This window comes from Silene latifolia, chromosome 2 (assembly GCF_048544455.1).
Source record: "Silene latifolia isolate original U9 population chromosome 2, ASM4854445v1, whole genome shotgun sequence".
Lineage (NCBI taxonomy): Eukaryota > Viridiplantae > Streptophyta > Magnoliopsida > Caryophyllales > Caryophyllaceae > Silene > Silene latifolia.
In genome coordinates, this window is record NC_133527.1 from 169,952,685 (window position 1) to 170,024,773 (window position 72,089).

At 35.5% G+C, this 72,089-nt stretch overlaps 5 protein-coding genes and 3 long non-coding RNA genes across 8 annotated transcripts; 4 read left to right on the forward strand and 4 right to left on the reverse strand.

Annotated features, from left to right (window-relative positions):
• The first annotated feature begins 6,529 nt into the window (after nt 1-6,529).
• LOC141641610 (protein FAR1-RELATED SEQUENCE 5-like) lies at nt 6,530-8,140 on the forward strand. The gene is made up of 2 exons (XM_074450265.1): nt 6,530-6,680; nt 6,783-8,140. The coding sequence occupies exons 1-2, from the start codon at nt 6,530-6,532 to the stop codon at nt 8,138-8,140; spliced, it is 1,509 nt and encodes a 502-aa protein (XP_074306366.1).
• Nucleotides 8,141-8,175: 35 nt separating this feature from the next.
• Nucleotides 8,176-8,622, forward strand: LOC141641611 (protein FAR-RED IMPAIRED RESPONSE 1-like). Its single transcript, XM_074450266.1, has one exon. The coding sequence runs from the start codon at nt 8,176-8,178 to the stop codon at nt 8,620-8,622; it is 447 nt and encodes a 148-aa protein (XP_074306367.1).
• A 7,277-nt stretch (nt 8,623-15,899) lies between these two features.
• Nucleotides 15,900-16,299, reverse strand: LOC141631114 (uncharacterized). The gene is made up of 3 exons (XR_012537589.1): nt 16,239-16,299; nt 16,059-16,140; nt 15,900-15,966 (listed from the first exon to the last, which is right to left on the reverse strand). It is a non-coding gene; the product is annotated as an uncharacterized LOC141631114 (long non-coding RNA).
• A 13-nt stretch (nt 16,300-16,312) lies between these two features.
• Nucleotides 16,313-16,801, reverse strand: LOC141631116 (uncharacterized). Its single transcript, XR_012537591.1, has 3 exons — nt 16,772-16,801; nt 16,452-16,586; nt 16,313-16,348 (listed from the first exon to the last, which is right to left on the reverse strand). It is a non-coding gene; the product is annotated as an uncharacterized LOC141631116 (long non-coding RNA).
• Nucleotides 16,802-18,013: 1,212 nt separating this feature from the next.
• On the reverse strand, nt 18,014-18,457 carry LOC141631121 (uncharacterized). The gene is made up of 3 exons (XR_012537592.1): nt 18,303-18,457; nt 18,176-18,214; nt 18,014-18,096 (listed from the first exon to the last, which is right to left on the reverse strand). It is a non-coding gene; the product is annotated as an uncharacterized LOC141631121 (long non-coding RNA).
• A 21,380-nt stretch (nt 18,458-39,837) lies between these two features.
• On the forward strand, nt 39,838-45,320 carry LOC141643341 (uncharacterized). The gene is made up of 6 exons (XM_074452472.1): nt 39,838-40,465; nt 41,116-41,713; nt 41,796-41,907; nt 42,015-42,105; nt 44,126-44,197; nt 44,281-45,320. The coding sequence occupies exons 1-6, from the start codon at nt 40,109-40,111 to the stop codon at nt 44,554-44,556; spliced, it is 1,506 nt and encodes a 501-aa protein (XP_074308573.1). The 5' UTR covers nt 39,838-40,108; the 3' UTR covers nt 44,557-45,320.
• A 6,790-nt stretch (nt 45,321-52,110) lies between these two features.
• LOC141631123 (heavy metal-associated isoprenylated plant protein 26-like) lies at nt 52,111-54,912 on the forward strand. Its single transcript, XM_074443839.1, has 2 exons — nt 52,111-52,447; nt 54,311-54,912. The coding sequence occupies exons 1-2, from the start codon at nt 52,379-52,381 to the stop codon at nt 54,710-54,712; spliced, it is 471 nt and encodes a 156-aa protein (XP_074299940.1). The 5' UTR covers nt 52,111-52,378; the 3' UTR covers nt 54,713-54,912.
• Nucleotides 54,913-56,240: 1,328 nt separating this feature from the next.
• On the reverse strand, nt 56,241-59,823 carry LOC141643344 (rac-like GTP-binding protein RHO1). Its single transcript, XM_074452474.1, has 7 exons — nt 59,401-59,823; nt 58,236-58,323; nt 58,045-58,154; nt 57,886-57,949; nt 57,101-57,165; nt 56,854-56,919; nt 56,241-56,686 (listed from the first exon to the last, which is right to left on the reverse strand). The coding sequence occupies exons 1-7, from the start codon at nt 59,497-59,499 to the stop codon at nt 56,585-56,587; spliced, it is 594 nt and encodes a 197-aa protein (XP_074308575.1). The 5' UTR covers nt 59,500-59,823; the 3' UTR covers nt 56,241-56,584.
• Nucleotides 59,824-72,089: the final 12,266 nt, after the last annotated feature.

Below are 72,089 nucleotides of genomic sequence, written 5' to 3' on the forward strand. Positions count from 1 at the left end.
CCCATTTTTATGTCCCCATCTTGTGTCCCATTACCTTAAGATTTTGACACATCACACCTCAAAGGATAAAAATGGCAATAATAAATAACAAAGTGTTTATGTGTCATCATTAGAAGTGATGGGACACAAGATGGGACACGAAATGGGACAGAGGATCTTCATTGCGCTGTGAATATCTTTCATAAACAATGTGAATTAAAATTACGTAAAGCATTTAGCGGAGAATATATGAATTTTCATATTTATAAAATTTAAGTTAAATATTTTATTACAAAACAACCTATATGTAATGCTATTAATTACTGAGTAGCAATTTGTTGTACTGCAATCATGTTTCATAAGTAGACTTATACATGATATAATAATAAGATCATATAAATTAGATGTAAGGCCCAACTTTTAAAGAATAATGGAATTAATAGAAACTCAACTCCTTCCTAAAATAAGTGAGTGGGGAAATTGAGAGTAAGACTATTCTTTTAGTTAAAGAGAGATTCTTTTAGTTAAAGGGGAATGTTTTAATTGCGAGTTTTCATTTTTGAATAGTATTATAAAAGAAAATTCAAGTAAAGTGATGAACAATAATTTGTGATTTTGGTAAAGATTGCATAAAGGCAGATTTGTGTAATTTTAGAGTATAACTGATGAAACATTATAAATACGGAGTAATAATCATGGAAATAATTGCATAATAAATTAGGGATAATTATTGTTTCTTAGAAAAGGGTTAAAATATAACTTTTCAATTGTTTCCATGTATAAGAGTTCTCGCACAAGTTTAACTTGACATGTGAATCAATATAGTGGGCTGTTAATAATTCCATTCCCATTACCATTCCTAGTGATAATATCCAAATAAATAGGTGCATCAAAGAATTATTCTTCTTAGGCGGGAAACTACTAAGAGTTTTATTCTCTTAGCAGTAAATAAAAAGAGAATTCACAGTTACGCTAGTAGATTGACTAAATTCACAATTATATGCTGGAATTATACAACTAAACAACCTTAACTAGCCTTAATCGCAATAACTTAGTCTCAACTAAACAAATATCAAGACAAAACAACCATGCTAATACAAATTTTAATAGAAGATGATCTAAGTAAAACAAAGACAAAATGACAAATATATGAGCGATTAATACAAGTTTTAATAGAAATGCAATCGATAATCTAGATCGCCACATTTCAAAAGACGCGACGAAGTTCATACATAATCGCAATCACTGAATAGAAAATTCAAAATTTCAAAAGAAAAAAAAAATGAAATCAGATGAACAGAGAAATCAAGACATCAAGATAATGAAAATTATAAAGAAATTGAGTAAGGAGGCTTTTATATTTATAGTATACATTAACCGCACCGAATCTATAAATCTATAAATACTATTAAAAGGCTAGCATAAAAAAGCCACGTAGACAATGCCACATGGGATAAAAAAAGCCACGTACACAATAACAATGTGACTTGGCAAACTAATATGACATGGATTATCAATTTATTATTATATTGCATTAATTTAATTCACTTATTTTCTTTAAAAATCCATCCATATTCCATTAGCTTTAAACTTAATTAACTCAAAAAAACTACAATAAGAAAATACACATTAACTATAAGTCAATAGTTTCAAGAAATTTCATATGGATTAGTATTATATGTAATCGAAAAAAAAACTGAATACATAAGAAATTAAGAACGAAGAAGAATAAATGAAGTTGAAAACAAAAATATTTTTGTATTATCAGATTTGTCACTAATTCACTATTTTTTTTTTTTTTTGAAAGGCACTAATTCATTATTGTTGTTATTATAACTTTTTTGTATGTAGAAGATGTTTTATAGAACTAATTAATCAACAATTGAGTATTAAATATCATATAAAATATTTTCTTAGGAAAATATAAAATATATGGAAAAAAAATATTTATTTAATTTAAGTAATTTACAAACAAATTATGTAAATACTTAAATGAAATTAAACACTAATAATAAAATTCTAAAATTTTTTGTATTGTCAGATTTGTCACTAATTCACTATTTCTTTTTAAAGGCACTAATTCATTATTGTTGTTATTTTAACTTTTTTGTATATAGAAGATGTTTTATAGAACTAATTAATCAACAATTGAGTATTAAATATCATATAAAATATTTTCTTAGGAAAATATAAAATATATGGAAAAAAAATATTTATTTAATTTAAGTAATTTACAAACAAATTCTGTAAATACTTAAATGAAATTAAACACTAATAATAAAATTCTAAAAGGGGAGTAATACCGTGTATTTAGTTCATGAAATTATTTCACGTAAAGGATAAGGTTTTGGAAAATATAAAATATATGGAAAATAAAATATTTATTTAATTTAAATAATTTACAAACAAATTCTGTAAATGTATAAGTAAATTAAACACTAATAATAGAATTTTAAAAGGGTAGTAATACCATGTATTTATTTCATGAAATAATATCATGTAAATGATAATTTAAATGAGACCTTCTCCATTCCACTTTTATTGTTTAATTATCCTTTAAAATTTATTCCAAATTAATTATTTTTTCAAAATTTAGTATGATAAATGACTTAATTATTAGTATCTATACAATATAATAAAAAGGCAGGATGAGTAGTTTAATATTTGACGTGTGTCATGTTAAGCAATTTTAAGTGCCACATTTTATGTTATTTTTCTTTGCATTTTATCTATATCTATAAAATACTATTAAAAGACATCCTAAAAAATGTCAACTAGACAAAGCCACGTAAGATGTATAAAAGCCACATGGACATTCACATTGCAACCTTGGTTAAGATTGACACACGTCTACCTAACTATTCTCCACGTAGACATTTATACTATATAGTTAAAAAGCTACTTGTACCATTTAATTTTATTACATATGTCATTTTTAGATTGGTTAATATTAATTAATTTTAATTTATATTGCTTACTTGATTAATGACAATTGACAACATAACATTGACTTATAAATTAACATTTTAATTGAATGTTTTGTAATAAAATATGTTATTGAATTGATTATTAAATGGAATAATGCATGGTAAATAAAAGCGTTTAAATAAGATGAATAATTAGTCTATTGATTACTACTTTGCCTTTTCATTTTCTAATTTTTTTATATTCTACCATTATGAAAAAATTTCACCTATAAAAGAAAATAAATTGATAAATATTCTAGCATATTCCTAGCAAAAACAAATTAATGAAAAATTAATGAAAAGTAACATAAAAATCCTAGATTGAGTAGTTACTAGAATAACACGTGACGAGCTACATTTACATGTTTGATCAATTTTTTATTTTTTATTTAAAAAAAATAAAAATAGAAAATGAAAAGGCAAAGTAGTAATCAATACACTAATTACTCATCTTATTTAAACACTTTTATTTATCATGCATTATTTCACTTAATAATCATAGTTAAGTGCTTATCTTTTTATATTCTACCGTTATGAAAACATTTCACCTATAAAAGAAAACAAATTGATAAAAATTCTAACACATTGCTAGCAAAAACAAATTAATGAAAAAGTTTGTTTATTTTCACCTAATTATTTTATTTGATTTATTTTTCAACAATTCTTATATCTTTACTTTGTGGTGTGTAGGAGTCAAATGGACAAGAAATGAAGAGATACGAGAGAAGTAGAAGAAAAGTGGAGAACTCGACAAACATTTGTATTATATAGTTTGTTTTAGGCATTGTCGAATGAATATAAAGACACTTGAGGTCGACGATTGAATATAATCATCAGCGAATGGTGGTCAAACTTTGATGAAGGAAATCATCAGCGAATTACTGACGGAAAAAAGGCTGTTACTGACGAATTTTGCCCACCAGTAACCCGCGTTTTCATAGTAATATAACTTGATTAATTTGTAACTTTAGTTTTTTTAATCTCTTTTCAATAGTGATAGATAGTTTTTGCGGATGTTTTTAATATATTCATCATTGTTAATGTGTAATAAATTTATTAAAATCGATATTAACAACAAATTACAAATATGACTAAAGCAAGATAGTGTAAATATAGTATTCTATATATATTTAATTAAGTTGGTTAGATGGGTAAATCTATATTTTCCTTAGGATTTGAACACTAATGAGATGAGATTAAGATACATTTGATTTTGTTGTCTTATTGTTGCTTTGATGATAAGATGACAAAAGTACATTGTATATATCGATTTGCGATAATCTGTTTATATTAATTCTCTTAGTATAATTACTTACATTTTATCCCAAAATAATATAATACTAATGAGTAGAATATCTTTTTTACTTTTAATTTTCAATGTGAGAATGGATGTTTTATCTATTTATCCACCTTATTTAAATTATTTTATTTAATTAAACGTTACAATAGTTAAGAGAAAATGAGTGAAGAATATTTTAAGTCTTAAATATCATCATTATTTCCAAACTAAAAAAAAGGTATAAACTATGTTTAATACTACTTATTAGTTTTTTTAACTAATACGGAGTATCACCATTTTAATAAAGTTGACTACCAAAAATATCAAATTTGACGTTGAACAAAAATGATATCATTTGGTTACAAAAGTAATGAGAACAGAACTATTGAATGACGTAAAATCGTAAATAACTGAATATTAAGCTACTACAAAAAGCAGTAAAAAAAATTTAAGCCAACAAATTAATGAAAAGTTAGAGCTTAACTTTTACACTTTCACAATAGGTTATCTCTTATTGAATAAACCACAACCTATCCTTTCAATTTCCCTATCATAATATTGCAATAATTAGAACCCTACACAAATGCTTTGTGTCTTTCCATCTTTTCTAGCTTTTAAATCTTTCATTAATTTGCCATAAATTCAAATTTATCATCCTCTTTAAAAGCCCAATCTTTTACTTTCATAAAATATGAGTATATTAGTATGAGATATCATGGAGGGTCTCATGTGTCAACTTTATTTTTGTTATCGATTTATAGAAACGACTCATTTTCTTGCTCAGTAAAACATAACAAAAATATGAACGGCTAAAATAATTATAGAGATAGACAACGAATGAAAAATGGAAAAATCATAAAAAAACTAAAGAGGAAAATGGATGAACGATCCTTAAACCAAACCCGTGAATTTCACGGGTCACAAAACTAGTTATTCTTAAAATCAGCTAAAACCCCCTAAAGTTTTAACATTTTATTCATCTAATTTGAGAAAAAAAAATGACAATAGTGAAACCATTTGATTTGTTAGGGGACAATGATATCGATGATTTATCGCAGTTGCGTGAGTCTGCTTCTGCTCGTTTTGTGCCAAACTACTAATGGCGGCTATAAAGAAGTTGTTAAGTTGCCTACTTAGCATACCCTCCTCAAGATGGGTTGTTTTATTAATTGCATGTTTTTAAATCAATTAAAGTCTATAACTTTATAATATACTAGTTTTAATTAGATTAATTTTTATTACGTTTTTTATACAAAGTTTTAATTTGGCGTATTACTAAATTCATGGTTAAGCTGTGCCTGGTTGGCTGGTGAAGGGAGGACAAAAAGTAGATTTGTTCTATGGATGGATGAGAAGGTGCCATATATATATATATATATATATATATATATATATATATATATATATATATATATATATATATATATATATATATATAGGGTCGGGATCCAGTGAGAACCACCCATATAATGAGAACCGTGAGAACCACCTTAATCTAATCTAATACCAATAATAACGCGCGCGCAAATCAACCACCTGCCCCTAAACATTCTAAACTCCGTCATTTTCCAATTTTCGTTTCCCTCTCATCATTCTTTCTCTCTCCTCGAATATTACCATCTTCACAACACCATTGATCCTCAACTACTGATCCATCAATCTCTTCAACGATCTGCCTATTCGACGCGTCCTTCATGAATGGAACCTTTTAATTCAAGGTAATATTTGAAATTTTGATTAATTTGTTGAATTTGAAAATTAGGGTTCGGTAATTTGAGAAATTGTTTAAATTGGTTGAAATCGTGATATTGTTGGCTCAGTTTTATGAATTAGACAGGTTTTACAATCGTCAAATTATTAGCTACGTGCATTAAAATGTTGCTATGTGCGTCAAATTAGGGTTTATAGTTTGATCTGTTTGTAATTTTTCAATTAATCGATTAAAATTAGGGTTTATAGTTTGATCTGTTTGTAATTTTTCAATTAATCGATTAAAATTACGGTTTACAGTTTGATCTGTTTGTAATTTTTCAATTAATCGATTAAAGTTGTTGAATTTGAGCAATTAGGGTTTCGTAATTTGAGAAATTAGGGTTCTTTAAAATTATAAATTGCTTAAATTGGTTGAAATCGTGATATTGTTGGCTCAGTTTTATGAATTAGACAGGTTTTGCAATCGTCAAACTATTAGCTATGTGCATCAAAAATTCTAAATTTATTTTTAGTAATAATTCCCTGATATGATTTTATTGTCAGTTACTTAATTTTAAGTCGTCGTTATTGCAGCAATGACATTCTTAGTTCAATGGGGTCGCGTAGTTCTTCTAATGTCATTACAAATGACATTACAAATGAAGGACAAATGGTTGAAGTTATTGCATCTCAATCCATATCAGAAATATCTGCCCTTAACATTGATGTTCCTGAAATCGTACAAGATACAATTCTGTTGAACTGTTGAATGATCGATCATCGTTCTATATAACCGTGCTGTTGTATACTTGAGTTATCCAGTAAATCTAAATCCTAACTCTACTTTAATTTCATCACATTTGCAGATAACGTAGTAGACGAGGCAGAGGTAATAGAGGAGGCAGAGGTAATAGAGGATGCAGAGGAGGAGGAGGAGGAGGCGTCCGGTTCAAGCAACATGAATCGGATTTTTGGTTGTCCTACCCATCTCAAGCCTGTTATTGGTATGGTCTTTGATACACTTGAACTCGGTATTGCCTTTTATGAAGCATATGGAAAAGAATGTGGGTTTGTGACTAGAAAAGGCTCACAAAAAAATAAACAGGGTGTCACTACACATAAAACTTGTTTGTGTAATAAGGCTGGAGAATGTGAAGCGAAAGGCAAAAAACACCGTAGGCAAAGGACTCGGGTAGGTTGCCTTGCTAGGATTAACTTTAAACGAATTGCTAACGGTCAATACCAAATTTATGGTTTTGTTGAAGGGCATAATCATATGCCAGCTACACCATTAACAATGGTACATCTGACGCAAACGAGAGAATTGAATATAGTTCATAAAAAAATGATAGTTGACAACTCAAAGGTTAACAAAGGTCCAGTTATGACCTATAGGATGTTTAAGGAGTATGTCAGAGGTTATCAGAATGTGGGTGCTTCATTGGAAGACTTTAAAAACTTTTCAAGGGATATCAAAAAGTTCTTGTCAGAAGGGGATGCTCAAATGCTTATTGAGCATTTTATGAAAATAAAAAGAATGTGTCCATCCTTTTACTTTGACTTTGAGGTAGATGAGAAAGGTAGATTGTCACATGTTTTCTGGGCTGACCCTATTAGTATAAAAAATTATTTGCTATTTGGGGATATGACATCCTTTGACACTACCTTTAGGAAAAATAAGTATAGAATGATATTCGCCCCTTTCACAGGGGTGGATCATCATAAGAGATGTGTGACCTTTGGGGCTGGGCTTCTTATTAATGAGAGCAAGGAGTCATTTGCTTGGTTATTTACGAAATTCCTAGAAGCTATGGGGGGTCGTTATCCTTTGTGTATAATAACTGACGAAGATTTGGGGATAGAAGGAGGACTTAAGAAAGTCTTTAAAGATAAAGTGCAACATAGATATTGCATGTGGCACATATTGAAGAAGTTGCCAGAGAAGGTAGGGCCTGTTATATGTAGAGAAACTGAGTTTTTGAAAGAGATAAACTCATGTGTTTGGGGCGAAGATGTGGAGCCTGCTGAATTTGAGGAAAGATGGACAGTCATTGTGGAAGCTCATGGGTTGTCGGATAATGAGTGGCTTCAGGAAAAGTATGGCATTAGACATTTTTGGATTCCAGCTTACTTTCATGACTTGTTATTAGGAGGGTTGATGAGAACCACCTCGAGGTCCGAGTCAGAAAATCATTTTTTTAGCAATTTCACTAATCCAATTTGACCCTTGTTGAATTTTGGATGCGCTTTGAGAGTGCAATGGATACACAACGATGGGCTCAATCAAAACTGATTGCACAATCTAAGTACTCGTTTCCTGACTTGACTACTCCTTTAGACCTGGAAAAGCATGCAGCAGAAACCTACACTCCGAGAATTTTCGAGGAGTTCAAAGTGGAAATAAAAGCAGCATGCTTTACATGTGCCATTGGGGACAAACAAAAAGATAAGAATCATGCAATTCTCTACATAGATGTCAAGGATCGTGAGAGAAAGAAAGACTATAAGGTGGGTTATAAGACAACTGAAGTGAAACTAGTATGCAATTGCAAGAAATTTGAACGACATGGAATACTTTGTCGACATATTCTCTGTGTCCTTAAAGATTATGGTTTTGAGAAAATTCCAAGCGAATACCTACTAAATAGGTGGAGCAAACTAGCAACCTGCCAGCCAATATTCAATTCTGATGGGCAGTTGCTTTGATTGCAGATCAGTCGATGCACAAAAGAACAAACTGACTGAATTGTGGTCAGAAATGTTCACTTGTGTGTCACTAGTTGAACAGAGTCCTGTTAATTTTGATGAGTTACTAACCATTTTACGCGAGTTCAAGGAAAGGGTACTTGCAGAAACAACAAGTAGTGTCGCTGATGATGGTGGTAATAGTAGTATTGGAAAGAAAAGGGACAAAACTGCGGAAATTGGAATGCTCTTGGGTACAAGCGTGCCTAGCGAAATTACAATTTTGCCGCCAAGACAATGCAAAAACAAAGGCTCGGGGAAAAGAATGATTTCACAAAGAGAAAGAGCAGGGGAAGTCAATAAGAAACCACTAAGAAGATGCAAGGCTTGTGGGCAGATGGCGAACCACGATAGCGGGAATTGTGGACCAGACCAAAGGATCAGCGACAAATAGTCGAGTAAGTGATGTCTCTTATTAGCGCAAGTTTTCTACTTTTACACTTTTTGTTTCCCTCTAATTTTTATCTTTGTTGACATTTGCTTTCTTATGTGTGAGATTGAAGTTTTTTGCGAGGAATTGGACTGTGCAGCGGAATTTTTGAGCATCATTTGAGAAGTCAACACTTGTTTTTGAGCATCATTAAAGTTTTTAGGATTATTTTTGAGCATCATTGAAGTTTTTAGGATTATTTTTTAGCATCATTTGAGAATTCAACAATTGTTTTGTAGAAACATTGACCTCGTCAATGTGAATACAAGAGAGAGAAAGCCATGTTAGAGAGAGAAAGCTTTCTTCCTAAGCAACCAAACTAAACTTCTAAAATCTTCTACAATTTTCCTTTTTCCTGCTTAGATCCATGGCTCGGGCTCGTGGTAGGCCGCGTGGTGGAGCTCAATCTACTCGCGAACCGATTTCTGATCCTATACTGGAGGATGGTGATGAACCAGTAATGGTAAGAACTCCTGTTACTGTTAATACTTTGATCAATTCTGCTCTTCATAAATCGCGGACTGTTGCTAGTACTTCGGTCCCTAGAGCGCGAAATTCCGGGTCGATTCAGGCGACTGCGGTCCCAAATCCTGCTGTAGTTGTTGGGAATTCTGTTTCTGTTCCTATTTCTGAGACTGTTAATTCTGATGTGGTTATTAACTCGACTGTTACTGCTGGAAAATCTGTTGTTACTGATAATTCAGCTACTATTACGAAGAATACGGTTGTTAACCCTACAGCTAACCCTAAACCTTGGAATAAAGTGGCTAAATCGCAGGAGGGTATGGACCTATTCTATTGTGAGGACTCTGCGAAAGCAGAAGTTATCACCATATTCGATGAGGATGTGGAGGATGAAATTCACTATTGGCAATACACTTTAATGGGTACTATCCTGGGAGGCAGGTTACAGATGCCACAAGTGGAAGCTTATGTGAAGAAGTACTGGTTAAATGTTTCCCCCCCTGTGATACAAACCTATCGCAAGGGGTGGTACAGTTTTAGATTCAAGTCTGAGGAGGATTTGAACACTGTTTTGAAAGGGGGTCCATGGAACATGGGAGCACATACCTTGATTCTTAAGCAATGGACTCCTACTTTTGACCAAGAGATGGACTCCATTACCACTGTTCCAATCTGGATACTCTTTCCTCAATTAGATCCCCTTCTCTGGTCCAGTGCTGCTTTGAGTAGGCTGGCTAGTAAAATTGGAAAACCACTATTTGCTGATCTTACTACTACTTGCAAGGCCAAGCTCTCATTTGCAAGAGTAATGGTTGAGGTAGACATCTCTAAGCCTCTACCTGATGCGGTCCTCTTTACCACACCTTATCATGACATCATTTCTCAGAAAATTACCTATGAATGGATGCCATACTACTGTGATTGTTGTAAGAAAATGGGTCATACAAAGGATTATTGTAGACTCAACAAGACAAATAAAGCTGTTGAGAAACCAAAAAGCATTTATCGTCCTATTACCAAACCTGTTGCCCCTCCTTCTTCAGTTGTAGTGACCTCAGAATGCTCTGAGCTAGGCCTAACTCCTCTTGGGGATGAGGCTCAGAAAGAGACAAGTGGACAGAAGAAAAGCTCAGGATGCTTGGAGCTAGGCTCTTCTTCTGGCACTGTCTCTGTTCTGACTCACTCTAGGAATGAGAAAGGCTCAGGAAGCCAGCAGCTAGGGTCCAACACATCTGGTAGAAATGAGGTTGACACATTGGTTCAATGCACTCTACGAGTTTCCCCTGAGTCCAATGGTATTGAGGTGTTACTAATTGCTGCTGACATAATGGATACTGATGCTAAGACAGAACCTCCTGATAAGAACTCCACCACCACATGAAACTCTCTACATGGAATATTAGGGGATTTAATGATCCCCTAAAGCACCAGGTGGTGAGGAGCCTCCTGGGTAGATATAAGATGGATATTTTTGGCCTTTTGGAAACGCATGTTAAAGAGCATAATGCTCACTCTATTTTCAAAAAATTTCCCAACTATAGAATCCTAACTAATTACCAAAATCATTATAATGGCAGAATCTGGGTGTTCTGGAATCCCAAAACTATTACTATGGTCAATACTGATACTCATGCTCAGGTTATTCACTGTGGTATCCTCCACAATGCTACTAACCATAGATTAGATGTTTCATTTGTTTATGGTTGCAACACTGCTCAAGGTAGAGAATCCCTATGGACTGAACTTACTCGGATCTCTACTCTTAGTAGAAACTGGCTGATTTCTGGAGATTTTAACATTGTTAGGCATGCTTCTGAGAAAACTGGGCCCAATCCTCCCAAACTCTCTGAGGTAATGGCTTTTAATGATTGCTTAAGGACTTGTCATCTTGATGATCTCTCTTCCACTGGATGTGAATTCTCTTGGACCAATAAGCATCATGATGGCACCAGAGTCTGGTCTAGATTAGACAGAGCCCTGATCAATACTCATTGGCTTCAGACTTTTCCCAACTCCAATGCTATTGTCTTGCTCCCGGGACTCTCTGATCATTCTCCTATTCTGGTCAATGTTTTTGAAGACCAGAATTTTAGGAAGCAATTCAGTTTCCTTGACTGTTGGACTGAACATCCTCATTACCAAACCTGTGTTACTACTGGATGGGCTACTCAGTGCAGGGGTTCCCCTATCTATAAGTTCTTTAAGAAGTTGGCTAGTGTGAGGAAGCACCTTTCTCTCCTTCACAAGCAGGACTATAATGGTCTTTCTCAGCGAGTTTTAGCTGCTGCTCAAAAATTAGATTCTTGCCAGCAGGCTCTAAGTACTGATCTCACCAATAGTACTCTTCTCACTGATGAAGCCCATCTCATTCAGGTGTATGCTTCTTTGCAAAAAGCTGAGTTGAGTATGCTGCATCAGCGTGCTAAGATTCATGGAATAAAAATGAATGACTGTTCCTCAAAATACTTCTTTGCTAAGATTGCAAAGAGAAAGCAACAGAGTATAGTTGGGCAGATTTGCAACCAGAATGGACTCACTGTTCATGGAGTGGATGAGGTTAATGCTGCTTTTGTGGATTATTATAGGGATCTTTTAGGGACTCAGCATCCCATTCTGAGTCTTGACCAAGCTTTTGTAGCCAAAGGTGCTTGTCTAAATCCTGCTGATCAGACCTCCCTCTGCTTACCTATCACTGCACTTGAAATCAAGAAGGCTCTCTTTTCCATTGGCAATCAGAAAAGCCCTGGTTATGATGGATTCTCGTCTGGGTTTTATAAATCAGCTTGGTCTGTGGTGGGTGATGATTTTATCCAGGCTGTTCAATCTTTTTTCAAGACTGGTAAATTGGCTAAGCAAGCCAATATAACTGTCTTAACTCTCATACCTAAAAAGGATGTAGTCACTTCTGTCAAGGACTTCAGGCCTATTGCGTGTTGCACTGTCCTTTATAAAACAATTAGCAAAGTCCTGGTTGCTAGGCTTAAACCTCTCCTACAGAAGCTCATTGGGCCTGAGCAAGGAGCTTTTGTTGATAAGAGGAACATTTTTGAGAATATCATGCTTTCTCAAGCTTTAATCAAAGGCTACAATAATGGCACTTGCTCCCCTCGTACTATGATCAAAGTTGACATCAAAAAAGCATTTGATTCTGTTCAATGGCAGTTTGTGAATAGCATGCTTAAAAGCTTGAACTTCCCTGATCAATTTGTAAAATGGATCATGGGATGCATTAGTAGTACTTGGTTTACTCTTAAGATTAATGGCAGCAATGTGGGATTCTTTAAAGGAGCTGGTGGTTTAAGACAAGGAGACCCCCTATCTCCTTACTTGTTTGTCCTTGGCATGGAAATCCTCTCTCGTTACTTAAGGCCAATTTGTTCCCTCCCCTCTGTTACTTACCACCCAAAGTGTGCTAAGATCAAGCTCAACCATCTTATCTTCGCTGATGACCTCATGATTTTTGTGCGAGGTGATGTACCATCTGTCAAAGCTGTTGCACACACTCTTGATCTGTTTGGCTCTATCTCTGGGTTGGTGGCCAACCCTGAAAAAACTGATATTTATTTTGGTGGGGTCAGAACTGATGTTAAAGCTCTGATCCAGAAAGCTACTGGCTACTCTGAAGGATCCTTCCCTTTCAGGTATCTAGGATTGCCTTTGAATGATAGCAAGCTTAGCATGCCTATGTATAATGCTCTTCTTGATAAATTTCAACATGCTATCAATCACTGGACTGCTCATTTGCTTTCTTATGCTGGACGGTTGCAATTGCTCAATTCTATCTTATTTGGTCTTGAGAATTACTGGTGCAATATCTTAATAATCCCTAAAGCTCTCATTAAAATGATTAATCAGTTCTGTAGAAATTATCTTTGGCAAACTACTATGGATAAGCACAAACTCTACATGAAAAGCTGGCAATCTTGTTGCTGTCCCTGGGATGAGGGTGGTTTCCACATCAAGGAGATCCTTTCATGGAATAGTGCAAATATTTGTAAATGGATTTGGAAAATGCAGACATCATCAGAGTCTCTTTGGGTTCTCTGGAACCATGCTTATACTGTGAAGAGTGGTACCATCTGGAATGCTGCCCTCAAACCTTGCCATTCTGAAAGTTGGAGAAGTATCCTGCATACGAGGGATCTCCTCCTGACTCTTTATGGCACGGCTGATTCTGCTGCACAGGCCCTTCAAACTTGTGTTTCTTCTCAAGGCCACTTCATGGTAAACAAAGCTTATGATCTTTTTCGACCTCACTATCCTAAAATTAGATGGGCTAAGACTATTTGGAGTCCTAATGTAATACCTAAACATAGTTTCATCACTGCTTTGGCTGCTCAAAGGAAACTCCCAACTATTGATAATTTATGCAGAAGGGGGCTCTACTTGGTAAACTGGTGTGTGCTATGTAAGGGGGCAACTGAAAGCCATGCTCATTTATTCTTTGCTTGTCCGTTTGCTGGGGATCTCTGGAGACAAGTCCTGGGTTGGATGCGTGTTTATGGAAGGACTGCAAATCTCAGACAGGAGCTGCTTTGGTGTAGGCACAGGAACAGTCGTAAGCATTGGAAATCTGGCTGGTACTGCTGCTGTCTCGCTGCTTGTGTCTATATGATTTGGCAGGAACGCAATACTCGGATTTTTACTGGCAAGGAATCTGGAGTTCAGGGGTTGCTCAAGCAGGTGCAATTCCATGTTAGTGTCAAGATGCTAGCTAGGAATGTTAAACATAGCAACATGGTTCTTGATCATTTAAGCTCTATTTATGCTTAGATAGTTTGGATGCTCTTTTGTAAGAAAACCATTCCTATTTTCTACCCTTTATGGATGAATAAGAATAGGATGTACCCTTTCTTGCAAAAAAAAAAAAAAAAAAAAAAAAAAAAAACAATTGTTTTGTAATAAATGTAACGGGAGGCTTCCGGATTCTTAAATTGTATATTTGAGAAGATGAAATTGTGATTCGATTTAAGAATAGAAAACATGTGTTTCTCTGAGCAATTATGACATGCACATACAAGGTCATTTTATGCACGTATGAGGTCATTTTATGCACATGTGATAATTGTTTCTCCAAATTTGGTAATTAGAAAAGCTGAAACATGTGACCAATTTATGCCAGCAATAAAATGTGATTAGTTGAATCATCATCGTGTATGACAAGTCGTTAAATATCATGCAACTAAAAGGTTATTCCATGCACATGGATTTCATCTATGATACATGTGTTTCCCTTAGCAAACATGGCATGTTCATACGAGATCATTTTATGCACGTACGAGGTCATTTTATGCACATGTGATAATTGTTTCTCCAAATTTGGTAATTAAAAAGCTGAAACATGTGATCATTTTATGCCAGCAATAAAATGTGATTAGTTGAATCATCATCGTGTACAAAAAGTCGTTTAATATCATACAACTAAAAGGTTATTCCATACATATAGAAGGCCATTTTATGCACAGATAACCTAAATGGGATAATCCCCATGAGATGGGTTAATTCTCATTACAACACTTGTTTTTAGGATCATTTTAAATCTCAAGACTTAAATGTGGGTTTTAATTCTCATTTCAAGTCTCGAAACTTAAATGTGAGTGATTATTGAAGAAGTCGGGCCAATCCTATCAGCACTTTAGGCACGGCCCAGCATAACACGCTCAAAGTACATTGGTAACTCTAAATAATGCAAGTAATTTTGGTTTGAAAATTTTCATGCATGTAGAAGGCTGTTCCATACACATATAACGCCTTCTCATGCATGTAAATATGCAAGTTACTTGGGGATTTTAAAACAACACCCTGACAAATGGGGTAATTCTCATTACAAGTCTCATTTAAAAAGGCCATAATCTAGTGACATAATTGTGCCCCACACAGTTAAAAAGCTGTTCCATTCACATATAACGCCTCCTCAGGCACGCTTAAGTCTCGTTAAACATACCCGAAAGTCGACAAATTACATGCACGTAGAAAGGTATTGCATACACATACAACACCTTCTCATGCACGTAGGAGGGTCTTCCATACACGCAAAAGTTACTTGGAATACCTACACATCTGCAACCTACAAATTTAGTCCACCTACAAACTAATGCCTGCCCAAATCAAAGAATCAACAAAAGACAATGAGAAGGTTCTTTGCCACTCCCATTTGCTAAGCACGCAAACTCTCACCATATTCTTGCAAAAAAAACACCTAGGTATAATCCTACAAAAAAAAGGTAGGGAAATATTGTTACATTTAAAGTCACTTGACATCAATATTGAAAGTCTTGCAGTTAAATGATTGGAAAATAATAGAAACAAAATTAGATAAAGCATTCGGAAGATATTGTTATTACCGTTCTCTTGTTTTCCTCCCATCTGATAAGATCTACAATCATACTCTCACCATATTCATCCAAATTCTGCATATATATTTGACAACAATATTGAAAGTGTTGCAATAAAATATGCCGAATAATATTTGACTAATATAACTTGGTTTAGACATCATTACCTCGTAACAAGTCTGATCGGACCATAATGATTGACAACTCAAGTTTTCTAGAAACTTCAGCAAATAGACTCCGCAAGAATACCTTTTGAAATAAGGAAATTTGTTAAACGCTTTAAAATGGTGTGTATCCCATCGAAAATATTTAAAACGAGTAGAGTATAGTTTAAACAAGTAAGGTACCCATTCTTTTGTCGAGGCACATCCACAGTCACAAACGGAAAATTGTTTATTTGCAACAACTTTTTGTATCCTGAAAAGTCTCTTGCAATAATCTCCAAAGCAGGAAATAACTACAAAAAACCAAAAAAAGAAAAACACAATAATATAAAAGCGAAGGAAAACCAACACAAAATTGAGGTAACAAACCCCTAAGGCATACGGATATAATCATACCGTTTCAACTAAAAATTTACATCTTGTGTCAGGACGCCTAGGCAAGTTTGAGTCAAGTATAAAGTTGGTCTTTTTAACAAAGTCAGACACGCAAGCAAACCAATGTTCACGGTCAACACAGTAAGGGAAGAAAGCCTGCAAAAAACGCCCATAGGGAAATGAAAAAGTGAGGGGATAATTACCAGTTCGACGGGATAATATACAAACAGGTTAGACAGGATATTTAATACAGTTCTTTCTTGGGCAAGAACTTAATTAAGTTCTTTCAAAGTAGTAAATTCCGTCGATATAATAAAATTAAAAAGTGACGGGATAATTACCAGTTTAGCTTTGGTTAGACTTTTGGGCAAATCTTGAAGCTTAATGTACCGACTTTGAAAAACTGTTTTTAGCGACAACATCCTGAAAGTTGAGAAAATTTGTGAAAAATGTTGGTAATTCCAAGTAGAAACATTAGCGGTTACTAAGGATGAATATGAATACCTTGATTATTGTCGGAAAGTACACAAGATTTGGTCTTTCAAGTGTTAAACGAAGACCAACAAGGTCAATTACCATATCCATGATCCATTTTCCTCCAAACAAAGTCGACATTCCTTCTTGGGTTACTTGCAGCCATGGAGTGTCTACAACAATGTCACTAATAATGCACATATTGTAATTAGATGCACACACAACAGCAAAGTGGACAAAAACAACTCAAAAAATGCTATATGGTCAGTGATAACTTACTCCTTATTTGCCACATTTGTCCTAATAAAATTCATCAAGTGTTCATCTGTATAGGGCAAGTCTCATGGAACTTCATTCCTGGGGAGAAAAAGGGAAAACACAAAACAATTACATAACCATAGCACACTTTTAATAAACCAGGAGTCATCATATAGTAATGAGAAGCATTGCTGGTAATAGATTTCTGATTACCGAATCACACAGCCATTCTTGTAAGCCTTTGCTTTAGACGTCACTTGATCTTTCACGATGTTGTCTTGCCAAGTCAAAATTTCATTGCAAACCCTCACAATGTAACGCTTCACATCAGTTCTCTGAACAATGATATAAACTGAAATCAACCGCATAACACACACATCTAATACACATACCTACATATCTAATACACATACAAGGCTGATTCATGAAAGAACAAAGCTAATACATGCATGTTGATGGCTTCTGGCGTCAGGAAATATAGAAACACCAACTAAAAATTTGACTTAAATAATGGAGACTTACGTCCTTGAGCAGCTTTAAAGTATACCGACACTTATTCCCATTCAGACGTCTCCATATGTCGCATCATGTAAATTCCAAAGTATCACGCGCGACAGAGAAACTTTTATTCGGAACATACTCTTTGGCTACTACAAAATATGTAGCATGCGGCTTTGGAATCATGGAAGAAAGCTTTGCACTTAATGTTTCTTCGTTAGATGAAGACAATGCCAAGCAAATAAGTTCGCTATATAAGAATTAAATCAGACATTTAACATACTTATTGCCAAACGGTGTGAAAACATACCATATATTGAACACTGACATGAAAATCTACACACCCTGGATCGCACGGGTGTATAACTTCATACAAGTTATGATCAATATCAAAACAATGAAGAAGTGGGCTGGGTGCAACAACAGGGAATAAAACCTGTCAAACAATGGTTAGTTGGATTTGTATATTATTTAATTATGTACTTTTAAAACTTTTAAAATATTGAACAACTTACCAATTTCACGTCTCTATAGTTGATATCCAATGAGGCTATCTGTTGTTTCAATTAGGTGACCCGTATTAGAGAATAAAAAGGTACAAGTTGATAACTTAGACCAACAAAATTTAAATATCAAACTTACATCAGTTGTTTCAGTGAGAAAGAGACGGGAAATTGATCTACGATCTCTTAACCTGTTTCCATTATTCAGATAATCACACCACACATTGATCACGTCGATGTTAACGCTACCACCAAATAGCAAGGTCTTCATATCATATCGTGTAAGAATCTTGCCGCCACACTGAAACAGAAACCTCGCTACAAAAATAAAACCTTAGTGTTATAGAAAGAAAATATAATACATATACCGAATAAGAAAAAAAATAAAAGCAAAATTAATAGACTAATACATACCCTTCATCTAAGTCAGCGGCAAATGCATAGTCACCCATCAGTTTTTCAGACTGACTCAAGGCATCCATCACGTTCACATTTCGTATGAAGAAAGGTGAACGAAAAACGTCAGGTAACTCAACTTTCCTCATACACTTCCGAGTCTGGGAGGGGACGGTTGGGGACAGTTCTACAAGCGGAGAAGAAGGCATAATTGGAGATTCATTCAATGACTGTTGTGACAAGATAAGTATTGGTGATGCAGGGGATGGATTGGAAGGTGCAGCTGATGTGCTTGCACGGGGAGGGGAATGAATAGAAGGTGCAACGTGAGTGCTTCCACGGGGAGGGGATGAGATTGAAGGTGTAGCTGACATTGTTGCACGGGGAGGGGATGTAATGACAGGTGCAGTTGACGTGCTCGCATGGGGAACACTACACATATCACCAGACCTCTGTGCTTCGCGGAACTCTTGAGATGTATATAACGCATCCTCACCGTGAAAGAGACTGAAAGATGGTCCCTCCATGAGTTCCTTGTCCATCTTTTCCTTCGTAACTTGGTGTTCTTTAAATGCCTCACCAACATGGTTATATGCACTATTCAGAATCCCCTCTAAATCAGCCAAGATGTTGGGATTGTTGAAAAACTCATCAGAGTCCATATAATCCACATACTTCTTCCCCTCCTCCACTTTACTCTCATCCTTTCTCTCCTCTTCCTCCATTTCATGGTCATCTGTCTCCTTGACCTTCTCAAATTTATCCTCCACTTTACCCTCATCGTTTCTCTTATCTTCCTCCAATTCATGGTCATCTTTCTCCTCGTCCTTTCTTTCCTCTTCTTCCATCTCAGATTCTTCTTTACTTTGCTGCGAAAGTGAAAACCCTTCAAATAACGAATCTGCCAAAGTCGACATTTTGTAATGACTTCCATACGAGGAACCACAAATTTTGCTTGCATGATCGCCTTTGAGAATGCACCATAACAATCAGAAGAGTAATGAAAGCGATCCCCGCTAAAAACTTGATACAATCTGTTGTTTTCTTATCAACGGGACCTCCTTCTTCAGTATCCTCAACCTTTCCCTTTCCCTTTGTCGTAACTCCAGCACCCTCAATATTTTCCTTTCCCTGTGTCGTCACTGCATCATCAACCCGTTTGTCAGTTTCAGACACGGGTGGTTTATAAACAAATCTGTCTTCTACACGCCCCTCTCCAAAACCATTTGCGTCATGTTTTTCCATCTTCACCCTTTCTCTGATACGTTCGTCAGACCAATTGGTTAACAAAGGGAAAGATCGAACGACCGTTCTTGTCTTGAAAACGACTCTATCCAAGTAGATAAGACAGAAAATGAGAATTGGTCTCTTAAAGGACGTACCAGGGTCTTTAGCTGCTGCCTTTTTCCAGGAAATGACATTTTCAATCATGTTGACTCGTGCAAACTTGCACCAATTAAATTTAGGTACATCAGACAGATCGGACGGGCAGCTTAATATACGAGTGCTGGGATAATCACTAGCTACCCCCATCAACAGAACAGAAGTAATATATACAAGAAAATTCCTCTTAAAATCATCTCCAGCATCCCGCTGCTCAATCATCTTCTCTAGTAAAACCTTTTTGGTAATATCTGTGGTACTAAATTGGTCCTTAAATCTCCTGGATGACCTCTAAATAACCCTCTTCTTTACAAAGTACCTCCCAATGGATTAATATCTAATGGCCCCATAGGAATTCCCGTGACAAGGTAGACATCCTCATCCGTGATAGTCAAATCCCCATTCATCAACGAACAATCGAATGGATTGAAAGACTCCACAATCCATCTAGCCAAATGGCCATGGATTTCTTCCGATCAAGTTTTATGACTCTCCAAAACCCATGCTCGAATAGCTTCAATTTTCTTCTCAGACGGGTTCGACTTGATAAAATTAATTATCAAAGAAGGACTCATCCTAGTTACCAGCGTATCATAATCTTTACCACACTTCCTATGTGGACTTCCTTTCCTACTAGCAACGCTGCTAGCATCTTTCTTATCAGTAACAGTGGACACTCTCCTTTTCTTGGTAGATGGTTCTTCAACATCTTTCGGTAAGACATCCTCATCAACTGGTCTTTTAGTACGAGGACTCACTCGACGCGGAACAAATTGGTTCATTTTAGTAGCTTCCTTTGTCACTTTTTTCGGTTTAGAAGCTTCCTTGTCAAATTCTTTGTTGTAGTAGCTTCGTTGTCAACTGTTTCTGAGAAGACATCCCCATCATCTGTCAAATGTTAAACAACATTAATTAGGTGATGTACAGAAGTTTTTAGTGTAGTAATGTTTCAACATTTCAAATAAAATGACAAATTTTAGCATTAATGCATAAAATAGCAAAGCAACAGTTGTGAAATTTTAATGCACATATAGTGCTTTGTCATACATGTAGAAGACTATTTAATGCACATACTATGTTTTTTCATTCATGTACAAGGTTGTTTTAATAAAGACACCGTAGAGGGGTCGAGTGAACACTTGTTTGGGGATGGGATTAAATGTAGAAGGCTAGGTATCCTAAAACGAGACGGGAAAGGGTTGAGGGTTGGATTACCGCGGATCCGCCTAATCCAACCCTCAACCCTTTCCCTTCTCACATTATCGGCCACGAGACCAAAAGACACCCTAGAGGGGATGAGTGAACCCTTTTTTGGGGACGGGATTTAAAGTAGGGGGCCGGGTATCCTAAAACGGGACGGGAAAGGGTTGAGGGTTGGATTAGGCGGACCGCTACCGCGGATCCGCCTAATCCAACCCTCAACCCTTTCCCTTATTTTTTATACATGTAGAAGACTATTTAATGCACATACTCTACATTGTCATGCACATACACGGTTGTTTAATAAACATATGTTGTCGGGTATCCTAAAACGGGACGGGAAAGGGTTAAGGGTTGGATTAGGCGGACCGCTACCGCGGATCCACCTTATCCAACCCTCAACCCTTTCCCTTATTCCTCATTGTAAGGTGAGGTTGCATTTTGTGAGGCTGTCAAAGTTAATGTTGATTAGTTCATGCATGTGTAGGGTTGTTTAATGTACATATATTTTTCTTTCATGCGTGTGCAACGTTACGTCATGTACTGATAAGGAATTTTGTTTTCATGAATGTGCAAGAGTGAACTAAATTTCTTACTCAAATTGCTTGGGTCAACAGAATTAGTTGTCGTGACTTTCGATTTTCTTTGGAAAATAATCTTTGACTGACCGTCCTCCTTTTAGTAGAACTTTTTTCTTCGATGCAACACTCTTTCGCCCCATACCTATCAATCATTTGAGGGATATTGTAAAGACAGCTGCAAGACAAACTATTGTACAAATCACATGTTTATAATGAAGGTAGGTTGAAGCATTTCACAGTTAATTATGTTGCAAAACAATGGTGAAAAGCATAATACTACTTGATGAATACAGATGAAAACTAAGTAAAATTGGGAAATGAAAGAACATAAGTTGTGAAAGTCAAACCAAAAATATAAAATATATATATATATATATATATATATATATATATATATATATATATATATATATATATATATATATATATATATATATATATATATATATATATATATATATATATATGTCAAACCAACATTCATAACAACTTCTACAATCCAAAATGCCAAAACTAATTACATAATTATTAGTAAAGCCTGACAAAAAGGAACATTTAAACCTTAAAGTTCAATACCCTAAGTGGCCTAAATACAAATACAGTTCGTTGGCCAGAAAGTTTTACAAACTTATGATAGACCTATGTCAAATCAACGACTTCAACATAAGACAACCTTCGACGAGCTAGTAAAGGTGTTGCTATTGATTTCGCTTCTTCATGTAACAAAGGTGGCATATCCCGTAACATTTCATCAACTTGCTTAATTTGACTGTCATTAAGTGGATTGAGATGTATGTTCTGAAAAGCATTTCTTCGTTGGTGAACATGCATGATGAATTTGGCTGCCATATTACCCGTCATAAAACACTTGCATCTTTTGGAAATTAGTCTACCACGACTACGCACTATCCTCACGCCATTAATGTCATTAAATCGCAAAGTTTGCAGGTAAGCTATCAGCACACCAGATGAATACGGGAAGAAAAGAAAGAGTTTAGCCCACAATAAGCAGACATTGGCCATGCTTGCCCTATCAGAGCATTTATCAAGGTGATTGAAGATTTGTAACACAAGATTTGGATCAGTTAAGACATCATTTCTTGACTGATTGCGACGATCAGTGAACTCCACTTTGGTAACTTGACCAAGGTAAGGCAGAGACTCAGTTTTCTCTTTGACATAATGTTGGATAAAAAGTTCTTGTTCTACTTCCTCGCGATTGACTACCCAACCTTTGCACCAATTTTCCATTTTTTAATGTTTCTGTATACAGAATTGAAAAGAAGGAATACTTGTAAATGGAGAAAATATGTAAAAAGTTACTTGAGTCAGTGGAATAGTTACTAACGTTAGTAGCTTTACTTAGTATGCATTGTTTGAGCTTGAGATTTAAACAATTTTAGTAGAAAATCAGTAACAAACATCAACAACATGGCGAATCAGGGTTTGATTATTGCGTAATTACAAACACTGAAACACTGAAACCCTAATTTCGGGTATGGTTTATCAATTGAATTATTAGTCTCTAGTCGTTGTCATTTCCAAGTTTCCCCAATCGAATTCACCAAAACCCTAATTTAACAAACATAATTCATTATTCCGACTGTAACACATTAATGAAAGCGTAAATTCAACTAATATGGTCGACAAATGTAAAAATTACAAACACAGAAACACTGAAACCCTAATTTCGCAAAATCAGTTCCTAATTTCATGATTTCAACTAATGTACCTAATTTGACAAACATAATTCATAATTCCGACTATAAAATATTAATGAAGGCTTAAGTTCAACTAATTTAGGTGACATAAAAATTGCAAAGACAGAAACACAGAAACCCTAATTTCGCTTAAAATTAATCATGAATATCGGAAGTTTACCTCGTTGAATTACCAAGATCTGTTGCTGGGAAAAGCGTCGAAGATTTTGATGGACGAGGAAGTTGATCGGAAGATTTGTGATGCTCGAAAATGGAGGAAGGATCTAGAACGTTTTTTCCCGAAGAGAGAGAAAGGGAGATGAGTGAAAAGGGGAAGTTGTAAAATGAAAATGACGGACGGGTTTGGGTGATGGCCGCGTTAATTACAAAGTTTGGTTCAATTATAAGTGGTTCTCATGGTTCTCATTATCTTGTTGGTTCTCATAGGATCCCAAATCTACATATATATATATATAATTATATATATATATATATATATATAATTATTTATTATTAGCAATGTCGTGTCATGCCACGCATGTGCCACATCTGCCCTGTTATCGCCTCATAAACGTTAACCTTAAACAATACGTCAAATATTGAGTGAATCTATTTTCAAAATAAAGGTATCCAAACTTTGGTTTATTTAAAATGTAGCTGGGTTTATTTTGAGAAGATGGAGCATAATTAGTGTTATTCCTAAAAAGAACCCTGAAATAAATCATGATTTATTATTAATTTTCCATATAATTCAGATTTGCTATTTTGCACGTGATACCTCTTGTTTTTAACAAAAAATCGTGGCTGACTAAACTCATGATCACGAGTTTAGGAAACATGATTTTTTACCAAACCAAAATTTTGTAAGACGGTTAACTTGAAAAGAAGAAAACTCACCGCTTTTATAACTTGTGGCAAAGAGATACTTTGACACACAAAAACGCCTAACCTCGGTTTTAAAAGCCAACATTTTTTTTTTCAAATCATAGTTCTCGTAAGAAATATCAATTTCAATCAAAAAAATTGTCACTTTCAAAAACTCATAAATACAATATATGGTCTATCAAAGTTTTCTAATTGAAAAAGAAGGGTATGATGTTCAATGTGGCACACCCCAATAACACAACATAAAATTTCCGAAAATTAAAGCTTTAAATTCTTTTTTCAACCCTCAATTTATTTGAAGGGAATATATTTTATAAATTATCAATGACTTGGTTATCTATATATATTTTTGTTGTATTTATTATTTTAGTACATTTTTTTATTTGTTTCACAATATTTCAATACGATATGGTATCGTATAGAACTTACCTAACTTACTAATTAGTAATCACTGATCGCAAATGTGAATCTAAATGATTTCAACAACTATCTATAACTGGAATGATGTCTAATTTTCACGTACAAAGTTACAATCTACATCAGGTTTTATATAAACTAGTTTTAATCCCGTGCAAATAATGCACGGGTCGGAATAACATGTGTTATTATTGGATAAATGTGAATGTCGACACAATGAAAATAGTCCATAATTGGAGATTCGATGTACATGAATTTAATTAACGTTTTTCATTCCGACGACATAATATGTTTTTCATCATTAACATGATTAATGTACATATAGTTTAGGGGAAAAAAAGACGGTTTTCATTCTGACGACAACAGATTTCATCACTACTAATTAAACTAATCGAATTAACTTCTCTCTCAATACTCACCACTCTAATATATGAGGTTAATATAACATGATATTTATGGTCATCCTTGATTTTGTACATAAAAAAGTCATTCGTAAATATATTTAAGGGTAAACAATAATTTCATATATGAGATTTTTTATATTTGTACAAATTTTATTATTACTATTATTATTATTTCATGGCAAACGTTCAATTTTAATAGTTTTTGTCATGTATTATTATGCAGCAAGATTGAATAAATTCTTAATGGATTATATCATCGTAATCTTAGGAGTCGTTTGGTTGATCAAGGAATTTCAACTTCCTAGAAACTTGCAATTCATAGGAATTAAGTTCCATTATCTAATTCAGGTGAATTTGGCAAAATTGTTTGGTTGCCCATGCAAGTATTAATTTCCACAAGAACTTCCAATGACCAAGGGGAAAGTAGGTAAGTCATTTCCCACATCATGTAGCCATTGAAAGTTCCTGAGAAGTTCCAATTCCTATATTCTCCCCAAAAATGGCAATCAAACAACCTTAGTTTTTATTATTTTCTAATTCCCGTGTTTTTCAAGTGGTAACCAAACGACCCCTTAGTTTTTATTATTTTCCTAATATCACTATATATTAATACTATAATTTTTAATTTAATTATTCAAGGAATAAACTATTTTTGTTAATCTAGTAAGTTTTAATTACATTTTGTAAATTTATATATGGAGAAATAAAACCACAAAAAAAGACATTATATAATGTAAATTTTAAGGTCATACTTAATTAAGTAATTTTAGAGGAAATAAATGAAAGAAATTGATGGCTTTTAGTAGTGGGGTATGGATGGGAAAAGTCTATTGTAAATTCCTAAATTTAAGGAACCAATCAGAAGTGTATAAATAACTCGTCTTTTATATATAGGAGATTAGAGAATGTCACGTGGAAATACCAAACTATTTTCCTAGTTATTACTCCCTCCAAAACTAATGTTCTTCCCATTTCTCTATTATACTAGGTAGTATTCCGCGTTTCACCGGTCTGTTTTAAAATTTTATTATTATAATTGAAGAAAATAATATAATTTATATATAACCTTTAATATTTTACCTATAAGTAAAAATAAATTATTTTTTTCTTCTCAAATTCTATTTATTTTAGGTTTGAGTTCAGTGTTTTAAAATAAAAAACATATAATTTTAATTAAAACTAATAAGTTATAGTTAAGTACGGATGATCAACGTTTTACAAAAACAAAATGTAACTAATCAAATATCATATTAATTAAAATAAACTTTATTCGAATTATGCAACAATCAACATTAAGTTATCACATTATATCATTTCACGATACGTTATGTTCCAAATCAGTTAAAATATTTGTTCAAAATGATGTGAATATAATTTTATGCAATTTTTAATTTTAAATGTATAACATTTGATATTTATGTATCAAACATATAGGGTCCAAACTAAACTTATTCAAGTGTTTTGGTTGTGTCTCACATGTGCTATGTGTCAAACATATCTATAATAAAATTGCACCTTTTGTTTTTTACAACTATATATAATGATGTTTAAGAGTTTGCCCGTAAATAAAATAGGTTGTTGAACTTTCTCAAATATCATTTTTATAAGATAACATATAAAATATTTAACTAAAAGTAATATTTAGTTAGTCATAATCAATGTTTTATTGTTGACGTATACATATTTAACTGAAGATCGATATTAAAGGAAAATGTAATGTGTTTTCTATATTTTCATGTTGTTTATATTAATAGGGGTTTTCTACATGATACCCATATATTTATTCGAATTCTACGTGACACCTCTCGCTTTTCAAAAATTCCAGTGGTGATGAAAAAATCTTAAGATACCCAAAATGCTTTAATCCGTCTCTTTAAAATGTTTAATTTATACATTTTTTATTGGTTTTTTGGCAATAATTTGTCATGTCATTAAGATAAACACCGTCTACTCAACTGTAAACCTATTTTCCTTACAAAATTTACATATTAAAAATGTGATTTTTAGTAATTTGAGTATTTTTAGAATATTTTACTAAATTTTGGGATACCAATTATATTTTCAAAAATATAGGGGTAATAATAATAGTAGTAGTAGTAGTAGTAGTAGTAGTAGTAGTAGTAATAATAATAATAATAATAATAATAATAATAATAACAGCGGGTTATGGTTTCCTTCCCTTTTCCCTCTCATCACTTGGGGAGCTGGGTTCGGATGCTGTTGCCTTGCTCAAGCGGATCCAGAAATTCTCGGTATCTCAGGATGCGGGGGCTCGGGTGGCCGCTTACATTTTTACTAGACTTAGCTTTGCTGTTGCTAAGGGTGTGGGAGCCCAGCTTGTTTCTCGGCTCCCCACCAATTTCATGTAAACTTTTGTTTTTCTATTAATGATAGCTGCGCGTATCCTTTTATAATAATAATAATAATAATAAATAAAATAATAATAATAATAATAATAATAATAATAATAATAATAATAATAATAATAATAATAATAATAATAATAATAATAATAATAATAATAATAATAATAATAATAATAATAATAATAATAATAATAATAATAATAATAATAATAGAATCTGTAAACGAAAACTAATAAGAAAACTGATATTCAGTGAGAAACGAAATCAAATTCTCGAAAAACAGATGATTTTCGATGACTTCTCAAAAAAAAAATTGAAAGAAAACATCATACCTGATTGCGAACTGCTGGCTAAAGCAAAGGCGGGCACACGAGGGATCTTAGGTAATGGCAGTTGACGCTAGCAGGAGTTGACGGTGGTCGGCGTGGGAAGTAATGATGGAGAAGCCAATTAATAATATATGCCATTACGGTTTAGGAAGATGAAGAAGTAATACAATTAATTATGTGAATGCCAAAGGGTTTTTGTTATTCTTAATGTCAGTTGTAATTGTGGCTGCCACAAACATCTAAAACGACGGATTTTCATTAAAAAAACTATGTCACCTAACATTGTTTTAGCATCGTTAATAACGTCGGTTGTTAATACAACTGTCGCAATTGACTTATAGTGGCGTTTTTAATTTGAAACCGCTATAAATAAGTTCTATTATCACGTCGGTTCCTAATTTAAACCGCCACAATAGACCTCCTACAACATTAAAATTCATTCCCACCAATTTTTTTGGGCTTTTTGCGGCGTTTCTATTGGAACCGCCACGATAAGGGCGTCGCGATGGTTTTTTCTACTAGTGATTAGGGTTAACAGAAAATGAAGTCTTAATTTCTCTAAATGTAACTCACATTTCCAAAGGTTTTGAAATTGGCTCGAGTTTAGTAAATATGATAACATGGAGGAATGAGGATAGAGTGATAATGGACACGGTTAAGTGAGCTGTTGGGCACGCATCTCAAGGTGACTATGTCGGTTCTATAGCTGATAATTTATTATATGTCCTTATTTTATTTTAGTCAATAAATTTAAGGTAGTTGTTGTTATTTCCTAATCCTAGAAAACTTGTAATAAGGCAATTTGCCAATTCTCTTAAGATCGAGTTTAGGAAAGTTCTTTGAGTCAGTTTAAGATAAGGCTTACACACCTGGATTAGGAAGTCCATAGAGGTCTCTATGTCGTCTATTTCATTATAAATAAGGGTTATTGTATTCAGTTTTATTCATTCAAGTGGAGAGATTAATACAAGAAGTTCTTGTTAGTATTAATTGCTTGCGAGTTATTAGATTTATTATTTCGTTCTTGCGAGGGTGAGATAATACACATTCAGTCTTGCAAGTTTGAGTGCTAGTTGTGAGTTGAGTCGAATTTCTTGCAAGGAAGGAGAGCAATTCGCTTGATATCCCTTTATTTTTCGTTCCAATTTAAACATAAAAACACCTAAACATTTATTCCGCTGCAAATTTACTCAAACATGTTAAAACGTTTGATAGTTTTACATCAAATTGGTACAGAAGACAAGTTTTTAATTTGTTGCTTAACAAATTAATCTTGGGAGATGACGAGATCAGACGACGCTGATTCTAGCAAGGAAGATAACGTCCCAAAGACTTGGCAAGAAGGGCATGAAGAGCTAAAGCACGAGGTGGCTAAGATGTCCTACGTTCTAAAGAATATTGGTGCCACGTTAAAGAACAAAGAGAAGCAGAAGGGCGACGAGGATAGCCATTCTAAGTCAGAGATAGAAGAACCACGTCCAAAGGGAAAGACAAAAGACAAGAATGATGATGATCGTGGTTTGAAGCTTGATATCTCGGAGTTTAATGGTGATATGGACCCAGAGAAGTTCATGGATTGGATTCGACAAACAGAACGGGTTTTCGAATACAAGGACTACGATGATAAGAAGCAATTCAAGGTAGCTATTCTTAAACTTACTAAATATGCTTCTTTATGGTATGAAAATTTAAAGAAACAAAGAAAGAAGGCTGGAAAACCTAAAATTGATTCTTGGGAGAAATTGAAGAAATACTTAATGAAACGATTCGTGCCAAGAGATTATGAATAAGAGAATTATCTAAAGCTACAATCTTTATCATAAGAAGGCCTGCCCGTTACTGATTATCTTAAGGAGTTCGAGAGGATGTCGATTCTTTGTGATCTTGATGAGAAAGAAGAGCTAAGAGTGGCTAGATTTCTCAAAGGCTTAACACCTTCACTTGCAACACGAGTTGAAAATCAAAGCTACGAAGGATTTGATGATGTTTGTAGATTGGCTCTAAAGTTTGAGAAAGATGACAAAGCAAGGAGACCCAATGCTTATTCGAAAGGAGCAGGTTCTAGTCCTGATGCGTATACGGAGCGGAAGACTTAATTGTTTTGTTTTTGGGTTTTTGTTGTGCAAAAGATAAAGGATATTTGTTTCGATTCCTTGAGAAGAGATCGAAAACAATGGGATATTTGGTATCACTAGACCTATAGTGATAACAATGGGGAATTACTCGAAACGCGTCAAGCAATTCAACTTAAATCATGAGCACGTCCTTAGTTCAAGGCAAGACTCGAAATCATCGACTCTTTGAAAAAGATTGAAACAAACAAGTTTCTCTCTCTAAAAGGTTTTTACTTCAACTTGGATGATTTACAAAAGAGGAGGTTAGGTCCTTATATAGGATAAAAAACCTTGGCCTCCAAGCAAGCATTTAATGCTAGTTTGTAAGTTTCTAGGATGAATGAACATAGAACTCACAAACTAGACTATTTTGTCAACTTTTATTCTACCTAGTTTGAAAATGCAAAAAGCTAAGAATAAGATTCTTCTCCCCTTGTTGGATGCCGCCACTTCCCTCTCCCCTTGCTTGATGCCGCCACTTTCATTGTTCCCACACGGTTTCAGCGTTCCCACGGCCTTGAGTCTCGATTGCACATATTTCCATTCTTTTATTTGAGCCCATCCAATTTTGTGTGTGAATAATGCATTACTTGGGCTTGGTTTTGCTTGGTCCTCTAAATTAAGCACAACCTCTTCCATGTGGTCGATATTCGCATCAGGTCGTTTATTAATCGTCCCGCCATACGCATCAAATTCTCTCCCTTAAAAAAGAATTGTCCTCAATTCTTGCCTCGATATCTTAGGGATCAAAGATGAATATTATAAACCCGAACAAACCCGAACACGTAGTCGATTCCTTGATGCCACCGGGATAAAAACAAATCTGGTAGTTAGATTCAAACTTGATTAAGAACATGAAGTAGTTTACGCACCCCGTTGATCTTTTCTTCAGCTCATGATCTTCAATGTAGTCTTCACGTTTATCCATCTCCGGTGATTCGAATTTGTAATGAGTATTGTAAATCACAACCATTTTGTGCCATCTTTGCTTGTGCTTTACTTTCTTGTGATTTCCTTCCCACCACCTTTTATGCACAATTCTACCAACATCCAAATAGTGGTTGCTTGAAACAACAAGATCATCATGAGCTTCCATGCAAATCGATCTTAATAAGAAATTAGAGTTCCCACCATGTAGCTTCTCATCAATGTATTTGTCAATTGGTGATTGATACGGTTCTTTGACTTGATACGGTTCCCACCTTCGTATCACATCCTGCACGTCTTTCTGCAGTTGGGGCCAATGGAAATGCTCTTTGAGAATATCTACAGTTTTGTTTACCCCGAAATGTCCTCCAAGTCCACCTTCATGAGCTTCTCGAATAAGGAGCTCCCGAGTTGGAAGTTTTGGAACACAAAGTCTTTTATCCTTGAAGAGGAAACCATCTGGAATAATGAACTGATCATGAGTTCCGGACTTGCAAGTTTCGAAGGTTTCTCCAAAGTCGGGATCATGCTCGTAGTAATCCTTCAATGCCTCAAATCCAAGTAATCGGACATCGAGCACGTTTAATAATGAGTACCGTCGTGAGAGAGCATCGGCCACCACATTACTCTTGCCACGTTTACACTTTGATGAAAAGTGAAAGGATTGTAGGAACTCCACCCACTTGGCATGCCGTGGATTTAACTTTTGTTGTCCATTGATGTGCTTCAGTGATTCGTGGTCCGAGTGGAGGATGAAATGACTCGGCCAAAGGTAGTGACTCCAACGTTGAAGAGCTCTCACGATAGCATAAAATTCTTTGTCGTACGTCGAGTAATTGAGCCGGGCTCCATTCAATTTCTCGGAGAAATAAGCGATGGGTCGCTTTCCTTGTATTAGTACGGCTCCAATTCTAACACCGCTTGCGTCACATTCCATCTCAAATGGTTGAGTGAAATCCGGGAGTGCCAATAACGGTGCCTCGCAAAGTTTCGGAATAATGGTTTCGAACTCCTTTTGAGCGGCTGGGGTCCATACGAAGGTTCCCCTTTTCGTACACTCGGTGATAGGACTAGTAATGGTACTAAAGTCCCGAATGAACCTCCGATAGAATGATGCGAATCCATGAAATGATCGGACCTCCGTGGTGGTCTCAGGAGTAGGCCATGACTTGATTGCTTCAAGTTTGATTTGATCCGCCGAAACCCCGTCTTTAGATACTATATAGTCGAGAAAGATGACACTCTCGACCCACAACGACCACTTCTACTTCTTTTCATAGAGTTTCTGCCCTCGAAGTATGTCGGAAACCTCTCGAAGGTGTAGGGAATGTTCTTTCCCAGTTCGATTGTACCCCAAAATGTCATCCAAATAGACGACAACAAATCTGCTCAAGAAAGGTTTGAGTACCTCGTTCATGAGTCGCATAAAAGTACTCGGAGCATTGGTTAATCCGAATGGCATGACGGCCCACTCGTATAACCCATGTCTATTCTTGAACGCGTTTTTCCACCTATCCCTTTCTCTCATTCGCATCTAGTGATAACCACTCCTCAAGTCGATCTTAGAAAAGATCTCGGACCCATGTAACTCATCAAGCATGTCGTTAAGCCTTGGGGTAGGAAAACGATATTTGATAGTTATGTTGGTCATGGCTTGACTATCAATGCACATTCGCCACGTCCCATCCATCTTTGGGACAAGTAGAGTAGGGACGGCACATGGAATCAGGTTTTCACGAACATAGCCTCGATCCATTAGCTCCTCCATTTGTCGTTGCAACTCTTTTGTTTCCAACGTGTTGCATCGATAGTCCGCTTTGTTCGGTAACGATGCTTCGGGAATGAGATCAATTTAGCGTTCGATCCCTCTAATAGTTGGTAAACCAACGGGTAGGTTCTTGGGAAAGACATCCTTGAATTCCTCATCCGAGATTGGCACAAGATTAGGATTGTCTTGAGTTGCATCGTCATAACTTGTATGATCACTTTCTTCGATGTGAGTTTCATCATAAACTCCTTCCAATTCTTCATCAAAAACAATTGGTTGATTTGGATCAAATAAAGAAGTACCTTTTGTATGAGGTTCATCCTCAAAAGAAAATAAGTCCTCTTCAATCACATCTTTAAGTTGATCATCATCACTCAATAGCTCTATTGTAATAATCTCGTCATTTTCTCCTTCTTCGAGATTGAACACATCACTCATTCGTTCCTCCTCATCAAACAACTCATCCTGATAAGCAACAGTGTCTCTCAAGGTGTTCAATCGTTCATTTGGACACGCGCTTTGATAGTGACCACACCCCGGACACTTTAAACATCGTACTTTGGAGAGACTTGTTTCCTTGGAATCGGGCGTTCTTGCCTCGGAACTTGGGGTGGCAGCCGACTTGGGTTCGCCAACACTATTCGTCGTGCTCCATTGTTTGAGATTGGCGATCTTACGATAAGTCGTAAGCGTATAAGTTGCTGGAACATATTTCTTACGCAACTTGCGTTTAAGAGAATCCCAAGAAGATAATTTCCTTTTCCCAGCGCGAGCACGCCTTGCTTTCAAACTCTCGTACCATAGTGAAGCCCCTCCACTAAGTCTTTGAATAGCGTACTTGCAGCGTTTCGCGTCATCCAGAACTTCAAAATCAAACATTCGTTCGACTTTCCGTTCCCATTCGAGGTAGTCCTTTGGGTCCGTGCCTCCCGTGAACTCGGGTAGTTCACTCACTTCGAACTCTTCAACGGTTCGTTCTCGTCTAGGCAACCACTTGGAATCGTTTTCTTGTAACTTTTTCAAGGCTCTTTGAAGATTCTCAAGAAAGTTGGGATCGTCGAAGTTCATTTTGATGTTTCCCTTTTTTTTTTTTTTTGAAATTTCGAAACTCTTTCTTTCTTTTTTTTGTTTTTTTTTGAAGGTGAACAGTACCGTGAACAGTGATTTTTGTGTTTTTTTTTTTTTTGTTCATTCGTGCCTTCAAGATCCAATCGATTAAACCTCAACTACCTCGCTGAGTGTAATCTTTGAATACCAAGCGCGTTGGATATTCAACTATCAACTGATTGGGACCTCCTTAGGACCGTCTTGATTTTTTTGGGGTGATCAAGAGCCGAAGCTCTGATACCATTTGATGCGTATACGGAGCGGAAGACTTAATTGTTTTGTTTTTGGGTTTTTGTTGTGCAAAAGATAAAGGATATTTGTTTCGATTCCTTGAGAAGAGATCGAAAACAATGGGATATTTGGTATCACTAGACCTATAGTGATAACAATGGGGAATTACTCGAAACGCGTCAAGCAATTCAACTTAAACTGCGGAGCACGTCCTTAGTTCAAGGCAAGACTCGAAATCATCGACTCTTTGAAAAAGATTGAAACAAAAAAGTTTCTCTCTCTAAAAGGTTTTTACTTCAACTTGGATGATTTACAAAAGAGGAGGTTAGGTCCTTATATAGGATAAAAAACCTTGGCCTCCAAGCAAGCATTTAATGCTAGTTTGTAAGTTTCTAGGATGAATGAACATAGAACTCACAAACTAGACTATTTTGTCAACTTTTATTCTACCTAGTTTGAAAATGCAAAAAGCTAAGAATAGGATTCTTCTCCCCTTGTTGGATGCCGCCACTTCCCTCTCCCCTTGCTTTATGCCGCCACTTTCATTGTTCCCACACGGTTTCAGCGTTCCCACGGCCTTGAGTCTCGATTGCACATATTTCCATTCTTTTATTTGAGCCCATCCAATTTTGTGTGTGAATAATGCATTACTTGGGCTTGGTTTTGCTTGGTCCTCTAAATTAAGCACAACCTCTTCCATGTGGTCGATATTCGCATCAGGTCGTTTATTAATCGTCCCGCCATACGTATCAAGTCCTAGCTCGAGTTCTTATTCCAAACCACCACAAAGTTAGCCTAAGGAGATTCAAAAGGAGGAAGTTAAGGACAAAGCTAAGAGTGGTGTTGTGGCGAACAAAGGGAATTCATTGAGGCGTTGTTTCAAATGCCAAGGTTATGGACATATTGCTAACGAATGTCCACAAAAGCGTGTCCTAACAATTGATGAATTATGTGATATGATTCCAAACTTTATACTACCTGAACGTGAGAAAGAGACGGAGGAGGCAGCAAGTGAAGACAAGGAAGAGGAGGTTCATGTGGTTGATCCTTATAATGATGGAGAAAGGGAAGCATTAGTGATTCGTAATCTACATGCCGAGGCTACTATGGTTGAAGATGAGCAAAGGGAGCAGATTTTTCACACTTGATGTAAGGTACAAAATAAACTTTGCAACCTTATTATTGATAGTGGATCTTGTACTAATGTGGTGTCGAGGGATTTGGTCGATAAATTGAAATTGTCAAGTCGAAATCACCCTAAACCTTATAAGTTGCATTGGCTTGATGGAAACAATGGAACTCAAATGAAGAAAAAATATTTAATTTCATTCGAATTTGGGCTATATGAGGATGAGGTGTGGTGTGATGTGATACCGATGAGTGCTTGTCATATCCTTTTGGGACGACCATGGCAATTTGATCGAAAAGTAACATGAAGGAAGGAGTAATGTTTACATTGTGACTAAAGGAAAGGCAAAGTATCATCTTAATTCTTTGTCATAGAGTAAGAAGAAGAAGCCAAGTGTTAAAGGGAGCTTATTTTTAGAAGCAAACGATATTGAGGATGCATTGATTCATGGAGATCCTACTTATGTGTTGTTGATGCGTGAATTAGCAAGTGATTCAGCAACAATACAGCAATACAAGACTTGTTGATCGAATTTGGAGACGTATTTCCAGAGGAGTTTCCTAACGGACTACCTCCAAAACGGGGCATTGAGCATCAAATTGATTTGATTCCAGGAGCTTCTTTACCTAATAAGCCCGCTTATAGATGCAATCCCGAAGAAGCAAAGGAGTTGCAAAGACAAGTGCAAGAGCTAATTGATCGAGGCTATGCGCAAGAGAGCTTGAGTCCGTGTGCTGTACCGGCTCTATTCGTGCCTAAGAAAGATGGAACTTGGCGAATGTGTATCGATAGTAGAGCGGTGAATAATATCACAATCAAATACCGTTTTCCTATGCCTAGGCTCGATGATATGTTAGATGAGCTTACTGGTTCCTGTGTGTTCTCAAAACTGGATTTAAGAAGTGGATATCATCAAATGAGGATTCGAGAAGGAGATGAATGGAAGACCGCATTCAAAACGAAGTAAGGACTATACGAATTGCTTGTGATGCCTTTCGGGTTATGCAATGCACCTAGTTCGTTTATGAGACTCATGAATGAGGTATTGAGGCCGCTTCTTAATAAATTTGTGGTCATTTATCTTTATGACATTCTGATTTATAGCAAGGATGAAGAGGAACACAAGCAACACCTTCGAGTTGTGTTCGAGATGTTGAGAAACAGAAGTTATTTGGTAAGCTCGAGAAGTGTACATTCATGGTTCCTAGTGTAACATTCCTTGGTTACATCGTGGGAAAAGATGGAGTGAGTATGGATCCGTCAAAAATAGAAGCTATTCAAGCATGGCCTATTCCTAAATCTACTACGGAGGTACGAAGTTTTCGTGGCCTAACTTCATTTTATAGACGTTTTATTCAAAGTTTCAGTTCAATGATAGCTCCTATCATGGAATTGACAAAGGCAGGCGAGTTTGTGTGGACTACGAGTGCACAAAAGGCGTTTGAGGAGGTAAAGAGTAAGCTATGTTCCATGCCTATTTTAGCACTTCCAAATTTTGATAAATTGTTCGAAGTTGAGTGTGATGCAAGCGGTGTTGGTATTGGTGCCATACTAGTGCAGGAGAAACGCCCCATTGCGTACTTTAGCGAGAAGTTGGGTGGTGCAAGGTTGAACTATTCGACTTACGATAATTAGTTTTATGCGATAGTGCGAGCTTTAGATCATTGGATTCGTTATTTGCGACCTAAACCATTCGTGTTGCATTCCGATCATGAAGCTTTAAAACATATTCATGGGCAGTAAAAATTGAATCCAATACATGCTAAATGGGTGGAGTTTTTACGATCTTTTACTTTTTCATCGAAGTATAAGACGGGAAGCTCAAATGTAGTGGCTGATGCGCTTTCAAGAAGACATGTGTTGTTAGTTGAGCTTGATGCGAGATTGCTTGGGTTTGACATATCAAGGAGTTGTACAAAGAGGATCCTAACTTTGCTAAGGAACTTATTGAACCTACGGGGTTATTCACGGTTCAAGATGGATACTTGTTTAAAGGGAATCGATTATGCATACCTCAAGGATCGATTCATGAACTCTTAGTTTGAGAGGCGCATGGAGGAGCTATTGCTGGTCATTTATGTGCCAACAAGACTTATGATATTGTAAGTGAACACTTTTATTGGCCTAATATGATCAACGATGTACAAAATATTGTGGCTAAGTGCGTGGTGTGTCAAAAGGCAAAGAGTTCATTCACCAAAGGGTTATACACGCCCTTACCAGTACCTACGCAGCCATGGAACGAGGTAAGTATGGACTTCATACTTGGTTTACCTATAACTCAACATAGAAAGGATTCGATTATGGTCGTTGTGGATCGATTCTCAAAGATGGCTCATTTTATTCCATGTCATAAAACCGATGATGCTATAAAAGTTGCTGAACTTTATTCTAGGGAGATTGTGAGATTACATGGTATTCCTCTTACCATTGTGTCGGATCGAGATGTTAAGTTCTTGAGCTACTTTTGGAAGACATTGTGGAGGTTGGTTGGTACGAAGTTGCTGTTTAGTACGTCCCATCATCCCCAAATCGATGGACATGCCGAGGTGACTAATCGGACATTTGGGAGCTTATTGAGAGGTCTAGTGAGCAAGAGCACGAAAGATTGGGATATCAAACTAGCTCATGCCGAGTTTGCCTATAATCGAACCCCATCGATTACAACGGGTCGAGCACCATTTAAGATTGTATATGGGATCAATCCGTATCTTTCTATCGATTTGGTTCCTATACCAAAGAAAGATGTCTTGAGTTTTGAGGCTAAAGAAAGGCAAGCTACTTTTCTTCGCACTTGTGAACAGGTAAGAGCTCAAATCGAGAAGGCTAATGTTAAATACAAGGACAAAGCAAACAAGAATCGAAGAGACGAAGACAACCCGTTTTCAAAGTTGGTGATCTTGTTTGGTTATACTTAAGGAAAGAAAGGTTTCCGTCCAAAAGGAAGAATAAGTTGATGCCAAGAGCCGATGGACCATTCAAAGTGTTAGAGTGCTATGGGTCGAATGCATACAAGCTGGACTTACCAAGCGAATATGAAGGGGTAAGTGCTACATTTAATGTCGGAGATCTATCACCATATCTTGAAGACGACAATATAATTTGAGGTCAAATTCTCAAAAAGAAGGGGAGAATGATGTGGGAGCATTGGGGTTAACAGAAAATGAAGTCTTAATTTCTCGAAATGTAACTCACATTTCCAAAGGTTTTGAAATGGGCTCGAGTTTAGTAAATATGATAACATGGAGGAATGAGGATGGCGTGATAATGGACACGGTTAAGTGAGCTGCTGGGCACGCATCTCAAGGTGGCTATGTCAGTTCTATAGCTGATAATTTATTATATGTCCTTATTTTATTTTAGTCAATAAATTTAAGGTAGTAGTTGTTTTTTCCTAATCCTAGAAAAGTTGTAATAAGACAATTTGCCAATTGCCCAATTATCTTAAGATCGAGTTTAGGAAAGTTCTTTGAGCCAGTTTAAGGTAAGGCTTACACACCTGAATTAGGAAGTCCTTAGAGGTCTCTATGTCATCTATTTCACTATAAATAAGGGTCATTATATTCAGTTTTATTTATTCAAGTGGAGAGATTAATACAAGAAGTTCTTGTTAGTTCTAATTGCTTGCGAGTTATTAGATTTACTATTTCGTTCTTGCGAGGGTGAGATAATACACATTCAGTCTTGCGAGGTTGAGTGCCAGTTGTGAGTTGCGTCGAATTTCTTGCGAGGAAGGAGAGCAATTCGCTTCACATCCCTTTATTTTTCGTTCCAATTTAAACATAAAAACACCTAAACATTTATTCCGCTGCAAATTTACTCAAACACGTTAAAACGTGTGATAGTTTTACATCAGTTAGAATTTGAGAGAAGTGATTTAGTGAGTATTTTAGTCAGGAGCATAAAAATGGAAAACATTGTAAAAAAAAGTATTGCGCTGAGTAAAACACGTATTATGTAAATAAACTACGTTTATAAAACATTAATCTATAATATAATCAAGACAATGTCCAAATTTAACTGACAAAATTATAATTTTATCTTCAGTTGTTATTCTGTTAAGTCGTCTTGCACAAGAACTTTTATCTTACGTTAAACATTTGTACAAACTGATTTTATAAATTTGCAAAGATGTCATTCACCAAGAGTATGTTTCTGAAAGTCAATCTCATAAAGTATCACAATAAATTCAATGTGAGAAAATTTTACAACTAAAAGCTAAAAAACCGTATATAATAAGTAACAGATAATAGAGCATGTAATAATTACGATAAAAGATAAAAATAGATACACTTATTATCAAAATACGAGGTGGTGGATGAACGGGTGTAGTTGAGGTACGGGAAAAAAAATATGGCAAGACAAAGTTGGGTTAAAGACAAACTAGGGTAAAGACGGAAATAAAGAAAAGCCTGTCTCGATTCTAATCCTAGTGAAATATCGGAAAAAAATCCAAAATAGACTATTAGAAGAGTTGGTCTACCTTCAAACGAGTCAGTTTGGTCTGAAATAATGTGACAACTTCTAAAAAATAAATTATCATAAGATATTAATTATTATAACACTAATTCAAACATTATGGTTACATTGAAGTTTTGACCATAAAATGATCATAAATTTCTTGTTATTATTTTAGACCTAAATGACCATCTAAAACAAGAATTTACATACACCTACTATTTGTTTATTTATATTAGTACGAGTAGTATATTAGTCCGTATAAAATAGAAGCAAAACAATAAACTCGTTTCTCCGGGAAACTTTTAATTTCCTCTTTCTTTCTTTCTCCGTTCTCTCTTCACCCCTTTTTAGAGAGAGAGAGAGATCGGCGTGCTCTTCCTCATTAATCCGTCCTCCTCCCACAAATCACCCTAATTAATTACAATAATAATAAATAATAATACTTAAGAACCAATAACATTTTTCCTTAATTATAATATTTATTATTATTATTTCTATTTCGTCGTTATTTGATCGTGTTTAAGTGACAAAAACCCTAATTTTGTTAATGGCCGCTGAAGGAAACAACAATCAACCACCAAACCCTAACCCTAACGCCGCCGTATCGGCAGCCGGAATGTCGCCAAAGAGGACGACATCTCCACCGTGGAATCAGATTGTGTCGGAGATTGACACCGGCGCCGGCGTTGATAACAATGCGAAGAAGCCGGTAGCGTGGAATAAGAAGCCGACGACGTCGTCGATTAATGGAGAAACCGCTGTAAGCGGTGGTGCTGCGGTGGTTATGGGAGCGGAGCTATGGCCGTCACTTTCTGAGTGTACTACCAAGTCTTCTCCGAAGCTATCTTCTTCTTCCGATTCTCCGATTATTGTTCCGGATTTTGGATCCACTCTTTCGCCTCAGGTTCGTTAATCGTTAGATTAATTTTGATATTTTGTGTGTTTGTTTTTGTTTGCTTGGGATGAAAGCTACGTGCTTTTGAATGTAGGTATCTTTTATTCGATGTGATTGTTAGTATCAGTGATGTTTTGAAAGTGAATGTTAGGGTTTTCTGTTATTTGATTGATTTTCGTGTTATAATCGGAAAACTTTGATCAGTTTTTGTTTTTATGTGTAATAAATTATTTACAGTACATGATCGGTGTAATTTTGTTGAAGCAGGAGTAAAATTGGGTAAAATCAGCTGTGATCGTATTCGATACTAAAGAATAACTTTTTTTTTTTCGTATTCGGTTTTGTTTTTGTGTTTGCTTGGTTATAAAGCTACGTGCTTTTGAATGTAGGTATCTTTTGTGATATATGATTATTAATTTTTCTTGTGAATGTCTCATATGTGTTGAATGTGAATTGTAATTCGAGGCTAAGAACAATCATCCGTTGGATTAATGTGGGTTACTTTTCAATTGCTGTAGGCTGACAGTGTTGCATCATGTGATAAATTTTTGAACTTTATGATGAATTAGAGATGAAATTTTACTAGTTTATGTATGTAGTTTGGTGGATTTAAAATATTGATATTTGCTGACTTGCTTTGTTTGTTTGGGATGCTTTAGGTGTCTGGAATCAATACGTCATCAGCAACAACAGCGCGGTTACAATCATCAGCTTCACAGAAATCGATTAATAGCAACTCGAACCAACATATGACATCTAATCATTCCCGCCCTGCCAGGCAGAAGTCGTTCAAGCGTGATGGTGGGAGTAATCCACAGAGTAATGGGATTCCCTCTCATCAATCTTTACAACCAGCTGGTGAAGGTGCTCATTATCAGCATAGTCATGGTTCTCCTAAACATAATTCTAGTCGTTCTTCTGAAAGTTCTGGTATGGATAATGTGCAAAATCACAGTCATAGAGATTCAGGTCCGAGAAGTGCCAGTGGAGAGCATCATCATCATCAACAGCGTAACCCTTTCAGGAAGGGGAACGGAGGGCCCCACCCACGTGGGGACGGGTCACATCAGAATTATGGGGGTCGACGTAATGATCAGGAACGTGGTAATCATGATTTTAACCATCAAAGGAGTTTAAATGGAAGAGATATGCAGCCAAGAGGTGCTCCAAGGGCCCTGGTCGTCGCCCCGCCTGCTTCTGCTCCGTTTGTTTATGCTCCACCACTTGTGCCACCTTTCCTAAACCCTGGAATGCCTGGTATTTTTCTAGATTTTTCTAGTGCTTTCAGAGTTTACACATTACAATGATAATTGTTTTTAATATTTTTATGTGCCTCTAGTTTTTCTCCCCCCAGGTATGCAGCTTGTGCCACCTTATTCTCCAATTTATTTCCCCCTACCAGGTCCCGAGCTCTCTTCTGAGTTGAAGAGACAGATTAACTATTACTTCAGGTACTCTTTTGAACTCATATCATGTAAGGCGTACCTTTGATTATGGTTGACAAATGACAATGCTTTAGTTAATGTAACTATCATTGTATTCTATTTTCTCCTGCCAGTGTTGACAATTTAGTTAGAGACACATATCTGCGGGAGCACATGGATGAAAATGGCTGGGTTCATGTTGACTTAATTTCTAAGTTCAACAAGGTGAGTTCTCCTTCCTGATGCTCTTTCTGAGTCGTAACAATGTTCGTGGTTGCTGTAGTTGTCACCTGAATTATTTCCTGCCTTTAACTATGATCCGGTTGGATGTAGTCATCTGTTACTGTATATTGGATTAATGCTTCTAAGTGCTACACTGCCTTGCAGTAATATTTAATACGGTTGTTCCTTTACTTATCTTAATCTAAACAAGCATCGTCGATGGGAGAGGAGTTGATAACCCCTAAAGATAATAGGATTTTTGGTGACATTTCTTGTACTTGAACCCTGCATATGGTGTTAATCATTTTCACAAAATCCTTCGCAACATATTCTCACTCCACTGGTCTACAGTACTGGAAAATTGAAACTGTTTTGTTATTGATTGGGAGATTTATAATAATTTATTACAATAGGAATTCTAGTAAATGACTGGGAAGAGAACAAGGTAGAAGTGGCCGTTTCATTCAAGTTTGCTATTATGTAGACCCTCCATTTGAGTTAAAACTTCCTGCAGGATTTTTGCACAAGGATCAAGGAAACCCAAAACCAATACACAGAAGTAATAAAAATAGTCGTTTAAAGTAAAGTCAAAGAGAAGGTTTACTCGAGTTTTGCTTATGTCCCTCCTACGACTAAATAATCCATTGCTTGGAAGCCCATTAACACCACTATTCAATTAATAACCGCACCAATTGTAAAATGACATCCCCTTCAACTTCATCCATCACTCAAACAACCCTTGAATCCTTGATATTTTTTGTTTTCATCAACACTTTCTCTTTGTATCAAAGTTGTAAATTCAACCCAATTTTTTGCAACACACTCACCAACCACACATTTTCTTTCTTGATCAACTTCCATAATGATCAGAGTTTTACTAGATGTGTGATTAAGATCAAAATGTCATCATTGTAGAGGGGCTGCCACCGCCTGTTCCCTTTGGTAAGGCTTATGTTTCGTCGTTCCACATCTCGTTGTGTGGCTTGGGTATGTGGCAATCAAAGGAGGTTAACGTGACTCGATGTTTGAGGCCGATGAAGTTCAATTTGGAGAGCTCAAGGGAGGTTGCTTGGCTACGGGACGGAGGAAGTCAGGCAGCATGTGCATTAAGGTTGTGGTGGGTGGATGGTTAGCGTCCATTTGGCAGGAGTAGGAGAGGGAAGGTGGGTAGGTAAGACTGAACTTTAAGCTTCCTATTGAGGACTGAAGTTGGGGACAAACACTTGTGTCTTTGGTCATTATTGATTAGTTTGAGACTTTGAGTTATAGAACATCTTTCATAAGTTCTTTAATCGGCGCTGAACTAACTGAAACAAACATTCTGGTCTCTTCCTAAAGTGTGCTCTGTTTTTCTCCGTTTAAGGATTTCTTTCTTCTCTTTCTAAGGTTTTGTTTGGGATGGTAATTATAACTGCGGTAATGAATCTCAAAACAAGGGGAAAGTGGAGGAAATTTGTGGTAAGTAGAGTGTGGAAAGAAGAGATGATGAGGAATTATTAGTTTATTTCCCTCATATGGTGGTAATCATTACCCTAAGGGAGAGGCGGCTAACTATTCCCCTGTTTATGGGGTTACTATTATACTCTCTTTCTCATTTTTCACATGCTACCACTACCACCACTCCTCTCTCTATTGTCTTCCTATTTTGAGCTCTACTCTGTCAACATTTCACCATCTCAAAGCAAGCTCTAAGGGGGTGTTTGGTTGAAGGTTTTGAAATGGACTAGTGTTGGGTAAATGTAAATCCATTCCACCCCCTCCAATCTCGTACCCAACCCTTATCCCACGATTCAAACTCCTTCCATAATATTTGACATTTCATTCCATTCCAATGTCTAACCCCTAAATTGTTGCTCCACTTTTTTCTTCCTAAATTTTTGATCCAGCCTAAACTTCTGATTAGGCCACCGTGTTGCATGTGCCTTGTGCCACAAGGCTCACACTGTTTGAGCATTGGCTTTTAGCTTGTCATGCTACATAGTACATACCCTTGTCTTGATACTAATTTTATACTCCCTTGCAGGTTAGTAATCTGACTAATGACACTTACCAAATACTGGAAGCTGTTAGGTCCTCGACTGTTGTGGAAGTACAGGTTAGTTACATGAGACATTGAGACCTTTGTTTTACCAAAATAATATTCTCTGTAAAATGTATTTTACTTGAATCATTTTGCAGGGTGAGAAAATCAGGAAACGTGATGATTGGAAGAGATGGGTAATTCCACCCTCTGTGCAGTTTCCAGCTTCTTCAGGATCGCAGTCGCCTAAAAGCCCATCTGTGCCTGCTGTGACAGATCATACTCAAAATCTCTCACTGGATGACAAGATCAATCATCGTAGCAATGCCAAGGATCAGATAGATGGTAGTGCTTCTACGTTGCAAGCATCATCAGGCGATTCGAAAAGCGCATTAAAAACAATTGTCAATCAGACAAATCCTAGTGGGTGTTGATCTTGTGGATCTGACCACTATTTCAAGCAAGAACTTTGCTGCTCACAATTTAGCGGGTAAAACTGAAGAGTAAAGTCCTTGGTGAGTACATTTTGTTCACAGTCATGGTCTGGCTGAATGATGCACCACATCCCTCAAGGCAGATTAGATTAAACCTTTAGTTTACGCTAAAAAAACCTGAAAATCAAAAAAAAAATTAAAAATCTTCAAAAAAAAGTTTGCTAAATAGAAGTGGAAACGTAGATGAAAGAGTCCAAAAAAAAAAAGGCTTTTTTTCTTTTTTTCTTTAAAAAAAAAACTCTGGTAGCAGGAGTTTCAAGAAAATTTTATCTGCTATTTTGGTGGTATCAGTCTTGCCTTCATGTTCCGTTTGGGGGAATTTTGGTTTGATATCCCCTCGTTACCCCTAAGCTGCTGTTTTTATTCGTAATCTTTCGGGATCAAAAGTGAACAACTGAAATGTCGTCCGGTGGATAAGTCTTGTAAATTGTGCTGGCGACCAGGGAAGGTAGGTTTTTGTCTGAAGCTGCTGATTGTTCGTGTCGTGCTCCTGCTAGTTTTACTTGCTGTTTTGAAAGTCCTGGTCCAACTATATATACCATGTCTTGTTTAGATTTTATACTTTTGCCAGTTAACTCTCTGTGAGATAAACGCTTAGGTTTAGATTATTTTGGTGTGTGGAATTTATTCGAACATATGGTGTTAGCATGGCTTTTGCCTTGGATGGTACATACTTGATTGTTTATTTAATTTTGTTATTATTATTGGGTAGTTTTGTGGTACACTTGTTTTTTCTGTCGGTTATAGACCGGCTGATTAGCTTCGACTTCATCGAGTTCCTTGGTAGAAATCTGGTCCTATGGGGTTTTAGGATGACGTTCGCTTCCTGGACGAAGGAACCAAGTAGGGTGTTAGTGAGGCACAACTATGTTGTGTGGAAGGCAGGTATAATCATTTCGCAATAATCCGGCTAATTAGTTTCAACTTCTTGGTGTTCCCTGGTTGAGTGATCAGCAAATAGGCTCTTTGCTAGTAGAAATCCGGTCCTATGCTGACAGACTAGCTCTTTCACTTTCTTGATTGGGGTTTTAGGATGAGCTTCACATCGTGTGGCCTGATGCAGAGTTTCACTTGAGGGCGAGGGAACGAGTAGTGTGACAGTGAGTGAGAGACAGGCAGGTATAATTATTTTTGTGTGCTGTTTCTTCATTGTTGTTATTTGTTCTCTTAGAGTTCGAGGCCACGTTGAGACTTTCACTTTGAAGTTCCCCTTGCAGAGTTGCAGTTCTTGCACCCTTCAGTTCATGACCAAAATCTTATTACACTCCACCTTGTGTATTGAGTACATTACTCTGTACGTTTCTTTTGGAATAGAATCCTCTCCATTTCTTTTCTGGTCCATTTCCTCGCTTGAGAAATATTATGTGACACCGTAGTCTCTACACATTTTGTTTTCACTCATTGATCCTTTTCTTTTTCTAATGAAATAACCATTCTATCGGGGCCTAGAATTAAATTTGGACCATTAAAGAGGTAATAGACCTCCATTTACTGTTCTCCATAGCTAAGCTTGTTCAATCCAAGAGTATATTGACCCGTAATGTTCCTGAATAAACAACCAACCACCCTGGTACTTCACCCTGAATTTTGATCATTCTCTCTGAAGCCAATGGATGATCCATCATGTTTGAGACAGTTTTAAGTACTGTAAAATCACCCTTAAATTTACCCGGGGATTTCTTAATTCTTACTTTCTTAGGGTCGTATGAAGTGGATTGGTGTTTGCTCTTCACCTGTGGTTATACTTATTTTATCGCTGTCTTCCAAAATGAAAATGGCATTGCCAAATTAAAAAGTTGTGCTCTCAGTCTCTCGGCTTTTCAGGCGACATCGTCTGTATTGATAACAATTAATCCAGCACGTATCATATGTAACATCTATTGTATGACCTCACCTGAAAACAATTAATCCAGCACGTATCATATGTAACATCTATTGTATGACCTCACCTGAAAAGTTGGCGTTGCCAAATATTCACTCACATTATTGTAATGAAGAGCCAACTTTTCAGGTGAGCCTAGGGGTGTTAGCGAGCCGAGCCGAGCCCGAGCTTGGCCTTGCTCGGCTTGTGCTCATAAAGTAAAACTCGAGCTCGAGCCGATCTCGAGCTTACCCGAGCTTGAAAAAATGTCTTTCGTTATCGCTTCAAGCTTTAACGCGAGCTCGAGCCAAATTCGAGTTCAACTCGAGCCTATATATAATTGTTGAATTTTCGTGTTTTTTCTCTCAATATTTTTAATAACAAGGCTCGAAAGTTTTATATACAAACATTGGAAAATCAAAAAGACATTTTTTGATATGTGTGATACAAATTATAATCATGACAAAATATTTTTATAAAATATGAGAAATATTTTATCTAATTATACAAGTTCGAGCCGCTCACGAGCTTTTCGAGCCGAGCCAACGTTAGCTCGGCTTGACTCGTTAAGCTCTCGAGCCGAGCCCCAGCCCGAGCCGAGCTCACACGAGCCGAGCTTTGACCCAGCTTTTACCGAGCCGAGCTCGAGTTGCTCGCGAGCTGTCTCGTCTCATTAACAGCCCTAGGTGAGCCATCTTAGAAAGGAGTAAATGATACGGATCATTATTTTAATGTATAGCAAAAGAGTCTAGAGCGCAAACGAATTTACAGCATTTTATACGGGTATTATAAACTAGTATGGATCCCGCGCATACATGCGCGGTATTCATAGATCTTTTACTTTATAATGTATTATTTAAGATTTAAAATTGACGTATTATTATTTTTTCTTATTTTAATATGAGGATAAAAAATTGAAATGGAAAATTAATTAAAAGAATTAAGTAAATTCATGAAATGTACATTTTAATGAATTTTTTCATCACAAAACTAATGATTACAATTTAAAAAGTTTCTCAAATAATTTCAAAGATTTTTTTTGTCAAGAAATTAATAATATAAGTTCATAATTTTTTTATACGAATTAAATACTCGTACTTGGTAAAAAAAAAATTATGCGAAACGAATAATATCAAATTTTTCGGTTTTTCATATACGAATTTTAGATTTATACCAGTTTTGTTTTATTTTTGTTTTAAAAGATTATAATTTAATTAAAAAAATTATAATGATTAAAAATTATATCTTAACTAAAAGATAATAATTTAATAAAAATAGAGTTTTGTTTCCTTATTTAGCCAACTTCCTTTGTAGGAAAAACTTTTGAAAAATTTTATTCTCTAAATAAAGGGGAATGCAAGTTGAAAAAATATTACCCCCTTTTAAAATGTCATAGAATTATTTATTATATGAAATGAGTATGCTAGTTAAAGATAGGATATAATGAAGCCCAAAGCCCAATATAGAGCAATTCATTTAGGCGGGAAAACTTGAGAATCTCTTATTCTTTTAGTTTAAGGGGATTACGAGTTTACAGCATTTTACACGGTTATTATAAATTACGAGTTTACAGCATTTGGATAGTCCGATATGAAGAGGGAAATAAAGACGAACCCCCATGTGAGCGTGTTTAATATTTGTTTATTTGAGGCTCTCGCATAATCAGTAAGGATCCTCTGTCCCACTTCAATACTATATATTAAATCCAGAAACCAAGGGACTTCAATATAATTAAAGAAAGTTATTCAAATTAATTATACTATATAGTTTTAAATCACTAGCACCGTGTGATGGACCCGATTAAGGGATCTCAATGCAAATATTATATAGTTTGGGTTAAAATTAAATTATATAGAAACTTGGTAATTTTTCTAAACATTTGTAAGAGACTAAAACATGGTCAATTTTCTTAAAATAAATTAATTAAGATGATCAATTTCCTTAAAATAAAATAATTAATTAAAAAGGTCAATTTCAAGGAGACTAAAAGAAAAACATGCTTGGTAATTTTCCTAAATATTTATAGAAGATGGTCAATTTTCTTAAAATAAAATAATTAATTAGTATAAACATGCACACTTATGATATTAATTATTATCATCATAAAATTATATCTTAAATTTAAAATCTATGCAATTTTATAATTTTGTCAGTAAAGAAAAGAATTGTAGTAACATTGGATATAGTTATATGATAATAATCACTCTTTTGAATAGTAAAAGTAACAATATTATCAGCGAGATTAGTGAAAGTGGTAGAAACAACAACGGGAGTAGTGAAATAATCAATATTAATGCGGCAATAGTGAAAGTAACAATAATTACGGCGGGAGTAGTGAAATTATCAATATTAATGCGGCAGTAGTGACAATAACAATAATTACGGCGGGAGTAGTGAGAGTAACAATGATTACGGGCAAGTAGTGAAATTTTATTACTATTATTTCATTAATACGAGTAAAATATTAATAGCGGGAGTAGTGAATTTGTCTCAAAATTTATTTTATCGTAATTTTAGGATATGTCATAGGAAAAATATATTAATGATAAATTTATGGGTTATGCAACTTTAAATCATTTTATTTAATGAAAAAAAAAAAATTAATGGTAAGTAGAGGTAGCCCGGGCGAAGCCGGGCACCAATACTAGTTTATGTCCCATTGTGTGTGCCACCCCACCCACCTTTTGACACATCACTTGTTGCAAAATAAAATATTGCAATAATTATATTAATTTGTTGATGTGTTAGAAGGTGATTGGAGACTTGGAGTGGCACACACATTGGAACACCAAATGGGACAGAGGATCCCCACTCCTCGCATAATACGGGTAGACATTTAGTTATTCTCAAGTAGACCGGCCAAATGGGTCGAGCTGGTTGAGTTTTTTTTTTTTTTTTTTAGGTAAGAAAACTAGGTTGATTCTCTAGGGTAGGACCAACCTATCTCATCCTTTCGAATGAGGGGGGTAAGTTGAAGCCATCGGCTATCAAACCACCTCAAAAAAGTTGGACATGAATGTCCAACTGAAGCCATGAAGTCAGTAACCTTGTTGGCTTCACGAAAGCAATGTTTAATTATCACTTCATCGAAAAAATAAAGGTCTAATTTCACATCCTTGATAATACTAGAAATTTCCGACGGAATTTGCCAAGTACCTCGAATCGAGTTAATAACACATAAGTTATCACCCTCCACAATTAACTTTGAGATTCCTAAATATTTAGCTGCTAAAATACATTCTTTTAAAGCAAGTGCTTCCGCAACAAGGATACTATTGGATCCGCACTTTTTTGCTCCTAACAAAACGACTTTACAATTGTGATCTCTTATACAATATCCTAAAGCAGCTTTATTACCTTCTATTCTTGATCTGTCAAAATTTAGCTTTAGGAAACCGTTTGTAGGTTTTTCCCACCAAATCTCTTCCTTACTAGAATTGTTTTTAGCTGACTTTTCTACCTCGGGATTGTTGAGATCCTTAAATCTAGTCACATTCCATGTCTTAGTGCTATTATTACATGAAGTAATAAGTTTGTTAATACTTAAATTAACATTATTAAAGATAATATCATTTCTATGGAACCATGCATTCCACCAAATAAAAATAATATTTATAAAGTCATCTTTTGGAATTAGATCTTTGAGATAATTAAGTTTCGTTAGAAAACTTTGACTTGTAATAGTATCATAATTTGACAAAAACTCGTTGAAACTAATAATGTTCAGGTCTTGGATGACTGACCTAATCAAGGGACATTCGTAAAAGAAATGATCTTTGTTTTCAATTGGATTGTTGCACAGAACACAATGAGGTGGGACATTAATATGACTCTTGAGAAGTCTACTTTTCGTTGGAAGGCCGTCAACACAGGCTTTCCAAAGAAAAAATTTTAATTTAGGAGGAATATTCAATTTCCAAATCCATTGAAATTCACATTTGTCAAGAGCTTGATCGAACAAACCTTGCGCTAACCAAGTTGCTGTTTTGGTAGAGAAATTTCCATCTACGGACAACCCCCAAATGAGGGTTTCTGGAATATCATTATGTGGCACTGGAATGTTAGTAATCTGATTAACAATATCGTTATTCACTAAACTAGATAATTTACAAACATTCTATTGCTTGTCTGAGGTTATGAAATCTTTAACCAAAAGATTAAGATCACGACTACTATCATCATCATCCATACTGCTGGTAAGAGGGTGTGAGAAAACCCAATTATCAGACCAAAACTTAATATTGCTACCATTACCTACCTGCCATCTTAGTCCTTTTCTAAATAGAGTACGAAGACTCATAAGTTTACGCCATTGCCAAGAAGAGACTGAATTTGGCTTATGATCAAAGAGTGAACAGTTTCTCAAGTATTTTTTAGTTATCACTCTAACCCATATACTTTCCTTATCCATAAGAATTTTCCATAGAAGTTTCATTTGGAGAGCTTTATTGGCTGCTTCCGAAGATTTTATTCCCATTCCTCAAACCGATTTCGGTAAACAAACTTTATGTCAACCAATCAAATTAGGGAACGTTGTGAAGGATTCTTATTCCATAGAAAATCTCTATTAATTTTATCTAATCTTTTATGGATTGACGAGGGAAGAAGGAAGCTTTGCATTTGAAAAGTTCCCTTCGAAGCTAAATTAGCATTGACTAGAACTAGTCTACCTGCTTGCGACAAAGAATTTGCTTTCCATTTTGATAATTGGGTGCAAGAAGACTGAATAATACTTTCAAAAGTATTTTTAGTCACTCTGCTGTCAATTATAGAACATCCTAAATACTTATCCAAGTGAGCTTCCTCGTTCATACGAAGATTACCTCTAAAGGATTCCCGAAGAGATCGCTCAATATTTCTAGTGCAATGAAAAGTGGATTTGTCAAAATTAACAAATTGTCCTGAAATCGTGCAAAATTTATCTAAAATAGATTTTATGGTTCTACAACTCTGATTAGATGCTTTAGCGAAAATGATAGTATCATCCGCAAAGTGAGAAAAGGGATTTTCAAAGTGAGCTGGTTGAGTTTTGCTGGAGTTATACAGGTTGAATAGATACTAACATTAAATTCCTTTTTATATAAGAATAATAAATAAACTTAGCTTATTTTTGATCCATCGAGTAGAGTCGGATTTGGAGCCTAATTTATCCATTTCGGGTTCGGTCGATTAGGTGGAATGTCACGAGTCATTTCAGGTCGGTTTAGCCGATCGGGTCAAATTTTAATACTCCCTCTTTTCCTCTTTGAGCTAGTAAGATGTTTCTCCTTATTCCTTATTTGAAAACTTTTGTATGGTCTATATTCAAATTCATGTGCGATAGTGTCTTTTATATGGTCTAAATTTAATTTCTTAATACTTGTACTCAAAAGAGAAGGGAGGAATATGTAAACTTGGAGGGAATATCTCTATTTGTCATTTTTTGATAGTCTTTCAATATTGTACTCCGTATTTAGACCTCTCTAATTATAAATATTGTTTTATTTTAATTCTGTTATTTTCGTAGTAATTTCTCATCTAGTACTCCATATGTCTCAAGTCTCAACTAATTTAGTGAGTGACTAGTTCTCAAGTAATAGGGTGTTAGCTCTAAATCAAAAATGTTTATGAGAAATGTGTGGCATAATATTGGTAACCTAGCCACGTGGATGAAGACACGTAGTAGCCCATGGTAAAACCACATCAGCATGCTTTTTGCCGCTAAAAGATTTTTTTGTATAAAATCCCAAAAAAGCAACCGTCCATGGGCCAAGTAGCCAAGGCGGGTGGCTAGAATGTTCGTGGTTTTTCCCGAACTTGTGAGCATAACTATAGAGGGCCGATACTTAACTTAATAATTTAAGGTGGTAGGCAGTGGACATTTGATTTAAGTTTCAAAGTCATTATTAAACTACATTAAAGATGGGCGTTTTACAAGTTCTTCGTGGTCATACACACAAGAATCCTCTCAAAAAGCGCAGACCTCTCAAGGTACGCTACCTATTCTTAGTCTGAGTCCAGATCCTCTGTCCCATTATCGTGTCCCATCTTGTATCCCATTGCCTTAATATGTTGACACCTCATCTTAGATAATATCTACATACTTATTTTTAATATTTATTACTTATGTGTCGAATAAAGAGATAATGGGACACAAGATATGGGACACGAAAATGAGACAGAGGATCCAAACTGTCTTAGTCTTAGGAGTCGTTTGGTTCAACATAGGAAGATAGAATTTCCGGGAAGATTAAATTCATATGCACTTGAAAATCATGTGAATTGTATAAATGTTGTTTGGTTGGATGCGGGAACTTCAATTCATGTGGGAATTTCCACTTACTTATGGGGGCTAAGTAAGTGACTTCCTACATCAGGTAGGAATTGGAATTCCATAAGAAGTTCCATTTCTCATGAATTGGGCAACCAAACAAGACTTCATTTAGCTACTTCCCATGATTTTCCAATTCCCATGAATTTAAAAGGCAACCAAACAACCCCTTACTCTTCCTATTACACCCTTCGTTTCCATTTAATACGGAGTAGTTATCACTCTTTGAAATTTCCGTTATTAATTTCAAATTAGATAACACTTGACCAAGTAATGGTTGTTTTGAGAGATGGTCTAAAGGTATTTGAGTGTATTTAGCTGAAACTCAACCCTATTCATTTACTCTCTAACTCACGAATAACAAAAGTTTTTGTGTAAAACAGTATTCCACACGCGTTATTGTAAAATAAAGTGACATTTTACTTGACACTAATGAAAATGACTTCCATTTACTATTATGTTTTGCAATAAGAACACCGTTGTTTACTTGTGGTTTTACAATGTTTTATTGTAGAACACGATTGTTTACTTGGGGTTTTACAAAATGACATTTTACTTGACACTATTGAAAATAACTTCCATTGTATTCACATTTTTACAAATTAGTGATTAATATACAAGATGTCTTATCCTAGTGATTAAAAAGAATTTAAAGTGGACAATATGTCCTAGTATGAATTCTCCTACTCTGATATTATACCGTCCTCGGGCTCATTTGACATCGAAGAAAAAAAAAACAAATTAGTGATTAATACATAATTTTATTTATGGTTGCCTTGCGAAAGTTTATAATCTAATATCTAACTTTTCAACTAAGTTTTTTGTACATAATATACTTGGTCAATAAAAAAAACAAAAAAATACCCCTTCCATCTCAATTATAAAAAAAAAATACCATTTCCATCTCAATTATATTTGATTAAGGTACCCTCAACCAGAATAAAAGAAGAGAAACAAATGAATGAGACGGGGAGTATAAAACAATCTACATAGTATAAAAGCCATTTTTTTTTTTGGCTTCTGATTGACCGTTGAGTTTCTATATGTGAGACCCTTCACATTTTCTATTTTATTTAATTATCCCCTCTCCTCAACTCAATTCTTTTTCCTATCTCTTATTCTTATTTTAATTACTTATGTTAAAACATAAGTTAAAATGTCACAATTTACATAGATTCAACGGGTCTAACATGTCAAAAACACCTTTAATATAATTCTAATAAAATACGGTTGTTTATTATCTGATATTCAAATCTAATATTTATCAAATATTCGAATCTTCAAATATGAACTATTTATATTGTCACGGTATTGAACACTTGATGTCGCTCAATTATATGTTCATGTATCTAATGATATCGCCTGTTATTACGACCCGTGCAAAATACACGGGTTTTGTACGGGTATAAAACTACTTGCATAATACAGAGTAGTTTTAGTTATTTATAAAATCTCATACAAAATTCATTGATATCAACGTAAGCCAACTCAAGTCTACTTCGCAATTGAACAAAACATTGCAGACGGTGGAGATAAAGGTAAAGATGGACTGTGAAGGATGCGAAAGAAAAGTAAGGAAGTCCGTAGAAGGCATGAAAGGGGTGACCCAAGTGGAAGTGGACCCCAAACAGCACAAGCTCACAGTTATCGGGTACGTGGATCCAGATAAGGTATTGCACCGGGTGAAGCACCATACTGGAAAGAAAGCCGAGTTCTGGCCTTATGTCCCATATGACGCGGTTGACCACTTGGTTCATCCATATGCACCTGGTGTCTATGATAAGAAAGCCCCGCCTGGGTACGTCAGGAACCCGGAATTGTTACCGGATCCTGGGATTGTGGATCTTGCCCGTGAGAATTCTACTGAAGTCAAGTACTCTACTGCGTTTAGTGATGAAAACCCGAACGCTTGTGTGATTATGTGATCACAATTGTATATTTGTATGTTTTTGTTTACTAAGATTTGAGACTTGGGACTTGATGTGCAGTATGTACATGTATAATAGCTTCGTGTCTTGTTTTGGTGTTGATCAGGAGTAATATCCTTCGGGTTATTGAAGTAACTTAGTTGGGACTTGGGACACTTCTCCCAAGTTTGTATGGTAAACTAGGAAAAAGGTGCTCTCTCTCTCTAATCAGTTTGTATTAGAGCATGTTTAGCCTTGATTCTCAAAAATGAGTTTTTGTTTTTCAAGCTTAATTTTTGAAAAGTGTTTTTCAAAAGCAGAAACAACAAATAGTAGTTTTTATTTGTATGGGGCAAAAATATGTATTTTTAGCTTTTGAGAATTTTTGTTTGACTTTTAGAAAACAAGTGTTTGGCCAAAAAGTGTTTTTGAGGTCAAAAACACTTTTACAAACTAGGTCAAATACACACTTAGTTATTTATTATCAACTTAATTTTAGTTATATTAGTTATTTATTATCAACTTAATTTCAGGTTAAGAGGTTGGTTGTTTTGTGTTTCAGCAATGAGACCGGGGTTCAAATCCCCATAGTAGTGGATAACCGAAAAAGTTTCCAAAATCAGTATTGAGATGAAGGGAATGAATTGAAATTCAAAATAAGCCATTCTAAATTAGTGGCTAGCTAAATTGAAGAGTTTTAATGATTTGTTGAAAAGGTCGGATTGCCGGAGATCGGCCTGACGGGAGTGAATGATTACCCATGGCTTTAAAATAGCTGCTTTTATTCAAGAAGGTTTCAGGTAGTGTTCCGTAAACATTTTTCAAATATAATTGAGGTCAACTGGGAATATGAGGAATAATTAATTACTTGGGATTTCTATTATTAGCCCGAATCGTATACATTCAAAGCTTCAGATTTCGGAATATTCACACAGACAGTACATCAAAATTTTGGTGGGAGAACGTGGACGGCTCAAACGAACAACTAACTGTCCAGAATTGCTTAGCTAAACAAAACAAATATTGACGCTCTCCAGCTCCTCCAAGAAACATCTAAAAGTCTTTTATAAGACGGTTTTACAGAGAGTATCTTATTTAGGAGTATAATGCTCTGTATTTACATAAATAGTTTCATCAAAATACTTGGCAACCACCTTTACAGGGGTACTTACATAAAACAGCAAGAAATTTTGCAGTAGTGTTTATGTAAAACTGACCGGAAGTATTTGTGTCGCAACTCATACTTCCCTATAAGTAAGTTAGTCGCCCCTAACTATGCGGATTCTGAATTGAAGACTGGTTCAACCAAACTACACCATACACAATACTGTAAATAAGTCTACCACTCAAAATTCAAACCAGTTAATTAATATCTGAACACTAATTTCAAAGATACAAGATACGACTAAGCCTTAAACGGGAATAGGATACTGAAAGCCGAGTCATAGTTAGAGTCAAACGGCATGAATCATCGTATCAAACTGCCATAGAGAAGAAAAGGGAGAATAGGATACTGAAATGAAGGGAGAAAATCAAAGAAAGAAGCTAACAAATGCAGTCGGATGCAATTATCTTCGTAACAACTTGCAAAGAATTGAATAAATATGTTGCTAAGGTTAAAAAAAATCAATATTCTTGCCTAAACTGGGGAGTACCTTATGCTTGAATACATAAAGACCGAACCAAAACCAGGAACTAGAATCGCCAATGTAATGCCAAGAAAAGAAAAAAAAGAAACTGATTCTTCACAACGTAACCTAAGTACAATAGGTAGAAGAAGGTCATACGCTAAGTGACGCCTTTCTGTGTCCTCAAGCTTGATAGAGGAAAAAGAAAGACAGGGTAGAATGCACCAAGTCGGGTCTGGTTTCTCTTCACACTCTATCTGGATTATAATATGGAGCAACCCTTCTGCGTTTTTGACTTCTTTTTCTTAGCCTTAGGTGGTTGAAGCACGACCTTAATGGCTGCATCAAACACCCCTTTCACATTCTGCGGACATAATTCAAAATTAGTTACCATAATAACAAGTCTATCATTGTATCATGCTCAAATACAAATGAAACCAATCCAAATCCTCATAGATTCCTCATTGAATTATATCGACAATTGGTTGGTCTACCATGTGCACCGTCTCACAGAAGTATGTGTTCACGTACCTGTTGTGTTTTTGAACTGCACTCAATGTACGCTGGTGCATCAATGAGCTTCCTCAATTCCTCACCCTTTAAAAATACGACAAGGAAACCCACAAGCCAATTTATAAGCCAAAAAGACGAAACAACAACAACAACAACAACAACATCAGAGCCTTAATCCCAAAATGATAAGCCAAAAAGACTAAACTAAAAAAAATGTAAATTTTAAAAAAAAATAGCAAAGTTCAAACACTCAAAGTAATTTTACCTGAGCTGTAGTTATTGGGACTGCACCTGGATGATCTACGAAAAACTGCTTGTCATCTCGAAGATCTGGTGCCATCCACATCAAACTAGTAAATAACTTCTCAAGCGTATGAAGATATAAAGACTCACCACCCAATTACTATTGGTTAAGAAACATGACTATCTAGCATAACCAGGCATAAGCTCCACAAGCGTATAAAGGTATCCAAAAAAGTCGAACACTTAGGGTCCGTTTGGATACAATTTTAGGAGGGAAGGGGAGGGGAGGGGGAGTGAGGGGAGGTGAAGGGAGGGAAGAGAAGGGGAGGGCAAATGGGATGTGGGTGTTTGGATAACAAAAATTATGAAGGGAAATGGAAGGGGAGGAAGGAGGGAGATGAAGAATGGATGGAGGATTGAAGGATGGTGGTGGTATAATTAGGGTTCAAATAATGTTTTCTTTCCAAATCTTGCCAACCTTAGAAAGATTATAGTTTGTTCTATAGGAGGGAAAATAAGTCCTCTCATTTCTCTCCCCTTCCATTTTCTTTCTCCCATATTTCTTATCCAAACAAAGGAAATTGAATCACTCCCTTTCCCTCCCCTCCCCTTCTCTCCAATTCCTTCAATCCAAACGGACCCTTAATCAGCAAAGGGGTCGTTATGTATTATTAAGTGGGAATGAAAATCGCAAACAAGAGTATGAACCATGCAAATCCAGGGGAGGAAAGAAATATAAAGGCGCCTTCAAAATAAAGACACAAATTGCAAGAGGGGAGAGAATCAAAAACAGTATTTAATTCTGACCGAGTTTTGTTCCCACGAGAACAATAGGGACACCAGGAGCATAATGCTTCAACTCGGGAATCCACTGAAAATTAATTAGCCAAGACAGCTTATTAGCAACAGACAAATATTTCCAGAAGACAGGAAACGTATACTGGTATTTGATAAAAAAATCCTTACCTTCTTAGAAACATTTTCGTAACTAGCCTTGCTAATCAGAGAGAAAGCAAGAATAAAAACGTCAGCTCCACGATAACTCAATGGTCTTAATCTGTTGTAGTCCTCTTGTCCTGCAACAATACACAACATAGAATAAGTTTACAGTTCAGTTCAGTGATGTAGAACTTCAACATTGAGAAAGAAGGCATTACCTGCAGTATCCCACAAACCCAGGTTAACAGTGGCCCCGTTGACAACTACATTTGCACTGAAGTTGTCAAAGACTGTAGGCACATAATCCTGTCATCATCAGAACGAACAAAAACTACCTTAGTTGGCATAAATCAACCTAAAGCGACACCAAGATTTCCTCGTCGTTGCTGTTACCATTTACAGAAACAAAAGATAAAAGCCTAAAAAAGCATATGTTGAGGCAACACATGAGAAAAAAACATAACCATCTTTCTAATAGAGGTAAGGATAAAAAGTCAAAATCGTAAAAAAACAAAATTCCATGCTGTCAGGGTAATTCCGTAGTACATTGGTAAGTGTTGGTCTCGACTATTTTTAAAAAGTTAGCTCGTTTATGCTTAAGATGAAGAGTTAAGTTAGCGTGCCCATGTCCGAATAAGATGGTCCAAACATGGGCACTTGAGGAAAAATGAAGAGTCGGACTACATAACAGAAAGCTAAGAAACAATATCATGATCACAAACATCTAAAACAAATCCCAACAAGCGAAGAAATATCGTGTTGGGTATAGCAGAAACTCAATATGAATTTTATTGAACGAGACCGTCTCACGTGAATGACCAACGTTGTACTCCTAATTCACTCATACTGTTAATGAGTCAGTCTTACGTCTGTAACCGTCTTATATCCGTTTTTGGCGTATGAATTCAACATCAAGAATTTAAGTGCATCGGTTTTCCTTACCATAAATTGTGTTGTGTCCTCAATTAAAACACAACGGAGAAAGCCGACATCTAATTCAAAAACAAAAGTCGAATTCCTAAAACCAAAAGAGCCCAACATAAGAGTTGCCTCAAGACATTCTCCACCAACATTTTGATATGCAAGAATGCCTATTGCTTGAATCCATAAATTGTTATAAGAGATAAATAATGTGTACAACATGTTCATGATCCAACCAACCAACTAACCCGTTTTACAATACACATGTGTAAGCCGCCTTACACAAGTATTTTAATCCATAATAACCCTTGTGGCCCTGACGAATAATTTTACGATTCAACGTCAATTGACGACAAACAAATAAATAAAAAAGATTTACAAAATAAATAAAAAACGACAGCAAAATGCCAAATCACAAACAAAAACACATAATTGAGAATTGATCAAAATAAAACAACAGACCGTAGGGAATGTATTGCTGGTGTAAGAAATCAACAAGCATGTTTTACCAACAGCTCCATCTCCAACCGTCACACATTTTATGAACCGCGACGCACTCATCCTTTTTTTTATTCTTTTTATTTATAAAATCCCAATTTATCAATCCTTAATTAATATTCTCTCTATTTTGGTTCTTAATCTCGCCCAAATTCCCAAAAAAAAAAAAAAAAAAAATTTGTGGGTTGATAAAAAATACCCTGGTCCAAATTGAAAATTGTGCGAATAATTTGGGGGGAAAATGGTAGAAATTGGGAGTAAAGGAAACAAAAGGAAAAAAAGGAAAGAGAAGAGAGAGAAAGAAGAGGAAAAGGAGAGAAGGGAGAGGAGAGTTAGTAGCGGGAGAGGCGGGAAAGAATGCTGTTGAAGCGTTCGCTGTATCAAACTGGTGTACCATGTTGTCCTTCTATTATTTGTGGGCCTGCCTTCTTCTCTTCTCCCTTCTTTTCTACGCGTTTTCCGCTGCCCTTTCTTTTAGTTTTCCCCCTTTTCTTAGCTCCCTCTTCCTTGCGTTCTTTTTCTTGCCGGATACGGGATAACCCACCTTCGTTACCTTTTAGACTTTTACTAGTTATGTACGTAGATCTGGTAAACGGGTTAATTAAGTCGAGTAAATCAAGATCCGGTTTGCAAGAATTAGTATCAGGTCGGGTCATTTTAGAGTAAGGTCAATTTCGGATTGCTTGTTATTATCAAATTATTTAGGAATAAGGGTCAGTACACAATAATAAATATTCGGGTTGGGTTGAATAAGTTTGAGTCATTTCGGATTGCTTGTTATCAAATCATTTAGGGATAACAATCACTATGCGATAATATACATTCGGATCAGATTGAATAAGTTTGGATCAATTCGGGATTGGTTATTTAGATCGGGTAAATTTTGCCAGATTTACGCGTACGTAGTATAGATGTCCATAGGGTGGGTCAGGCCAAGCATGGCAAGTCTTGTGGGCTTGCAACAAATACAACGCACAAAAATGATTGAAGTATCAATGTGTATTCATTGCTAATTAAAACCGGGCCGGGTCAACCTTCTCAGCCCATAGCCCAATTTTAGAACTGGGCTTTTATGGGGCAGGTCATGGTCTTTTTGGCCTAACCAAAGGCCCAAGACGAGGAAAAAATTGAGGTTGGGCCTGGTGGGATATCGGGCCTGCGCTATTTGACCAACTCTCTCACATCGTGTAGCCGGTAAATCTCACTTCCTCTAGACAATATGTTCTTCCCATTTCATTAAAATATTACTCACATATAATAGAGAAATGAGAAGAACATTAATGTATGGAGGGAGTATAAATCATTGATGTGCTTGAACCTTGGAAGATATAGCATAAGGCTTTAGACCATTCTCATCCGAAAGACCAAGTTAATTTTGTAGTTCACATTTAAACTCTTAATTAACTTGACCCATTAGGTTCTACAATTCAACAAGTCACCACCTAGAACACCAACACAACTATTTCACTTTTCTACTTTCCCAATCACTTTTCAATTCCATCAAACCCTCACTACTACTTTTTCAACAGTCAATTCCATCAAACAAAGTCAATCTGAATGGTAAGTAATTCGCTTCAAAAGAGTAAGAACAGTACACTTGAAGGTCCATCCTTCTAATCACCGCCCTAAACGATCACGAGCAACCCAATCAATACCCATTAAAAGAGAAGTAGTGCAAAAAGAGGCGGCTACATTGATTTTGTGTCAAGGGGAATCAAGAGAGGCCCAATAGATTTGATTGACAGGTGTTTCAAAGGGCTTCAAGAGTGTTGGCAAGAGACAAAAAAAAAAGCAATGAAAATGACTAGAAGAAAGCCATTATGAGTCCAAGTGCTCTAACACTGAGTTGGCAAAGCCACCAAATGATCAAGGAGAAAAGACCAGAGTAAATCAAGATGTATTACAGTGATTAAGGTTTTGAAATAGTCTAGGCCGGAGGTCAAATTAAAGGAGTAGAAGGTAAGTGGGAGTCGACAAAAACCCTACATGATGAGTCATATTTATATACATTTATATGCCTCCCCTTAGTTACTTTTGATACGGTTTTCGTGCTAAATCATATTGTTTATATGCCATTTACTTTAAAGTGTCGATACTTCCATTATTTGGTGTTTAATGCAGGAATGATGCATTTGTGGAGCAAAAAAAAAAATGAAATGGAGCACCGCGGAGTCAGCATGAAGGAATACACGAAACATGGGACATAAATCTATAGGAATAAAGGAAGCGAAGTGAAGAAGACTACACGAAGAAAAGAGCTGAAAAGAGAGGATCCTCGATCAAGTTGGCGAACACTTGATCGAGTGCCCTATACTCGATCGAGTATGAAACCTTTTCGCGCAATGTGAAATATGAAAAATACATATAAAATTATTGGATATTTCATACCATGTTTATTTACGTTGTATTCATTTAATTTTACTCATTGTGGTACACTTTTTATCATAATACCCCTCTTGTTTGTTCTTCTCTCAATTCTCTAGCTTTTCTCTCATATCTTATCCAACCCACCATCGTCTGGTCGTTTGAAAGCAAGGTTCGGCATCACTGACCGACTACCTCAAGACCCACGAGCAGACCCTCTGCCGCAGTGGTGACCGCATCTCAGACCACGACATCCCTTTCAACCGCCTCTCCTCCCCACAACTATTCACCACCATGCAATCCATATCCTACGTCCTCCAAATACCCTTCTCCCTCTTGCCTACACCATCCCCTCCCCCTCCTTGTACCTCGAGCATAACCACCATCCCGACCCCACCCCATGTGTGACCCCTAACCTTTCTCGTAATCTTATGTGACTTCCTAGTACCCCATCATTACCTACCCATCACGACCCCTCCCCTATCATGACCTCCCACCATCAACATTGTCCATTCATTCGCCATTCAAGTCGCCAAATAATAACTTTTTTATTTTTTTGGGTTTATGGAGTCACGTTATCACTTTCCTCTCAACATTGTATATCATTTTATCATACAACACATTTAATTTGGAATTTAAAATGAGAAATTGAGCAATAAAATTAAAATGAATAAAGTATTTTTGTTGCTAACACCTTATTTATTCATTATCTTTCAATATCATAATGTTATGCATTAGTTGTTAGAAATTTTTCTAAAGTCACTTATACAAATTGAAAATAATACTAAGTATCTAAATTAACTTATTTTATAAGGCTATATTATCTATTACTCGTAATTTGATATATTTTATGGAGTTACTTGAGAAATTTTAGTTAATTTATATTTATTTTTATATTTTTTCCTAAAACCCAATAGCAGAATAAAGTAAGATATTTTAAAGGTAATGAAATATTATCCTCCGCTTGTTTCGTTAAATGACACACTTTAATTTAAAAAAAGAATCAAATTTGTGATTAGTAACAAACTTACTCGTTGTAATAGTTTATGATATGCAATTTTGACAGTGACTCAATAGTTTGTAAGGAAAGACTGATTGTTTTTTTTTTTTTTTAAATCTTGATCTAAAACTTAAGTATGTTAATATTAAAATCAATAATATGACAATGATTAGTACTAACTCAAATATTAAATATGTCAATTTCTCATTCTTATAACACCTGACACTCGTATGGACTAACAGATTTCAGTTTTACTATAATATATGATAATAACATGATTACAATTAGTTCTAAATGAAATTTTAAATACGTCAATTTCTCATGATTATGACACCTGACACTCGTACGAATTACTGGTTCGATTTCAGCTTTAATATAATAATATATGATGACTAACGGATTTTAGTTTTACTATAATATATAATAATAACATGACTATAGTTAGTTCTAAATGAAATTTTAAATATGTCAATTTATAATGATTATGACACTTGACACTTGTATGAACTACCGATTCGATTTCAGCTTTAATATTATATATGATACATAATACTCTCTCTAACTTAAGAAAATATTTACATTTTTATTATTTGTGCGGAGTACTAAAATCAAAGGTAAACAATTTTTTTTTGTTTGGTACATAAAGGTAAACAATTTTCATTAACTGTTACCAACTGTTTAAATTTTCCAACCCCCTTCAGAGTTAGTTTTCACTATCATCTTTTCTACTCCCATTTTATCAATCTATGTTGGTCGATTATTTGTTTTAAAAAATCACAATGTTGTACTCGTTAATTTATCGTAGCCGTTAATTTGATTCACCATTACTTTTAGGACCTCTATTTTGGCCGATGCTATGCATTTTATCTTCACTTATTCTTGTAAGGTAATTTCATCCTATTACAACTGTAAGTAAATGGGATCGACGAATTAATGTATATCAATGAACTTAAATTAATCGTCTTTATTCAGTCATCCCAATTTACATAGAAAATGGAAAAAGCGAAATAGCATCTGAGGTAATGGTTGTAATAATGGTTGACAGTCTTACAAAGAATCTTAATAATAGGACATAATTACGAAAATATTGATATTAATATTAATTCTGCTTACCATAATATTTTTCGAACACGACCCCTTATTATGTCTTCCTAACATCACACCACCTTCAAATCTGTTGCTATTAGGATTTTTAGTAGATAAAGTGTATTGAGGATTAAAACTATGTATGTGACCTTAATATTGGTTACTATTTCAAGATTTCATGTAGAAATGTAGAAATTATGTGTATATATAGCGAGATTTTGGGTTAATTTCATTCATTCATGCCTATATAATGTAACCCAAATGAATTATATAATTAGACGTACATGATTTTTTCCAATTATTCAAAATTTTCCATAATGGATTGGAAATTCATTTGCCAAACGTGTATAGATAATTGAATTATTCAAAATATATTGCAATTGTATTTTTGGATAATACTAATATGAATTTGTGGTGATTGATTTCACCTTACATAATTACTTGATTGACTTAAATAAAGATAACAGATTAACATACAAGTTTTTTATATTGTGTAGAAAATCTTTTAATTTTTGTATTGTTTAGAAAACAGTTTTTTTAGATATCCAATCTCGAAAATATTGATTAGCATAAGTTAATAATGTTGCCTTTTTTACAACAAGGTACCAAAATTATAGGACTTGATTTATGTGATTATATTAGTAATTTATATTTTATAATAATTTAGTAATTAGTAATTTATTTAGTAATGTGTAAATGATGCTGAAATTGACACGTGGCAGAAGCCATCTGTCGATGACACGTGGCAGATGGTTTCTGCTTTAATATAATACTAGCTTTTGAACTCGTGCCCACACGGGCGATCTTCAAAATTGAATTATAGATAATATTTATATTATAATTGCAATTGTCATAATTTATATGTACGTGGAAACTCATTTATGAGCCTTTAATCGAGTATAAACGAATAGCTAGGTTTGTGACCCGTGAAATTCACGGGTTTATCTGTTTTAATTTTGATATTTTTATCGTATTGTTAGTATTTGTTCGAGCAATTAGTTGTTGATCCATTTAAAAATATACAGTCTTGAAATACATAGACATTAGTAAATTAATACCTTATTTCTTTGACAACTTTGATTTATTTTTGTAAATCGAATCCTGCAAGTGACAATCTGGTAGCTACTAATTTTGAGAAACTTGGCAACGGAGCAATGACAAAGACGACTCATTATATATGTGTGTTTTACTCCGCAATATAATAAAGTGAGTTTTTTAAATATTAAAAGTTGAAACCATCCGTATATAATAAATTCCGTATGGAAAAATCTTCAATGACGCCTTATAAGGTTGTAAACTCAATACCTCAGTATAGTCATCTCCAAATTATTTCCAGACCTCTTAATCAACCCTCCCATAGAAATATCTTTGAAGTCTTATCACCACGTGCATGCTTCAAAATATTTACATCCTAAAATCATTTATTATATCGATAGAAAAATATTAGAAGCGATTTAACGCTATGGTCGGTATCTACTCCATGTATGTATTAAGAATTAACTTTTCATTTCAATTGCTCAATAATCTAAAAAATTATATTCCCTAAATCCGAATTCCAAAAGGTTCATAAAATTTTTTAAGTTCTTTTTACTATTTCAAGAATTTGATCCATCTCTTGGTATACTTATGTTCATACGATCCTATATAAAAATAAAAATAGTATTAAAGACTATAAAATAATCTATTCCGGTTTTAGAAAAAAACACATAAACTTAAAAATATACGGATTAGAATTTAGAAACCATACTATTTAATATTTATCTGAAGGTTCACTTTCGCTTCCTTTTAGTATGCTTCCTTTTAGTACATGCGTTGGTAATAGTTCATATGAAATGATAAAGAAAAATATATGTTAAAGATGATTATACTCATGAATACAAAAATACAAATTAAAATAGGATGATCGGGAAAGCATAAAATTACACAACAATATACACTTAATAACAAATTTAAAGAAATATTATAAGATCTCCATTTTCAGATCAACGATCATCTTATAATGGTTAAAAAAGCCTAAACCACTTAAAAAAGTAAAGTAAATTTTATTGAAAAACAATCAAAAGGTGGGAGTTGGAGAAAACTTAAATTGGAAAGGAAATGACATAATTAAAATGATTAATTATTGTCATGATGGTTCAAAAAGTAAATCGTGAAAGTTTAAAGATTTTTCATTCAATTATTTGTACTTATTTATTTATCATTAATTATGAGAGTAGGTTTTTTTTTCTTTTTAGGAAATTATGAGAATAAGTTTTATGTATTATTCCTGTTTTGACAAAAAAAAAACATATAAACTTAAAAACATACGAAGTAGAATTTATAAATTATACTATTTAATATTTACCCAAAGGTTCACTTTCGCTTCCTTTTATTACATGCCTTGATAATAGTTCATATAAAATGAAAATGAAAAATATATGTTATAGATGATTATACTCATGAATACAAAAATACAAATTCAAATAGGTTGATTGGGAAAGTATAATAGTAAAATTACACCACAATATACATTTAATAACAAATTAAAAGAAATATTATAAGACTTCTATTTTGAGATCAACAATCATCTGTTACTTATCAGTTTCTACCTTACAATTTTTTACCTTTAATTTTACATACCTCAGTTTCGCGCCTTTTGTATTTCTTCCCTCTTCAGATTACCCACGTGATGGTTTGCCTTATCTGCTTTCACATACGTTTCATGGTGCTTGAAAGTTATATAAAAAATACATTGACCAAAAGATAAATCATCAACCTGGGAAAAACTTGACAAACGAATCAAAATATTGTCACATGTAAGTCACTTAAATTAAACCAACTGGAAAACATGAATTCAAATATAAAGCAAACGATTCATAAAACCAACAACATAACAAATTAAAATATATTTTATTGGACACAATAACAACAACAACAACAACAACAACAACAACAACAACAACAACAACAACAACAACAACAACAACAACAACAACAACAACAACAACAACAACAACAATAAGAATACTCAACAATAATACTCAATATAATCAATATAATCAAATAAATAAATTAAACCATAAAATACAATCCAAAACTTAGAAACTCATGACAAATAGGCATATTTTAAATAAATAAAGTGAACAAAAACTATTATAGGTATTATAGGTTTTATAGTCATTACACAACCATAAATTCCCATATTTTAATTTAATTTTTAATTTATTTTGTGATATTATTAAATTAGATAGTTGATTGCCGAGGACCTCAAGAGATGAATTAAATAGGACAAAATATTAATGAAAATTATGGGTGTTGAGTAATATAAGGAGTTTTAATAAAATTATTAACATATTATATTACAAAAATTAATTAAATAGGAAAAACGTTTAATTAATTGTGTGTGTTAAGTATTATGAAGAGTTTTAATCAATTTATTACCATGTTTAATTTAAAAAACATTAAATAGGAAAATGTTAATAATAGTGAGTGTTCAGTAATATGAAGAAGTTTAATTAATTTATTAGCAGGTTTTATTACAAAATTTTTAAAAACAATGACTTAAATAGGAAAATGTTATTAATGGTGTAGATACCCGTATCCGTCGATATTGGAATTTATAGAGAACCCGACAAACACCTGATGATGATAGGACACATGTATTCTTTAGTTGTCATTGTCATTATTTGGAGCTCGTTTTACGAGGTAGAATGGGCGTCGTCGATGAAGTATTTTATTAATTTAAATGATATTTAAGTTAATGTTTTTTAGTAAGTTCATTTTATTAATTTAAATGATATTTAAATTATAGTCTTTTTTAAGGTGATTTCAATTTAATTTATCTTATTTTGAATTTATTTCCCCAAGTTTATTTTATTGAAAATAAAATAAATATTTGATTTGAAAAATCATTTTATGAGTATATTTGATTTGAAAAGTCATTTATTTTAATGGGTTAATTGATTTGAAAAATCGATTTTTAAAGCGAGGAACTCGTTTTGCATCGTGTGTTTTGAGCTCGATTTTAGCTCGGTTTTTGAGCCCGTTTCTTTTGCGAATTGGCACGAATCTCGAGTACACTAACCCACCTAGACCAATACCCATCAACTCATGTTCGAACCCCCTCACAAGCAGCCCAAATTCTCGTCCCAAACCCCTCACAAGCAGCCCACGCATAAACCGAGCCCCCTGTTTTTGCGAGCCAATTCTCGAGCCCAAACCCGCTCCAAACACTACCAAGACCCGTACCCATTAACCCTAACCCATACCCTAGTATCCTACCCATATTATCCTAGCTTAATCACCAAGAAAACCCCCCTAAAACCCTCCCAAAACCGGCTGGACAGCAGCCATACGGGATTGAGCCCGATTGCCTCTCCCTCTCTTTTAACCTACTTTAACTCCCTATAAATACCACCCCTTCACCATACATTCAGGCCTCTAAGTTCTCCATACATCCAACCATCACATACAAGCTTTAAACCTCAGAAACAAACCCTAAACATCCTCCAAAAACCCTAAACAAAACCGACACACAAACTGAAACTGTTTGTGTGTCTCCTTCGAAAACCCTTTCGTTCCTCCATCAAATCACCATAAAAATTCGAGTTTCTTGTTCCTAATTAACCATATAACATCCATATACACATTAGATAAAGAATTACGAGCCAAATTGCCCTTGAGAGTACACGAAATTCCTCGAAAAACAGAGTGAAATAACACTCTGTTTTCGCGGTTTTTCCTTGTCTGTCCAGTTCTGTTTGTGCTCGTTTTTCGTGCCCAATAACCCAAAACGAGCAGGGGTTGCTTTAAGATCCCTGTTCTCCTCTCTTTCTAGTTTCCAAAACATCTTTTAAATCGAATTTTCGTCGTGAAACGAGGGAGATATCATCGTTTGAAAATCGCTGTCCAGAAAGTTTCCAAAACGCGTGTTTGCTTTATTCTTCGTCGACGACGGCCTCTCGAGATAAAATCTACCATCGATTACGACCCAAGACGGTGTCAACGATACATGTAGGTTGAGGGTGCATCAAATCCCCTTCTCTTCTCTCTTTTTATTTCGTTTTTTTTTTTGCCTTTTTTTATTGTCTTTTTTTTGTTTGTTTTTCGTTTTAATTATCGTTTGTTTTAAATTAACTACGAAACTAGTTAGTCCGAGTATGAGTTAAAGTACCACCATGAACACCCGCGTTGACTTGAGATGGGAAAAGAAACCGCTCCTTCTGTCGGTCGTACACCCCCCGTCTCATTTACATATCCTCGTGTTCAAGGTAGGGCATAAATAAAACAAGTTATCTAACTTCGATCTTCGCTTTCGACCCTCTTACTGTTTCGGCCAAATCGATGGACCCTAGGACCCGTTGCATGTTAGTTTAACCTCTGATTGTTAACCTATGACGTAATTAGATGACTTTAAATTAATTCAATAATCTAATTAGACACTTTAGGTGGCTTCGACGTAAGTTATAAAATCAATCGACGATTTCTGTAAATAATTGAATGCATCTATCTCTTTCACCTAATTTCTCGCTAGTATAAGAGCGCGTGATTAGCACCTTCTTATTGACACTCGATGAGTTAAATTAATTAGCAAATTTAACCTAATTGGACCCTTTAGGCCGTGTAGAATGCACCCTTGCGCGACAATCAATCGACATCGTGTTTTTACTCGTTTTCTAACTTGTTTTCGATCCCTTTTCGCAATCATTCGATCTAATCAATGAATCTAACTTAGGAACTAGGTTAACCTTATCTTGGCCGTTGGTTAGGGCCGTGTGGTGGCCGTTTTCTGTACCTTTCTCGTTTTGTTTTATGCCGTTTGTTTTCTCGTTGTTTCATTGTTTGTAATTTATTGTTGGTTTATCGAGTTGTAATATTTCAAGTTTGTTTTCTTTTATCGAGTCAAATGATTTCTAAAAACCTTAGTCTTGTTTGATTAGACGGTTGTTCCCAATGCTTGTAGAGGCGTAGTAAACCGCGTGTTGTCTAAAGCAACATGGCCCGGTTTATGCTAATGCATGCTTTGGTGCGTAGCCCTATGTCTAATTCGATGAGATTAAGCGCGAGCACGCAATACGAGGATGACCCAAGGACCGTGGGTCATGTGAGCCGTGGGCCACCCTCATGTGCACGGTTTTCGAGGCCCAATGGCCGTGTGTTTTGTGTCGTGTTTTGAGTTGTATGTAGCAATTGTAACTAGATCGAGTTGTAATTTATTTATTGTTGTGTCGGCATGAAATGCCTGGTTTGTAATAGGTAGATCCCAACGGCTCCCTCATTCCCCCTAAGCCTTGTTTGCTTTGTTTGTATGTTGTTTAGATTAATCAACCCACATGCTAAATTACAACTTTGACAAAGTTAGTTTAGTTGCATCTAAAACGACATAGAAATTGTTGTCACATGATAGGGTTAAAACAACGTTTGCATTACATACATCGCAGTAGCTATGACCTTGTTTGAAATCCGACACTTGACTTAGTAGAGGCCGTTATTGACGGGCGGGGTTGGGTGTCCTTATGGGCTTCCCAACACGTACCCTCACCCCTTACTCAAGATCTATGGTTTGTGGATCCGTCTAAATACCATTGGATTACGAGAGTCATTCAAATCGAGTGATATAGGGTACAAGTCTTTATCTTTAATCACTCGTAGTCGATGGGCTTTATGCTTTTCGATGAAAGGTGTAAAGTTGACTTGAACGGTTCCAAGTTCCCAAAAACTTGGTGGCGACTCTAATTGGTCTTAATTCGATTCGAAAGAACCTCGAGTCGATTATGCGGGTGTGGATCCCTCGGACGCAGATTCCGAGGGCGTTGTCCTGATTTGGCGACTCGCGGGGGAAAAGAGGACTAGTTACTTTGTGTTTCTAGGGTCTTTTCCTCCGAGGTGAAACTTGAAAAGAAAGTGTTGGAAAGTAAAACATTACTCATAGTGCTACGATTCATGCATAAACCCTTAAGGACTTGCCGGGCCGTCCCAGCGTTTCTTCGTGATGCGTGGGGGGCGACGTCCCACTATGCCAGGAAGCTGCACATTGCTCGCTTCCACTTCGCCTCGCGTGGTTCTTGGGAATGGGGACGATCTTCTAGGTACTTTACCTTAAGACACCTCGCTTTATAAGACCGCAAAAGGATGGAGGGCATAGACCTTCTTGTAGAAGACTTGCCGAGACTTAGAGGTGTCTAAGAGCATACATCCTTATAACATGAGAATGACAATGTGCAACATGTTTTCCCGAGTCCTTTTTTCGAAAATTCCAAGTCCTTTTCAAAACCGAACTTTTGAACAACTTACTTTCAAACCTAGCATGATTTTCAAAACGCGGAATGCTGCCCAAATAGGACTAGAATTTCGGCCCAAATTGAGCTTTTATAGCCGGCATGCTGCCCATTTCAAATCTCATTTTCAAATCAATCCTTCTTTTTTTCAAAATCAATCCAAAATGTTTCTCGAACCTCAACCAAGCATGAAATGCGTCGAGTCGTGTCCAGGTCATGGCCGTGTTAGGCCGGGTTTGTTTCAAGAGTCTAGAACACGACCTTGTTAGGTCACCCAAGCTCACCTCTTGGGCTTTGAGTCATGTTGGTCGACCTTTTGGTCTAGAGTAGTCCACAAAAAAAAACGTCCAAGCTAGGCCTTATGGACGTTTCACTCAAACCCCTGGGCTATGTTAGCCCAATCACGGGTTTAGTCACACCAAGTCTAGTTTAGAATCGAGTTATGACAGTTTGAGTCATGTCGTTTTGTCGAGTCTAAAATGAACCGATGTCTAAATCAAACCGTGAGTCGAGTCTTTGTTTGAGTCAAGTTGGGGTCGTGTCCTTAAGTGTGCAGGGGCTCTTACTTTAAATATTGACTCAGTACGGGGTTTTCTTGTAGAAAGGCCGCCAAAAACCCGACGTCAAGCAATGGAAGATGTTAACAAGCTTACCGAGGCCGTGAACCTCATGATGACCCGAATGGATGCAATCGAATCTAAGCTGGGTGAAGATTCCCCTCCATTTACCCCACCCTCGACGATTTGGAGAAACGGTTCAAGTTCATCGAGGACCGTTTGAAGCTCTCCCAGGGGAAGAACATTCACTATGAGAATGCTAGGGCCTATGCCCCAGTTCAGGACAAATTGCCCACGAACATGGTACTCACGGACATCCCCAAGTTCAAGGGCACTGAAGATCCAGTCCACCATGTTAAGGCCTATAAAGGGTACTTAGCACTAAAGGGA

Coding starts and splice junctions, on each gene's coding strand:
- LOC141643344 (XM_074452474.1), bottom strand. CDS start 59,499: ATGAGTGCGTCGCGGTTCATAAAATGTGTGACGGTTGGAGATGGAGCT. Junction 58,324..59,400: donor CCAGCAATACATTCCCTACG/GTCTGTTGTTTT, acceptor TGATGATGACAG/GATTATGTGCCTACAGTCTT. Junction 58,155..58,235: donor GGGTTTGTGGGATACTGCAG/GTAATGCCTTCT, acceptor GTATTGTTGCAG/GACAAGAGGACTACAACAGA.
- LOC141631123 (XM_074443839.1), top strand. CDS start 52,379: ATGGGCGTTTTACAAGTTCTTCGTGGTCATACACACAAGAATCCTCTC. Junction 52,448..54,310: donor AAAAGCGCAGACCTCTCAAG/GTACGCTACCTA, acceptor AAAACATTGCAG/ACGGTGGAGATAAAGGTAAA.
- LOC141641611 (XM_074450266.1), top strand. CDS start 8,176: ATGGATACACAACGATGGGCTCAATCAAAACTGATTGCACAATCTAAG.
- LOC141641610 (XM_074450265.1), top strand. CDS start 6,530: ATGGGGTCGCGTAGTTCTTCTAATGTCATTACAAATGACATTACAAAT. Junction 6,681..6,782: donor AGATACAATTCTGTTGAACT/GTTGAATGATCG, acceptor TCACATTTGCAG/ATAACGTAGTAGACGAGGCA.
- LOC141643341 (XM_074452472.1), top strand. CDS start 40,109: ATGGCCGCTGAAGGAAACAACAATCAACCACCAAACCCTAACCCTAAC. Junction 40,466..41,115: donor GATCCACTCTTTCGCCTCAG/GTTCGTTAATCG, acceptor GGGATGCTTTAG/GTGTCTGGAATCAATACGTC. Junction 44,198..44,280: donor CGACTGTTGTGGAAGTACAG/GTTAGTTACATG, acceptor ATCATTTTGCAG/GGTGAGAAAATCAGGAAACG.